Below are 72,089 nucleotides of genomic sequence, written 5' to 3' on the forward strand. Positions count from 1 at the left end.
ATAGCATACTTGAATGAATTTTAATGGCTTACAGATTCAGACGAGGAGGACCAATTACATAATTCTGGACACCATAATATTAAGAAGCCATTAGGTAAGCTGCATTCGTTATATGTATATTTTATTGATATGCTACAATTAATATTAGTACGTCAATTTTGTACTTTAATGACTTATAATAGACACTGGCTTTATTGGTAAATGTTATAATAGAAGTAATCTACTAATCTACTAATCTATCTATACCAGAAAATTTTTACAATGTTGATAGTTTAAGAGATTATTATACTATAACATATACAGAAGTAAGACAGAAGTTGCATATCAAGTATCAAATAGTATGCATTATTTAAAAGGCTTATTTTTTTCATACATATATCAGAAATTTATTATTATTAAGAATATATTATTAAAAAGAATATATATTGTTTAGAAAAAATATTGAATATAATATTTTTTACGTATTATTTAAAATTAAAAAAAATATAATTAAAACTTCACGATGTAAAATGTACGTAACGTCTCCCTAAATTTATTATACAATTTTTCATATTAATTTTATCTATTTTACTTCAAGAATATTATCTTTATTTAATTTTAATACTTGAGACAAGTTACCATTTTAAGGCAGTAAATAACAAACGTAGAATGGAAAATAAAAAATTTATTTCATTTTTTAATAGTCAATAAATAATTACAACTGTGCTTTAAATTTTAAATCGATCCACACAAAGATTTCTAATAATTATCATTGCATCAATATGTTTAAAAAATATAAATGAAAATTTTTTTCAACCATCAGATAAAGTAAATTATCGTAATAAAAATTGTTTTTTAATTTAATTTTTTAAAAAACAGCCATAGATAGATTGAAATGTTTATAAGTTTCAGTATAATTAAAAGTTTTTCTTTAAAAAACAAAAAAAAATACATAATTTATTATACTGGAATACAGGAAATATGCATTATATAAGTAGTTTCTATTCGTTAATCCTTTACTTTATAAAAAAAAAATCAGTCGTAAAATTCTATCCACTGAAACTTTTGTTCAAAATAACTATTTTTTTTGGTTTATTTATTGAGAAGTTACTGGTTTTGTTGAACTTTTAATATGTTAATTTTCTTATTTCATTAATTTTCATTTGCTATGATTTTTTATATCGTATTTTGTATATTTTCAAAGTCAGATAAATTTTCTTGTGAGGAAATATAGGAATGAATATATATTGAGATGAATATAAATTGAATTGAAATATGAATTGAAAATGAAATATAGGAATGATAGAAAAATATAGGAAATGAGGAAGAAAATATATCATTACTGCTGTGTAAGCTTTTTATAATACAAAAATTTACATAGAGTATATTTAATTTGATTTTCTGTAGTTATCCAACGAAAAGGGGAAATTTTAATTTATTTATTTCTATTTTTGTTACTATTCCTAGGACAATTTATTATAGAATAAATTAATCAAGAAACTTTTTAAGCTTATTAAAATGTTAGCTTTCTATGTATATTTAAATCTAATTGATTTATTTATTTATTTCTATTTTTGTTACTATTCCTAGGTCAATTTATTATAGAATAAATTATTCAAGAAACTTTTTAAGCTTATTAAAATGTTAGCTTTCTATGTATATTTAAATTAATTGAGGCATTAAAGTCTACATGCCATAAATATTGATATCAATATTATTTATAAATACAATAAAATAACAAAAATTATAAAATCGTCTTGATTTGTCATTGCTTTATAAATTGATTGTTCTGATTTTTAATTGTTTATACTATTTTCTATTATAAGATTATGTTATTAAGTACATAAACAGTAAACCGACCATTTCAATGTTTTCTTATGCAGATTTGTAAGATTCATAAGTACATAAGCCGCAATCATATTAATTGTTGGTAATTCTTGGTATCGGTATAATTAATTATATTCCTCTCAATCGATAATATGATTTTAATATTTCAATTTACTTAGATCCGCAAATACCATTTTCGAAATACGCAATTTTCTTATATCCTACAATTTTTTAAATTAGAATGCTTTCCATAAGTTATATAAAGTCATTAAATTAATTTTAAACTATATTATAATATGATTATTACTTATAGTTTTTACATTTGTGATTGATATGTGATTAATGTGTATTTATAAATTTAACTGTATATAATTAAATTTTTGTACTGAATTTTTCTACATTTTGAAACATCTAACAAGTTTACCTAGAAATACGAACAAAATTATTGTTTGTGTATAGAGTATAATTAACTATTTAAAAAATATGACATATAAACTAGAATTTATAAGCATTGTTTATGTTTAAATAAATTTATCCTTCCAATGTGCTATCTAGCGTGCATTTATATTTTAACATGTAACATATAGATTTGATATTTACTTGTAATAATTGTGTTTTCAGGAATGACTCGTTCTAAAAAATCACGATACATGTAATCAAATTTAACAGCATTTATTATCAAATCAAATATTAAAAACAATAAAAAAAATTAAATACAAATATGTATACTTTATCATTAATATCGACATATGTCAAAATGATAATAATAAATAATTTTAAATGTAATATCAACATTTTTAAATATCGTTTTGCGTAAATAATGGCTAATGTGTTTATTCATAGATTTCGAAATCGTTGAAGATGATGAAAGTACTAACGATACTAGCAATTGGCGAGAGGAATTACAACGCCGCTATCAAGAAGAAAATAATTTCTTATCTGAGTTACGCGCTCGTAATAATACAGTTACCATTCAGTCACATAGTCATCAACAAACTCAACATCATAATCAACTTACAAGCAAAATACAATATTCTAATCAGAATCCAAACCAAAATCAGCATCAAGTTCAACATCAAAATCATAATACAAATAATTATAATCAAAATAATCAAGAAGAACAGGATCATTATCAACAGCATCAGAATGAGTACGAAGAGGCAGAAGATGAAAAACGCAATGAAAATGAAATTGAATGGTCTGAAGCTGTCAAACGCTGGATTAATCGATAAATTAGATATTGTATCCATTATGTATATATATATATGTATATAATGGAAGTAATGTATTTACGTAGTTTTCTTGATATTACTTTTATACTCATATTTCCAGAAAATATGCGTATACAAAATCGATGAAATCATAAATTTAGGAACTAAATTTACTGAAAACGAATTGAAATCGTAATCTTTAAAATGTTTTTTTATTTAAATTTTTAACAATTAATAATAAAGAATTTTTTAATTTTAAAATGTTCTTTGTGCTGTTAAAAATGTATCTATGAATAATTATATTTAAATGATGTATATCAACCTGTTTGCTAAACTTTAATTGATGAATACTATAATAAAAATATGTTTTTATTGGCCACGAAATATATATGTATTTTAGTATGTTATTGAAGTAATTTCATAAACTGAATTAAAACTTAATCATAGTTTTTAAATAAATTAAATTTGTTAATTGTTTTTTTTAAGTTCATATTTTAAAATTGTTAATGTTGGTTAAATTCTACATAAAATACGTGTTTTAAAATTATGTATAGAAGAATATTTATGACATAAACTTTCTACACAAAATATGTTTTTCAAACACATTAAAATTTACATTTTAAATTAAATATTGGATTAATAAAATAATTTTAATTAATACATATATTTATTTTTATTATTTTATATCTCCAATTATTAAAAAAATTGCTAGATATTTAATATTTATGAAACAATGTAATCAAAAGAGATTAATTATTCTTAATAAGGTTTTAATTAATTCGTTTTCAGTATATACATTTGTAACACAATGTCTGTATTTTTAAAAACTATATAAATAAATGTTAACATATTCTAAAAAATTAGAAAAGTCATATTAAAAAATTAAGAAGTTTTGTTCTTAAAATTTTAATTACATTCAATATAACATAAAATGCACTATGAATTGAAGCTTACACAGTATATTAATTTAAATTAAAATTTTTCCAAATACAAATAAAATAAAGTTATAAAAATACACTTTTTATATACTTCATCTGTCATTGAAAGTACTGATGAATATTCTTATTTGAATAAGTTTGTAAAAACAAAAAAATTCAAATTATACAATATTAAATATAATATTAAATAAAGTTCAAACGATATATAGATTTTTAATCGTTTAATATGTTATGGAATTTTATTTAATTATTATAAAAATATTGTTTTTATTATCTACAAATTTCATATAATTTCATTACTTATAAATTCAATGATGAAGCTTTAAGTATAATCATATGCAAATACATTAAATATAATAAAAATAAATGTCATTTTATTATATTATAAATGGTTATAAATTCCTTTGCAGAATTTCTATAAAAAAAAGTTGCTTTCAAATCGGTGAATTCATTGTCAAAAAAATTTTTTGAAGAGAAACTACAAGAAAAAATTAGTATAAGAGATTTTAGATACAATCCTTGCAGTATCTTTAGAGTGAGTGCAAACAATTATAGCTACAACAATGACATTATCAAATAATAATGTTTAAGAAAAAACAATTCCCATATTTTCAAACAAATTGTTCTATTACAGAATTATTAAAAATATTTATTTTATAAAAATTTAATATTAAAACATTTAATATTCAAGTATAATAATTAATTATAACTGACTTATTTTATTAAAATCAATGAGATTGCATTTTACACTTTTTTGAAATTTATATAATTATTAATTTGCATTGATCTTAATTATAAAAATTTTAAACATGTAATTATATATTTTATGAAATTCTATCTTTCTAATTTAATTTAATAAATAAGTGTCAAAATGAATATAATATATTAAATATGTAATAGTATTCATCAAATTTTCAAAAATTCATCAGAACAACATTTTATTCTTAGTTTTATTGGTTTCATTCATTTAAAATCAAAATGTAATATCTTCAAAAAAATTTTCTCATCTCGTAATACATCAGAATTTTTTACCTTTTTACAAAATGAAATAATACTATTCATAAAAACAAAAAAATAGTGCATTTTCTAACCTCAATTTTTAATTACAAATTTTATTAAAAATTCTTAAATTACCGTTATAAATGTAAAATAATACCAGTCTTCCATTTAAATAAAAACGAACAGAAAATTATGAAGTTTATATAATTTGTAAAATAATTGCTGAAATCATTATTTAATTTTTACAAACATGTGAAAGTTTGAATATTTTTATCGCTTCGAAAATAAAATTATTTAAGTTATAGGTTTTATAAAATATTTTACCAATTTATCTTACATGAAAATTCATAAATTATATAAAAGATCATTTTATATAAACAATGAAGATTCAAACTTTAACATTAAATAAATTGCTATTATTAAAAAAATTTGATATAAATGACCTATTAACATAATAATACAGCATAAAGAAAATGATTAAATTATTAAGAAAAATATTATATTACCGTTTATTTTAATTATTGTATCATTAATTATATATTTAAATTCAAACATAAAATTATTTAAAATAGAAAAATTCTTGAAATATTTTATATTTTAAATCTGTAATTATTACAAATTTATGTCAATTTCGGATATCAAATAATAAATTATAAACAATTATTTTACATTTTTTACTTTATACATAGTAATAATTATTTTGTATTAAAAAATTATGTAAAAATGAATAAATTCAGTTAATAAATTATAAATAACAGTAATAAAAATGAACCTTTTGTCGAACCTTAGCCAAAACAATTATTTGTAATAAAATTTTATTTTAATATTGAATCATTTATATTCATTATTAAAAATTAATTTATTCAACGAAAACTTTGATTAAAAGTTATACTTTTACAATTATTCATCATATTTCTAATATTTTTATTACTATGATTATATAATTTTAAAATATGATTAATGAATATTTTCCTTTTTAATAGTAATCGTAAAAAGTTTTTTTAATTAAAAAGTGTTTTATGAGAGCGATGAAGTTAAATGAGAAGATATTAATGTCCTTAAAAGATTTTCACAATATATCTTTATTTTGAATTTATTTTCAAGTCTATAAATGAGTTTGGCTATAGACTTTTTAACTCGTGATCTTTTTTTTTTAATCTTCCATGGAAATTGTTTTTAAATTACTATGAATTTATTGATCGTTGAATGCACTGTCCTATTGCATAAATAAGATAAAAAAAAATAAAGATATGTTTTATTTATATTTAAAGTGATCTGAATCAATCAAACTTATATTGAAGTCGAGGATATTCCGATAATTTTATAAAGAGTATGTGTGCTGCGTCAATTATAAGGATTAATCATCAAATTAAATTTTTTTATTTATAATAAAATAATATTGGCTTAAAATAATTTATAATTTACTTGATTTAACTACACTAATTTACTATAAAATAAAAATGTTGCATTTTTTTGTTATATAAGATGACATTTTTTTTCGATAAATTTTGGTAACATAATTATTCAGATACATCGTACTTTAATAACAAATTTTAATATTAAATATTTTAATATTATAATTTATATTGAATAACAAATATCGGTATTGTCGGTAAATAATTATCGGTTATTCTTCATGAACTAAATCATATATGAATATGTTTTCAATTAAATTCTTTTAATATTTATTACATAATATAAAGATTGCTGGCTAGCAGATATTATATGAAGATCTGCTAATATCTTTCTTGATTTTTTCATTTTTAATTTGAAAAATTAATTATTAAGAACATTAAGCAACCAAATAATTCTTACTTAGTTAGTCTCTGCAGTAGAAAATAAAAAGCTTATATCCAGATATTTATATTAGTATTAAGGATTCTTCTAATTATCTAAACTAGATATAAAAACATTTGAACCTCTTATGCTCATATATAGTAATTAATAATTACTTATTAAAGTTTTGTAAGAAAACTCAATGTACTGTTCATATAATATAGAATAAAATTGTTTATTGAAATTGAAGAAAAATACGAAATTAGGAAAATAATACGTCTTATTATTAGATACTACATTTATGTTTATTGTGACTATGTATACATGTGAAAAAAACATGCATTACGTTACAAGAAGTTGAAAAAATTATATTATAATATTAGAGGCAAAATATGATTAGTAGTAAAACTTTTTGGAGTGTACACATTGAATAAAACAAATAAAACAATATATTATTTTTCATTTATCTTAATTTTTTTATGGACATTTTAGATCAGCTTTATTTTGGATTATTTTAGATGAGAAGAGACTAAACTATTATGTACATCTTATTACTATACTTCTTATTAATTATTAACTTTATAGTTGTATAGTAGATATGGAAAAAGATATAACTTCAAAGTTTTCATTTTATTCCAAAATATTGAGATAAATTATGAAAAATTAGGTGTCAAAACTGAAAAGAAAAGTGTTTCTCTATTACAGTTATATAGAATATATGAAATATATTTTTATTTTCATTATTTACATTTGTTTAATTTCTCTCCTTTCGTTTAATTTATGTTTGATTACACTAGCGTTACACTGACCTTGTGTTATATACAATAGAGAAGAATTATTACTATATTATAGGACATTTGGATATAACGATTATGGAATATTTAAGTGCAATGTAAAATAGAAAAAAAGATGAATTTTGTTGTTTGAATGTGTAAACAGTTTGAATCGATAAAAAAATCAATGGTTGTGGAATTCATAACGTCCATACTCGCTTTTTTAGATATACGAAAACTTGCTTTAAATGCTTATACAATAGCCTTTTATACAATATATGAAGCTTATATTCGAAGTTTCCTCTCTAATTTTAATACCATTTATTTATCGTAATAGCGTTTGTTTATTATTCATATAATCCATCTACCAAGTCATTTTATTTTAATACGAAATAACTATTTACATGAAAATACTATCATTAGCACTATTTAAAATTGGGTACACTTTTGCTATTTTCGTAAATACATCTTATCATCTGAGCCAATAAACTCGGTTCACAATTTTGTATGCACCATAACACACTATTCTGTAGTAGCTTGCATTCATTTGCGTAAAAAAATATCCACAGTCCGTGGAAACATTTTCAATGTAAACATAGTAATTTTTTAACACAAAAAAATTTATAATGTCAAAGATTGCATCACGATTAAAACTTTCCAAAAAAATAACACCTTTATTTAAATCATCAACGTTTAAAATCCTCTGCAAGTCCACCTTTAGGTCCATTCCTTGGACAGGTTAGAATGAACATTTAATACTTACTTAAAAACAAGCTATTCATTTAATTAAATTGATATATACATATAAAAGATGTTTAAAAAATGTATAGTTAATATATTAAGAAGGTAAATATTAAATATGAATAAAATTGAAATAATTTTGTATGAAATTAAACTTTACAGAGAAATATAAATATACATAATTTTGTAAAAGAATTTAATCTTAAAACAGCAGATATAAAAGAAGGAATTCCTATGACATGCAAAATAAAAGTAAATTCAGATGGAACTTATAACTTAGATATAAATAATCCTTCATCTATATATTATTTAAAACAAGCATCTGGTTTAGAAAGAGGTAAAATGATTGGTAAGTAATAAGATAAAAAAAAATGTTTAGACTTAACTGTATATCAATAAATATTTAATTGTTATAACAAATCAATTACATTTTTGTTACTATATCACAGAATATGTTTTGAATGAAATCATCAACATTTTATTTTGGAATTAAAATTTTAATTACTTAGATAATTTTAGCGAATAGCAGAAATATTTATAATAATAAAAAATATTTTTTCAATAAATATTTTAAATATTTCAAATCAATTATTACATAAATAGTTTGGTATTTTAAAAATTAAAAAATATTTGAAAGTTATTGAATAAAATAAGTCAATATTGATTAGAGTATAACAATAGTAATAAATAATTTATTTAATAATTGTTTAAATCCCTTGTATAAAATTGTATAAATTTTAATTCTATTTCTTACTTTATAAGAAAATTAAGATTTGCAAAGATTTAATTTATATTTTTCTTTACTATTTGTCCAGTAATTTATATATTATATTTTATAATAAAATTTAGTTTATATTTGAATAATTATTGGTTCCATTTTCAAAAAGATTTAGAAATTTTCTTTATTAATATTTCTTTAATGTTTTTTTAATAAAAGTATTTTCAAATTGATCTATTATTTTTTTGAATTTTATTATATATTTAAATTATTTTATTTAGGAGAAAAAGTTGTTGGTAAAATAACACTAAAACATTTATATGAAATAGCAAAAATTAAAGCTGAAGATCACGCTCTGGCATTAATGAGCTTGCAACAAATTACTCAAATGTTAGTTGGCACTGCAAGAACTGCAGGAATTGAAATAGTAAAGGAATTAGAATATGACGAATACAGCAAATTTTTAGAAAAAAGAAATGCATATGTTGAAAGTAGAATTTTGCGTATGAATGAGAAGAAAGAAGAAAAATTACTTCGAACTACCAAAACAAAAAAGTAGTAGTATTCTTTTAAGTTCTTGAATGTATATAAATATATGTATAATGCCACAATATAGTTTTTTGTTTTATATATATTTTATGAAATTTTAATTATTATTATTAGTTACCAAAATTAAACAACAAATTAAAATAAAACGAAAACCAGTTGAGTTTAACTTATCCAATTTATTTTATTGACAACAAGAATAGGTATGTATATGTTAAGTTTAAAATGTACTGTGTGTTATATTCTAAACTTGTTAATTTTTTTATTTTATTCAATCTATTATATTTCAAAGATTTAAAATACTATATAATTCTTAATATTTATATTTTGTATTAAGATTTACCATTGCGTAATAAAAATTAATTTATTTATTCTACTTGTGATTTGTAAATATTTAAACACTTTCATTTACAGATCAGGTTAATTTTTTGCTAATTCCAAGTGGTTAATAACATCCTATCTTTTGATGCACTCTGCTATAATATAATTTAATAATTTTATCCATCATAATGTTTAAATCTAATGAACTTCTATTTTCCAATTATATTATATATATTACAGAAAATTTTGTAAAAATAAAATTCATATAAAATATAATTCTATCAAGTTTTATAATATAAGCAAACAAGTTTTATATTTTAAATATTTTATACTATCACACATCACATATATTATAGTACAATTCTTGAGCAAATTTTTAATTTTTATCATTTGATTAATTAAATTGAAAATTGAGTTGAAAATGAAATAATATTAAAATTTTTCTATGATTATTGACAAATCAGCATGACTTTCTATTCAAATTATAAACCATTAAATTCATATTTATCATCCAAAAATAATAAAAATGTTGAAATTTGTTGAAAATATAGTAAGCATTTAAAATTTCATAGATATCACAATTAATTGATAATAATAATTAATTTTTCAATTAGTGATTCACGTGCTAAGAATACAGAAATTTGGAATTTTTTTCACGTAAAGAAGCTAGATGCATTATTCTAAATTATTATATTGTATGGCATTGATCGCTTATGTTATTATTTTCTATTTTTATTACTTTACTTTGGAAATTTAATATATGATCGTTATTATATATATAATATAAATATATTATAACTACACATTTAAGCTTGAAATTATTGGCGCTATATAAGGTCAACATTTTATTTTGGCTTTATAAATTATACAGTCGTTATATATCGATTAATAGCAATAGAATATTAATAAGGGTACAAAAGAGAAAAAAAGAAAGAATAAGAATAATTTTATATTATATTTAAACGCAAAGAGCTGAAATAAAAACAAGAAAATTGTGAAATGAAGGTTTTATTGACTAAGTTTAGTCTAAAATATGCATGAGTTGAATAATTTCTGTTATTATTGAATATTTTTTATTGCTTTGAACTTGGTTGATAATTATTAAAATGATTAATTAAACAGTTAAATTAGTAAATTTAAAAATATACAGTTAACAATAAATGTAGTTATAGAGAAAATATAAATAGGGATAATTTTCACATATTTTCTTTCTTTTTTTCCTCATTTCAACTTTCCTACGAACATTTACAATCTATACTGAGAATAAAAAAATGTACACTGTATACATAATAAAGATGTAGTTGTTTTTATTGTTGTAATCAATTATGATAAACTTAGTAGAAAATTACTCTTCAAAGACCCAATGATCATACATATATCTAAGTTTTAAAAAGAATAGGTTAAGACTTTTAAAATGTAAAAAATTTTTTGTCATAACGGGTTCTTTTCTTTCATTATTAGTAATTTAAAAGAAATTTTGAAATAATTTATTTACTTTTTATAGTATTAATGTAGACTATCATTTATATTATTTTTCATTGTTTTCATAATTATATAATTAATGTAAAATTGAACTTTTATATAATTTTTTAATTTTAAATACCACTATATAAAAATACATTAAATTCAAAACATTGTCGTAATTTATATTATTAATTATTAAAATATTTTTCTTAATAAGCTTTAAACAATGAAATATGCGTTTTTAAAATATAGATATAAATTTGTTTCTATAGAATGTTTCAAATTATATCAATTGATTTTTGGAGATTACGCAAAATAAGAAAAAATATGAGAAATTGTTTGGCAGTTTCGTGTACATTTCTTGTAAAAGAAAACAAATTCTCAAGCCTTTACGTATAATCGTAAAACTATTATTTTATAGCTTTTTCTCAGAAAATTTCATTTATAGCTATTTCAGTATGCATACTTACGCACAATGAACTTTGCAATAAACTTGTGATCTCTTGTAAATAGCGAATTTCTCAGAAAATAGTAGGTTATTTGTGGTTATATACATAATTTTTATTTAGAATTTAAGAAAATAATAAAATTAATGATATTTATATCAGCATGATATTAATAGTTTTCATAAATTCTGTATACTAATATAGGAATAAATTTATTATAATATTTAATTAAATATAAAATGTACATTTTTATTTAAAAAATTGTTTATTTGTTTAAATAAAAATTTGTATATACATCCGTGTGCATTTCAATACTGATTCACGGTAAAAATTATATAATATAAATTTTTATAAATTGAAACATATATTTTCAATATATAATAAATTTTATGTTAATTACTTTAACATCAATTAATTATTAACTAATAACTGTTGTATGTTGCTGATTGTTAGTGGATTATTTTCATATTTAAAATACTAATTGCAAAATTAACTCAGAGAATCAAAAGGATAGTTCTCTAGGAGAGTTAAGGTGATATCGAGTTTAATAGAACATAAATTTCTGCAACTAATAGTCTCCTTATTGGTTGAAATAAATATTTAATATCAATTAAATAGATTTCATGAAAATTTGTATGAATATCCATTCCGATATACACGCAGTCTAGTGATTTCCCAACTTACATAAAACGTTTTTTATTTGATTTATTCAATTAGATATTAAAAATTTAAGGAAATAATTCTGGATTTTTCCGGTCTCTATTAGCAAGCTATTTTTATTTAACTAATAATGTCTAAAATACTCGATAAATAAATTAAGGTTTGCGAAATTTATCATATTAGTATTCTATAAAAATACATACAATTTGAGTGAAATAGTGCAATTTTTTCTAAAAATAAGACCAGTAATTATTAAATTGTATAAGCTAGTCAGCGCATATTTTTTGTATTCAATCAAAATTATTAATTAAAAATGGAATATATTTTTTATTAATAAACAGTGTACTTACAAAAGATAATAAATTTAGTATTTGCGCATGCGTAATATATTAACACGAACATCTTTTTACATTTATATTAAATTTTTATTACTATATAACAATTTTTTAATATGCGAAAATAATTAAATAACATTTTATTTCACAAGATATTTGTCCAGAATTTACATTGTAATACTTTGAAGAAAATTACTCTCAAATTATATAATGAATATTCAATAAAAAAAAAAAATATATAAAATTCGAAATTTTTTAAGCTACATTAAGTATAAACTCCTTAAATATGCAATTTATTTATTTAAAATATTTTCGAACGATTATTACCTTGGTCAAAAGTGATACACAACCTATTAATCAGATTCCATACATGTATTTATTCGGTATTTATTATCAAGCATTAATAAATAAAAAAGTATAATGTTAGAAAGCTTGTTGATTGACAATATTAAAATCAGGCGAATAGATTAATTTATATTAACAATAGATAAGTTACTAAAACAAAAATAACCTGTTTTAATTTTATATATATTACTTTCATATTAACTTTAATTAACAAAAAAAAATTAATATATCCTTGAACGATTTATAAATGTTTTAAAATTACAAGCTATTCTTTTCGTAATTTTAATATAATCGAAGTACATAAAAATATTTTATAATAAACAATTCAAGTGCAAAAATTGTATTCGAAAACTACATGTAACAAATTATATGTTCAACAAGTTTGAAATGCTATTGTCAAGTGATTATTTAAAATCCAATTTATCAATTACATCACTAATTTCCTATATTAAAAAATAAGGAACAAATCAAAATTTATATATACTTATTGTTCAAGTTTTAACTATAATTATTCAATTTTTTTACTTTATTTTTAAAAAATAACAAAAATAAAATATTTGAAATTCATTTCTAAACAGTAATATAATAAAGCTTATATACAATATTTTTATATATTTATTACTTTCTAGTTTTCAATTTCTAGTAATAATAAAAAATATATTAATTTCCATATTATATTTGTTTCAAATCTATAATTAAAACTGGGAATTTAAAAAAAAAATCAGTGTATTACTTACCACGTATTCACTTTCAATATTTCATTTTTTTCCTTCAAATAAATCTAAAAAATAAAAACACTAAATTTTTTTAATTGTATGCCATTATAAAAATATTTAATAGAAATTATTTACTACCTTTTTTTTTACTATATTTGATATATTTATCGTTTTAAATTTAATTTATTTTAACTTTTCTAATTTTAATTAGTATTTTTTAACTTAAAATAATTATAACCAAAAATTATAAATTTTTTAAATCAATAAAATTATTTCATATAACATATAAAATGTGTTTTCACAAAATCTATATTTTTTATAAAATACTAGTTCTTAACAAAAACATGTATGCTTTTTAAGCACAACATTAATTATATTAAGTACAATTTTAAAAATATTTCTTTTGTTGAGATTAAATTATTTAGTAAAATAAAATTTCTATTTTTTCAAATTATTATATAAAATATACTAACTTAAACACTGTATTTTGCAGATTGAATTATACATTTTTATTATGTAACTATTATTTCAATATTTGCAAATATTTTTCAATTTCAATCTTTAACACTAATAATTTGGTTATTTAAAACTTATTTCTATTTCTGCAATCTAATATATAGAAAATATGTTCCATTTAAATGATATACAATTTCAATATATAAAACATTTATTATTAATATTATTGTTAATATTATTTATTTATAGCCAAGATAACATTTTATATAAATATTATATTAAAATTTTACTTATTCAAAATCTCAATGAATATTCAATATTATTCATTCAATTTTAATTTCCCACAATTTAAAAGTTTAATGAGTTATTTTTTCTCTATTGAATTTTCAAATATAAAATATAAAATAAGGTAATCTTTTGAATATTATACTTACTCTTGTAATAAACCATACTTTGGAGTATTATATTTTATAACTAAAAAATATTGACTGTTCAATATTTTATCCTTGATTGAATATCTGTACATTTAAAATTTTTATTGATCTTTCTATATAAATTCTTACCTGATATTTATTCTTGAATTTTAAAAACTGTTTTCGATAACTGTGAGATAATGTTATTTTAAATAATTATCACATTCTTATTAATAAATATAAATAAGTATATAAATTAACTGTATTATATTAATTTGTTAAAACTCGATTGTCAGTCCTCTCTTAATACTTAATATATTAAATAAAATATAGATTCTGATTAATTTAATAATTGTTCCTGCTTGTACAATTATTATAAACATTTAATTTTTAATAAATTTATTACATGTGCATATACTTGCTTACCTCACCCCCCTTAATACTTTAGACATGATTAGTTAACACCTTGTTGTTTAAATGACGATACTTTATATGACAAAAATGTTTGGTTGTCCTTATTACAATCTGTGAAAGCAGCAATATTTGGGTCAAATGAGGGAAAGAATATATTAATTAGTTACCACAATGAAAACATTACTAATTTAAATTATTTTTATATATTTTTCTATAAAATAAATCATAAATTTTAGTCACAAATTTAATCATAAATTTTAAAATTTAGAAAACAAGCACAAACTTTGAAACTCAATTGTAAAAATAATTATTTGTAATTATAGTAAAGAAAATGCAATTTATCCATAACATGCATTTAAAATATATTATGGAAATTTTTGCTAAAACAACTAAGTAAAACAATATATACATAAATATAAATCTATTTTAAAATATGTCTTATAATTTCATATTGCAATCATTTTAATTAAATCATCATAATTTTATTATGTTCCATATTTAAATCTTAAAGAATTTTTTATCTTTACTATTCATAGGTAAAATGTAAGTATATTCAAACTTTCTTAATATTATAATAATAAATTCTTTTGCAGTTATTTATTTGATATTAATTTCTGAGTAATTTTCTTGTTATAAAATCCTTAAGTATATTTTGTTTTATCTGTAATGATATAAAAATTTCACTTTTGATTGAAATCAATATTCAATTGCAACTCAACATTTTTATTAAAAATATAGATTTAAGTCAGCAAACAGAGTATATTATGAATCATATCAATTAAAATATCTTTAATCTATGTATTTTTCAATTGATAAGATATTTTTTTTATTTAATAATTAATAAGCTAACGAAAAGTTATCTGTCTTGATTGTAATGTAGATAAATTTATTCAAAATGTAAAAGCAATCTTAGACAAAATCAGATTCTATTTTCAAATATAAACTATTATATATGTTATTTTTACGAATGTTAATTTTCTAATTGTTACATACATACATACATACATACATACATATACATATATATATATATATATATATATATATATGAATTATTGAAATTAAATTTATAATTAAAAATAAACATTATTGTAATTCAAGTTAAAAAATGGTTTCAATTATATGACTCACTCTGATATTAGTCCAATAAATAAATAACTAAATCGTGCAACTTCTAAGATATTACTGTACTTTTACAAACATATTACTTATATTTTATTTATATTCTTGAAAATTGCTCTTGTACTTATTTCATTAGGTCAAATATGGATTATGCCCATATATAAGTAGATAATTTTTGCCCATATATAAACAGATAAACATATAAGTAGAGAATACTTAAAAATACAAAATCAAAATTGCAATATTATTTTAAGATCTTGTAAATTATACTTTTGATCTCAAATAAAAATCTATTTTTAATAACTTTAATTTGATGTAATTCACACTGCTTTTAGTGAAAATTTCTTTCATTTAGTAACGTAGTATGTGTTTTTAGTTTCACACAGATATATCCATAACTACAGTTTAAAAAGTATTCAAAAATATTGTAATATCTAATTTGAAATAAATTATTCAGTTATCATAATTAAATATTGATCCGTTGATTTATAAAGATATTTCCAAAAGGTCTTTGTATTGTATATCAGCTAACCTGAGAAAATAATGCAATTTTCAAGGAACTTAATTGATCAACCCGCTCACCCTTTTAATTGACTCCAACTTTTCCATTTTGAATTCATTTAATATCTTCTTATGGAATGATTTAGTGATTGGGCAATATATAAATGTGTAGAAGTAAAAACTTGGATATGAAATTATTGGATTTCTAGAAAAAAATCTTTCCTATTACTCCCAAAAACAAACATTCCGCTCACCAAAAATAACAAGTAATGCCAACCATGTTGTGAATATCCCAACTGCAATATTTTTTGATCTCTGGATTGAATGATTTCTAAGATGAATTCCATACTGAAAAGGAGTGATGAAATTAATAGATTAAGAATGAATATATTAACCTGGGAAATCAAAAGTTGTCTCCTTTTTAAAATACATTTATTTATTTTTAACAATTTTAATTTTCCTATTTTTTATATAAATATAATTTTAACAATTGTACAATTAAAATAGGTTACAAATTCTCTAATGTACATTATTTTAAACAACGAACTTTTTAATTTAATCTTATGTTATACAGGTATTAAAGTCCATTTGAAATAACATAATTATAAAAGTAATTACGTTTTTTTTTTTTTAAGTAAATAAGAAACTTTGACTTTGATACAATCTACAAACCACACTGATGACAGGCATAGAAACCTGCTAGCGTGATGTCATGGTTTCCGAGGCAGTCCCTCAAGATCACCAGAAACAGCTACACCCAACTTCTAGACCATTTCCATCTCAAACAGCAGGACTGTAAGTAAAAAATACCCAGATATACACCAAATGGTGACAATTTATTTCCCATGGTATTTGTACACCATGTTTCATCAATATCTATTTTAGATCAATCTTGTTGCAATGTTGAACCAATACAGATGTTGGATATGAATGTTCCTCTTCATCTTTATATCTCTTTTAATAAATTAAAAAACCGATTCATGGCGGTTTTTTAAATAATTGAATTGATCAAAGTAATCTGTGATATTAAAATTATTTTCCTTCATCGCTGAAAAGGGGCTTTTATTTCACTTAATTGTGACATGAATGAGTCAAGACTGCTTAATTCTGGACATAACTGACCTGCCCATGTGTTGTAATGCTCTTGAGTGTAAATTTGATCATAGCAATTTACTTTGTCTTCATCATCTTTATATATACCATCATATTTATTTTGTATACTTTCATCCAAGTTATTTTTCAAATCACTGTCTTTATATGTTCGGGTTTTATAGTTGCCATCTTTATAACCCATATCTTCTATTAATCGTTGTCTCATTTGTTGCCACCTCATGATTCTCGATAGCTGTTTATTGCGTAGTTCCTGTTCCGCTTTATATAAAACTGACGATAAAACGGCTTCAATTCTAAGGTTGCGTTTACGATTTTTACGGCACATTATTTTTTTCGAACGCACTCTACTAATCCAATTAGCTAACTGTTCGGTTTGACTCGGTTGATCTGCATCGAATTCTCGTGGCCTCACGGTAGCACCCATTTGTTCTTGACGCGATGACGACTAATAAAATTTTTCGTGTTACTACTACTATACCTTTCAACGTTTTTTTATGGTATAATAAATTTATGCCCAATACTCAAAATACAGCACAATATCAATTTTTTAATATGTAAAAATGTGATATTAATTTATTAATGAAAATATTGAACAATGTTCACGATTGTTTTTCTCTTCTTAATTATTAAAAAATAATCAAGAATAAATGCTAACCAACCTGATTTTGCTCATTTCTTCATATAAAATCCTTAAATTTACTGTAAACTTATATTGGTGTATTAACTAACGGAACTTTTACACCTATCCACTAATTTTATATTCTTCTACCATCGAGGATTGTGAAAGGACTGCCCACTCAAAAATACAGATGGACTATTTATAAATTTAGATAGCGTCGCTTTTAACTTTCTTGTGTAACTAAAAGAAATAGTTCGTATTAAAAATTCGTAATATTTAAACAATATTTTAAAAAATATAATAATAAAATTTTAAAATATGTGTTTTTTAAAATTAAAACTAAATATTTAATTTATATTTAAATGAATCAGTTGATAAAGTACGATATATTAAGAAACTTACCGCGTAGGAATGCGTTCTACGGCCCCCCCACTTTCAGGTTAATTATAATATTAAGGAGTGGAAAGAAATAACGTACGTTTGCCTATATGGCTATATCCGTGCACTGCCATTCCTTATTCTTAAATCAGCGTTTCAATTCTTAAATATTTAGTTAATATGAATTTATATTTTATGGAATAATTTAAAAAATTTTATATTTTCGTAATTATATTACAAAGGAGTTAAAATTCTTATAGATTTCTAAAAAACTATTAAAATTTTAATACATACTATTAGTAGTAGTTTTTTCCGTGTACATTATATATACACTGTATATAATGTAAATTGTATATATCTATATTTGTATTAATAAATAAATATTTTGATAATGTACGCCATTAATGTTTATTAATTTCGAAGAAGCAATTTACAACTTAAAAGATATTACAAATTAAAAGATAGATACTTTTAATAATTTTTATAATGTTTATTTTATTGTTTATTTTATTTTTATAATGTTTAAATTTATAGTTAATTAATTTTATAATTATAGAAATTTAATATTAAATTAATTTCATTTTACTTTGATTTTTTTCTGAATAGTATATATAAAATATCCAAATATTTTATAGTTATTACTACTTGGGAATTAAGTTTTTAAATTTAGTTTTGATTCATTATAGTTGTATTGTAACTTATTTCAAAATTTAAATTTCAAATTCTTTATTGATAATTTTATCTACTAAGTCATAAAGAGTAATTATTGTTTTTAAAGAATATTCTCCATTCTGTGATTGAAATAAAAGTTTTTATACTTCTTTCCAATCTAATGAAACAGTTAATATCGAACTTCAATAATAATAAAATTTTACTTATATAAAAAATTTTATAAAATATGAGGTAAACAATTTATTTCATGAACATAAAGTTAATACACATTAAAATTAATTCATAACACAATTTATAATAAACTTACAATTTTGTAATAAAAGAATTAATGTATTTATTATTTACATCTTAAATAGTTGCATCATTGCTAAGATATATCATTTAAATGAAAAATTCAATTTTCAAATGAATAAAAAAAATAGTCTATATAAAACTTTAAAAAATTATAATTAATGTGAAAACTCCATATAATAAAAGACATGGATAAGCTATCAAAAATCGTTGTTTATTATCACCAGACATAACACAAAATAGTCTAGATGACGATAGAGTAGCCCATGCAACAACTATTACAGCTAGGATTAGACCATAGAATCCACGAAGACTTGTAAAAATACCTAAACCTGCTAATCCAACTACTGGAAGTATACAATAACCTAAAATAGATGCAACTGATGCCAAGGTAATATTTTCAGTGTTGCTCATTAGTGATTGCAAAATATACATTAATATACACGAAGTCACTGCTAATCCATACACATATCCAAAATGTGCTTTTGATCCAGCTAATAATAAAAATCCTGCTAATAATAAACAAAATCCTATAGGTCCAGCTAAATCAGTATCTTGTAAAAGATAATTTACATCATCTGCTTGTCCATCCCTGTGAAATGGATTCAGAACAGCTAATGTTTTTTGTACAATTCTATCTGGATTTATTCCAAGTTCTTCTAAAAGTGGTGGTTCATCTTCTTCATCTGTAAAAGTTGTTCCTACAATATGATATTTGATTTTATTACAATTAATAATATAAATAGTATTTCAAATTATTAATCCTGATTATAATTATTGGGTTTAAATAAATTACCAACATATCCAGTAGTTTGATTAGGATTCAAATATTCTTGATTTAAATACGTTCCATATTCACTTGATTGTTGATCATTATAAGTTGCAAAGTCAAATTGTTGGTTAGATTGATTAAAACTACTATTTTCAAAATTAAATTGATTTTGAATTGATGGAGTCCAATATTTATCTTTTTGAGAATAACCTGCCATATTAAAAAATAGTTTTGTCCACAAAGCACTAAAGTTAATAATAAAATAATTTTTTTATTTAAGATCTGAACTCTAATTATGAGAGAACTCAAAACAAATTATATGTGGTAAAATCATATATTAGTAGCACTTGTAATAATTTCAAATAGTGACAGATAATTTTATATAAGCTATATGTAAAATTCAAATCTAATCGATATCTTTTTCCTAGTCATAATGTGCGTGATTAATAACGATATGCACTCTTACTTTTTTCATTGCATCTTTGGGTAAACTAATATTTTTCATCATATTCACTGTGCTTAAAAATTTTCATATCAGCTAATATTAAGTAAAAAGATAAATTTATTTTTAACCATATCTTTTCTTATTTTAATCTGTTTAAAATTATCAAAATTTTATAATTTCTAAAAAATATAACAATATCCTTTATATCGTTTATATTTTATTTTTTGAAAATATCATTGTGTTTTAATAAATTATTTTTAAATTATTTATTTAATTTATTTTTAATTATTTATAATAAAGCTTTTTATTTGTGTTATGCTCGAATAAACTCAAATAAAAATTTTTAGAAAAACAAATTAGGGTCAGTGAAGTAATTACCTACTTAAAACATGCGTAATTGTGCTTGAAGCTTATTGGCTTTCAATGACAGCTGAATATGAAATATTAACAATGCATTTAAATAATGATACATTTAAAGAATATAGAAATACAAATTATTTCCGTAAATAAAATTTGCTCTTATGTTTGTTATATCTAATCAAATAAAAAAGATTGATTAAATTTTTAATACTAAAATAAAAAATGTCAAATATGCGAAGAAATTAATTTAAAATTTTGTATTCGATTACAAAACTTACAACATTAAGTAAATAAATCTATGCTAATTATCATACTTACCAAAAGTTTTCAAATTTTTTCTTAAAATAATATCGAATTTTTTAATTTTAACTGCAAAGACTACCTATTTAGATTGTCTACATCAATCTAATCATAAGCAGTAGTTATTGACAATTATCAATATTCTATTTAATGAAAATTGTAATGTTTTAAATAGAACAATAATGTACTTACGTTTCAAAACAATAAAAGATTAGGTAGAAAGCACAATACTTTCTACATCTTTTATTGAAAATTTGGAATGCTCATGTTTTTAATAATAAAATATAAGAAGGATTGCAGAAGAGGAACAAACAACTTGTATAATAGAAAGAGCGGCGACTCATTAAGCGACAAATTACCAATTTATTAAATATTAATATGTGCTACTTTTTTTGTGTTCTCTATTTATGTTGATCCGTTACGAGTATTTTCTGTATATTTCATGAACAATCTGGTGTACACTGAAATTTTATCTAATAAGATTAATTGCAACAACGTAATTCAGTAAAGTATACTTTGGAATTTATTATCTATTTTTTGCGTCAATTAACTACAGAACGTCGAAACTCGTAGAAAATTTGATGATAAAATAAGTTTTCCATATCATCGTTAATTGATAGTAGTGCAATTGAAACTATATTGAATTATAATTGAAACGATAAGCTATTATCGCGTTATTGTTTACATCACTCTTTTCATTTTTATAACGTGAACTGTCTGGCAGATGTCTGCTTGTAAAATTGGTATTCTTATTTTCAGCGATACTAATAAATTTATTTGAACATTGCATAAATTCTTAGATTTCTAAATCAGGTATTGATACTTTAAATGCAGTTTTTGTTTTACTAATTCTCTGTTTGAACTTAATTTTTTTTTTCCTATGAAGATTTGACTGCTACAATAAAATAATTACATTTGAAAGGGAAGAAGACGTTTAATAGATGGTATATGAATTTTCATTATCTTGTCAACTATTTATGCAAATAATTTCAGTTTTATGATGCTGATACGTGGACATTTCAAATATTAACCATGTATATCCTTGATATTATTACTTGAAAGATTAGCCGTGTTATGTGTTGTAAATATGGCTTTTGAGAGATTCGTTAGAAATGACGATAGCATTACAATGCAAATCAATCAGTGCAGGCATTTATAATACAAGTAATGGAATAAATTTGAAACTATATATTTGACTATTATATTCCAAATAACATACATATTTTCAATTTAAATATCTTGGTAAACTATTTAAATATATTAGTAGAAAATATCTAGTTTATAAAGGTATTAAAACGGTACAAAAATTAAAAACTATTAAAAGAAATTAACAAAAAATATTACAAATATTTTAAAAAACATAACAAACGTTAAAAAAAATATTAGAAATAATTTGTATTAAAAATAGCTTAAAATTATAATTAATAATTTCAATTTTCATTCTATATTATTTCTTTAATGCAAGAAACGTAATTATTTGAATATTCTTTAGAAGAAAGAAACATATTTATTTAACATAGTAAATATAAAATTGAAAAACTGATAATGATTATATAAGCCAATAGATAATATTTCTAAATGTTTTTAATATCTTAACGTTATATTTAGAATTTATTAAATGATATAATTTGTATATATTTATCGATATGATAATATATATTTTAATGAAAAATCTGAGTACACCAAATTGGAATCATATAAATATTACGGGAGTAAGGGCATTTATATACTGCCTGAGTTTTTTTTTATTTTTGAAGCATGAGTAGCAATCCGTTTCTTTCATATATCTGTCCGTACCTTCCGTTCCAAGTAACATTTTAACATACCACTCACGGTATTTGACGTTTGTAAAACACGTGTCCTAGTATTGTAATTAAAATTATTTACTTTAACTTTTTAAATACAAGTGTGTCGCATATTAGTGTATATTATGAAAAAATTAATATAAGATTATTATATTATATTAGTTGCAATAATAAATTTTTTTTATATAAATATAACTTAGTCTCAATATATGCTGAAGCTTATCATTTTTATATTCACAAGTATTAATCAATTATATTTTTAAAAATAAATATTTTGAAATTTTATTCGTATTTATAATTACGAATATCAACAACATTATTTTCTTATTCTTCAGATAACAAATTCTAGTTCAGCTATAAGTAAGATAAACTTAAATGTATAAGCATGAACCATCAGATTTTCTCGCGAATCGTAGAATATGATGATTAACGATTTTGAAATGATTTATTGTAGTTGTATCACTAAATAAGGCAAACGTATTATTTTTCATCATATTACTTAAGACCAGTCTTGTCATTCAATCGTTATGTTCTATTTTTCTTTCTATTTACTTACATCGCTCTTTCATTTTTTCACCTCTTCTATTAATCTTTTTATTTTTTCGCTATTTGTATCCTTTTTTAGTTATTCTAATTTACATTATTAAGAAGTTAATTCCTATTTGACACTGCAGTACTTAAAGATTAATCAACAAACAAATATATTTAATCAAAATTGATATCATTAATCCATTACGATATTACAATATAAATTATTATATTTATAACTTATTATGTATATGTTCGTCGATAAACTTCATTAAACATTTTGACACGAGTTAAGTTTTTGTTCTTTAAAATACTTAATAGTTTATTTAATGTAAAATTTTAAAGAAAAAATAAAAAGTTCCCTTATATATTTGTACATATTAACTAAAAATAAGTTAGAAATCTTGTTGTTTAAAGAATTTAAATAAAAAATGTAAATTAATAAGAATTCAAATTTTACAACAATATTGAATTAATTTATTAAAAATATTTTCAGTGTATATTAAGTTAAATAAAATAAATAAGTTATTAACTAAATACAGAAAATTAAAAAAATATATATTTAAATATACTATAAAAAATAATTATTAATAAATATTAAGAAACGACACTATACATTTACGAATTATTTTACATTTAATTAAATTTAACACGAATCGGTAAAATTACGTACACGTATTGTATGAGAAATGGTTTTGTCTACGTTACATATGTAGCTCAACAGTTAAATAGTTTAAGGTTGCATTGTTTGTTATCACGAGCAACGTCATGAGGATTTATATTGTCATCATTAGTTTTGGTATAACAATATATTGTCATCATTGGTTTTGGTATAGCGAAAGAATTTATACAAAGTAAAGAATATTATATAGGAGTACCAGTTTAAATTAATATTACAGATAAAAACCAAGATCGTGAAGAAACATTTCACATACAAATGATGAAAATTCCTTTTTTTTTCATTAACTCCATTTTTAATTTTCTTCCGTTATTCTTGCTGTATTTTTTTTCGATTGTATAATTTGATAAACTACTGTATCAAAATCCTGTAATAATATTAATTTAATCTGGAACCATACATTTCTACATACATGAAGGATTTTTGCTATCAATCTTTTCAATTTAATTAGTTTTACTGTCATTGCAATCAATATTTTAAACGTATTTTGTATTCCTCTATATAAAATCAATGAAAGTCTGGTGCGATATTTGTATTTTTTAAAATAATTGTATAATTACGGAGTAATATAAACATATATGTAAATCAACATTTAGTATATTAATTTAGAAGATTCTTAAATTCATTATATATTACTATGCTTTTTTTTAATTTATTGTTTTTAAAGATAATTGAAAATATATTAAACTTTTGACATTTAATAAATTAGAATGATATAATATAATTTTGTAATATGAATTATTTTAATTTTAGATATTACTAGCTTCAAATACAATGTATGAAACAAATATGGGCATTTATATAACACTTAAAAAATAACTTATAATAAAAATTTTTACAAAATATATGAGATAATATTTAGAAATGAAAAATATACAGATAATGAGATAAATTTTTATATTTCACTTTTAAAAATATAAATATAAATACTTAATTTCTATTAATATTTATTTAAATACTATATAAAACATTATATACAAATCGAACACATTGTAATTCATAAGATTAGAGTAATATCTCATATGCATTTTATATTTTGTGTATATTATAAGATGAATTTTTTTTGTATTACATTTTAGCTATGTTCCCAATAATAAAGTTAGTAAAAGTTTCATTTAAAATTAATTTTTCTTACCATTTATTTTATTATCTAATATTATGTACCTGTTATCTTTTTTTTATATAAATCTTAATATTCTTTTAACAGTGTCAGACAAATTAACCACTTAACAAAAGGGAATTTAAAAATATATGAAAATTTCTGCCATTTAAATTAATTCTAGATTCTTCATAATAAAATATCCTCAATTTTAATATCGGATGAATAATGTTTATATAATGATTCACAAATATTTGAATATATTGATCATGTGAGTCATAATTTAAAAAATTTATTGTTGAATGTAACATATTTCAAATATTTAGTCATATAAATAGATATATAAATTATATAAGTTATTAGAAAATATTGGCAATTAAATTTCAATTAAAATTTATTAATATATCAAAAATTATCAAAAATTTCTCAAAGCATAATGTGTAAAGTATATATAATTGATATACATAAATATTATTTCATTCTTCAAAATATTTTATAACTACAAAAATATATATTTATTAAAATTAGCACAATCAAAACGAACTTTAAAACTAAACGATCAATTTAAAATAAATCTGTTACGTTTAATATCATACTTTTTATAGATTTAAAACATTTATCAAGTAATATTTGCATAAAAATATATTAACATAATATTAATTTTTCATACAACTCTAAAATATAATTTAAACAAAAATGTACATATATGTATATATATATATTTTATTTAAAACATAAATAAAATATGATTGCATGAGTTATTTCAAATATTTACATTTTCAAATTTTTTTATACAATATCCAAAATATAAAATAGATTTTATTAATATTATATTAATAGAAATATCGTAAATTAAATAACCATTTATACTTCATTTAAACTTAAAAAAAATCCACAAGAAAAAAAATATACCTATTGAAAAAAAAAATAAATATACTATATAATAGTTCTGACTTCCTTTAGCCATCCTGAGCACTCTTGTAACTGATCGAGAAAGAGATCCACTTGTTCTTTCAAAATCATCATCCTAGAAAATAAATAATATATAAAACTATCGATAGATTGTAAATTTTTTTTAAATATATAATTTGAAACAAAAAACAAAAAAAGAACAAAGAAAGAACAAAAATTATTAATGTATAGATATGGCTTTAAAATAGATTATTTTAATATACAGAAAAGTACCTAGTCCAAAATAAAATTTACTTTGACACATATTTATATGTTTATATGAATATTTATATAACTATATACTTGATATAAAACATGACATTTAGTGTACACAAAAGTGAATCAGAACTTATATTAATTTGTTTGTAATTTAAATTAAATTTCTAAGTTTAGATAAATATTAACCATGTCACGTAGCATTTTATCTTGATATTTAACCTCTGTACCAATATCAATGGACAATGATTTTAGTGCATGTATCTTGTCTTTTAATTCATCGGTCATACGGTCATTTTCTTCTTCTAATGAATTAGATGATGTACTAGGCAGTGGTTCGTAGCCATAACCTTTTAAAAAACCATATATTAAATAAAATATCCATTACAAATTTTATGCATAATATTACTTGAATGAGCTCGTCTCATGTTAAAATGTTTGGACTCCACGGTGATAATTAATTTTAAGTAATATTATTAAATAATTCGATAAACAAAATATTGTTATCACAAACGAAGTAACTACTATATCCAAACTACATTGCAATCACTGAAAAAAGTGCACCTTCTAAAAGCATGCGCAATAGAAGTTTAAGCAATTTACTTTTTTTTAGCTTAATTTTAATATCATATTCATCAAGGTGTTCCCACAAGATTAATAATAATGGTACAATTGATTAAAGAAACATTAAATTTTTTGTTTCAATATTTACAAAAAAATTCTAAGAATTTTTTTTTAGTTGAATGTAAAACAAATAATAAATATTACAGTTTTCAGTTTTAAATGAATTTTGCTTATAAAAAAAATGTATTAATATAAAATATCTAAAATTTATTTATGAATATACTCACGCATAGAATAAAAAACAATAAGTAATATTATCTTATATAAATTATATACTGAATATACAGCAGAGAAATGCACTAAAGTTTAAAAGCTGGATTTTAAAATGTTATTTCATTTTAAGCTGATTTGGACTATTTGAATGTTTCTTTAACAAATTCCATTTATTTCTCATTTTTACTATTTATTCTATCAGTTGATTGAAAAATTATAGAATGTTGTATTATTTAAAATTTTTCCTTATAATTATATATAATTATTATTATAACATTTATAAAATAGGCGGGTGATTATATTAATATTTTTTTTTATGATTGAATTGATTTTAACAATGATATTCTATATAATGATATAGAAAGTATAAATAAAACAAAGTTTTTGATATCAACTTTTTTCAAAATCAAAAAGTTTCGATTTAGATTCTATTTTTTCTGTTAAATATATTGAATATGGAAACAATGTTTTCTTGACTTTTTTAGATTATAAAAGAATAATGGATATTACTATTTTATGATATCTTTAAATTACATAGCAATTACATATTTTGATTTCAGTTTAAATTTAAATATTTATTTTTTTTGTATGCTAATTATATAATACGTAAATTATACGTAGATTGCATATAACTTTATTCATGACTTATATATATTTAAATATAATAAATTCTAAATACTCAACAGATTTGTTAACTTTAATTATTTAAAAGCTGCTAACGGAAGTTAACAGCTAAATTAATACTATATTGCTTTATATTATTTAAATTTAAAATTATAAATACATTCTAAGAATATAAAATGTGAGATAAATGTAACCATCGAGAGTCAACGAATATTAAAAATAAAATTAATAAACAATATATTGACTCACTCATATTATTATAAATATTTTACGTTTAAAATACATTGTATTTTTTTAAGAAAATAAGAAATATTAATCTGATATTACGATTTTGTATTAGCAAAATATTGATACCTAACAAATTGTTATTATATTTTTTGTTTTTGAATTATATACATTGTACTATTCAATTATCAATAATAATTCATTTTATTCTTTAAAAATGTAATAGTAATTTAAATTTAAATTTACAAAATATCCTTTAATATTCTGATGAATTGCTTAAGGTTTATATAAGAAAATGTAACAGTGAATATAGTGATATAAAGTTTGTGTATAATTAACAAACTTCTCGGATCATATGGTGCTAATGAACGTATGACATATTAGCATCATCAGAAAATCAAATATTATTGAACTTGATAAAACTGCATTATTTTTATATTATTAATTACATTTTTTATAATAGTTTTTAAAAATATTAAACTGAATTTACTTCATTATATTTATGGGATATATAAATGTGTTAAATACGCAATTAGGACATAAATGTTTTAAAATAAGAATAAGATATTTTCTACATGAAAAAATCGCATGTATTTTGAAGTATAAAGAAACTAGTAATATCTTGTTTAAATTGTGAAGAATTTTCAGTTCTTTTAATATTTTACAATTTTCCCATCATATCAAATTTATGTTTGAACACGATAAGTATAAAACTAAGGAAATTGGCTTTACAAATTTTACCCTTCATTTATTCGTTTAATGTCTGAAACACTTATCTAATTTATTTCTCAAAAATAAATTTCATATTAAAGAAAGTTTTTATAGAATATAAAGAAATCTCATATAAAACAAGACACAAAACAATTTATTTACTTTTAATTTAAAATTTCTTTTTAATTAGTAAAAAAATTTTTTTATAAAAACCAAAATAATACAATATATTTATTTATTTAAAAAATATTCATGTAATAAATTTGATTGAAAATAATATACAAAATTTGAAAATTTATTAATGTTTTTATTTAATCATGACTTACAACATTTTAAAAATAATTAATAAAATACTAAAATAACAAAAATAAGATTTTTATGGTTAATTAATTAAATAACAAATCAATACAAATATATTATTATAAATACAAATAAATATTTGAAGTATTTTTTTACAAAAATATGATTGTTATATTTGGAACTTTTTGTGATACAATATTTTAGGGGATAATTTTATATTATTTATATTAAATGTTTACAAGTCTATTATTTACAAATTCATATAGCTTTTAAAAATAGTTGTTACTATGAGTTTGTATTATTTTCAATGTATGTAATTTACAATATTTATCAAATTAATACTAATTTAAATAAACATCATATACATATCTATACATATCAATATACATATCTAAACTTTTATATTAAAGTTTGCCATGCCTAGATATGTATAATATAAAACAATTTTAAAAAGTGACCATTGTTCTTGTAAAAATATGAACCACATTGACCATCTTGATGTACAATTTTTTAGTTTTTCTCCATAAACAGATTTCACACAACATTTTGACATCTCTAAAAAAGCAGACATTTGAGTATGTGTATTTAAATTGTACTCGATACTACGAATTAAATCATTTGTTTTCAAAACTAATAACATATTTCTATTAACTTTCTCTAATACTTCGGTAATTTTTGGTAACAAATCTGGTATTTCTTTCTGGAAAAGATCTTTTTCATCAGAACTATATCTTATTTTTTGTACACCATTTATAATTGTATCCCATGTCCTACCAGAAACCATACAGGCTAATAATCCATACATGTCATTTACACCTAAATTTGCAGAATGCTTTTGCATAGCAACTTTATCACTATTTAAAATAGCAAGCCATAATTTAGAATATTCCCATCGGAACTTATCCGATAGTTCAGCATATAATCCATGATCTAAAAGTACAATTTCAGGTTTATTATTATTTTTTCTTATCATAATATTCCCTGGATGTGGATCTGAATGAACAAATCCAGTAATAAATATCATATGACTGTATAAGGAACCCAATTTATTACTAATTTCATAAGGATTTATTTTGTTATCTTGATAATATTTAATATCATTAACTTGTCCACCATCAATAAATTCCATTGTCAAAACTCGATTTGATGAAACATCCCAATAAATTTTTGGTATGTGTAGCCAACTATAATTACTAAATAACATTTTAACTTTTTCTGCATTTTTGCCTTCCAAATTGAAATCAAGTTCTCTAGGGATATTTTTTTTTGTTTCATCTACTAACCAATCAAATTTAAAGTCTGGAAAAATCCAAGAAGTAATTTTGACTAAAACTGACATAGTTTTTATATCAACATAAGAATTTGTTTTAACAGTTCGATGTTGAACTTTTACTGCTACTGGATGACCATTTTTTAAAACAGCTTTATGTACCTGTGCTAAACTAGCCGTACCAAGGGGTTCTTTCTCTATGGATTCAAATATTTCATATGGATTTTTCTTGAAATCTTCCTGTAACACTGTTAGAACATCTTTAAATGATGATTTCGGTGCAGAATTATGTAAAATTTTCATGGTTTTAACATACTCTTCTGGTAAAAGGTAATCTAAAGCTCCGATATGCTGTCCAACTTTTATATAAACTCCTTTATTATCACAACAAAGTTTCAATAACTGTTTTGCTCCAAATGCATGTGCTTCAGATTTTCTAAGTTGATATTCCTTACATTTTTTATCTAAATTACTATTATACAATGATTTTTTATAATGACTTCCTATTACATAAACAGTAACTGCTGCACGGCATAGACGTACAATTCCAATTGCACTAAAATCATACTCATTTGCTCTTAATGATGCCAATGTTCCGAATCCTACTGTAGCAGCAGAAACTAATTGAACAGTTTTTTTTGATATGTACATATTCCACTAATTCTGAAACAAAACACTTGGCAATAAACATAAAAAAGTATATTTCGTATGCATTCTTAAAATTTGTATTATTTTTTTTATATATAAATATTTTATTATGTACCTGAATTTGTTATTTAATAATTATATTATCAACTTTTATATATTACAAAAAAATTTAATAAAATTTTTATATTACTTTTTACCAAATCATACATTATTTAAAAGAGTTAAAATGAAATAATTTGAATAGGACTGTCATACTATTTGTAATATTATTGAATAACTGTAGGTTATGATTAGGCTCACATTCTTTCGTTCTTATTCATCATTTATATCCGTTTACTCTCTCCTAATGGGATAGATGACATTTAAAGTAATGGCAATTTCTCTTTTCGACTACTTAATGAACTTTCGATTTTCCTCATTAAAATTTTTAATAAATATTTTTATAAGGTAAATATTTTTGTAGGTAGCTTATAAAAATTCTATATTTTTAAGCGCGCAGTTTTAAATATTACTTATGATATAAAAATTATTAAATAAAGAAAGCAGGTCGCTTAAAATGAAATAAGGTTAAATTCTAATCGCTTTAATTACTATAAAAATACTATTTAAAATAATCTGATGTATTTTTTTTTTCATTTTATTATTATTCTAATTATAATAATGTGAAGTAAAAAAATCATGTAATTTAATTATATCATTTTATATTAATTCCAAATTAATTCAAAGTTTCCTAAATTATGTTTTTAAATTCTGGAAGTAATTTGTTGTTAATTTTCAAGAGATATGTCAATTTCTTTCTTTTAAATTTAAAGAGATATATGAAATAAGTAATTTCTTTTTTAATAACTATTAATATTAATAATATTGAAAATAAACGATTAAAAAAATAATATAAACCAATGATTTTAAGACAATGATAAGAATTTAATAAATAATTTTAAGAATAATCTTTAATATTCTCAACTCTACTCTTTCGCTTTGTAACATAACTTCGATTATTTTATACAATAAATTATAAAAGTTTAAATTATCAATTTAAATTAAAAATCAACCATTTATATGCTGAATTATTTTAGAAATAATTGTATTTGTTGAATAATTCCTTACTATTGAATAAAATGTGAAAATATTACTCTTAAGTATGTTAAATCTTAAGACTGTTTTCATTATTGTACTAAATTCATAACTGTTCATTAGCATAAAATACATATTTTATATATTCTTATATATAAAATATCTTATATCTTATATATAAAGCATTTTATATATTTTTCTCTAGCTTCCTTTCTATCACTTGTTCTCTATCTATATTTCTTGATCTGTCCCTCTACTTATTGTAGGCATATGAATTATTTTTCAAATAATTTCTCTAATATAATAGATCGATTAAATATAAAAAAAAATTTAGTGTAACAATACAATCATGTTCAATAGTTAGGCACACTTATATGGCCTTTAAAAGTAAAAGAAAAATATTCATAAAATCAGAGAAAATATTTCAAATTAAATTTATCTATGATCATTTATCTATGATTAAAAATAATAATTTTGTATTGAATTAAAATTATGAAATTTTTAGTATATGATGTAATTGAAATGTGTATAAAAATTATTTAATTATTTTGAAGAGAGAACAATAAGTATTGGTTATTAAATAAAACGTTAACAATAATTGTATCTTTAAATAAAAATTTTTCTACATATTCTTATATTTTTCAAAATATAAGGATTCATTAAACCATTTCATAATTTATTTTGATAGATATATCTATCCATGTGTAATAGTAATTTCAGCAAATGCAATTACATATTAGGGTGAAGTTTACAGTTTTCTAAATTTATAAATGCATTATAAATAAACTCAGAATATTAAAACTCCTTAATTAAAATACTTAATATTAAAATACCTAATATTTCCAGTTCAATTATTAAGTTCTATATCGATCATAAATTATATTGAATAAATTAATAAAAATCCATATTATAGTAGTCTTAGCATGCTAGATAAAATATTATATACTCAAATACATTTAATACATTACAATAAATACATTTAGATTACACAGTCAAAAAATTTATAGTGTGTAAATTATTATATGAATTTAAGATAAGATAAACAAAATGTATTTAATGTAATTTAATTTAATTTAAATAATATAACAAAATGTAATAAAATGTTAAGTGTGTAATAAATTTTCCTGGCTTGATAGTGAAAGTGAATTGTAAAAGTAACATGGTAGATATAAATAAATTTAGTTAAACATTCAAATATATATATTTGCACTTGTTTCTTTAAATATATATATATACATAAATAAGTTTACATGCATTAGATAATATTATGTAGGATTTAATAATGTATTTTTTACAAATGTATAATTTATAAAATTGAAATTTGATATTTGATATTAATTGCTCTTATACAAATACATTAAATAATTTTTTGATTTTACATACATGAATTCTTATGTTGCATTTATATAAATTTTTATTAATCCAAAAAACATGTAAGAATTATATTCCATGCGAATATAACAGCAAAATACTCAATATTATTGAAAATGTTTTTTTTCCAATATAAATTCATCTCAATTTTGCATCTATAGTTTATATTTACATTATGAGAAATCTAAATTTTTACAAAACCAATAAAATATTTGTATTTAATAATTTCTATAGCATCGGTTTCATATTTTATATAAAAAAATAATGATTAATGATCAACTAATATGATTTGAATTATTACCAATTTATTTCATTTTAAATATTTTCGATGTATAGCCAGAAACTTAATTGAGAAGAGGATCAATACTTCATAATTTTTAATAGATACATGAATTTTATCATTGCTAAACATTATTGGATATGATTTAATAAATAATTGAAAACTTAAATATCTTTCATTATTTTTCAAATATATAGAAAATAATATTTTATATTTCATTGATAAAATATATCTATTATATCATACAATATCCTATATTTGAACTATTTTGAAATTTAATGTTTTATGATGACAGTATTATTTTTTATCTTAGTTTTGAGTTTTTATTTGATGATTACTTCTTTCATTTCCGACACAATAAATTTCTTTAATGAAAAAATTTTATTTTACTTACACATTCAACTTTAAAACGTAATTATATACCATTTAAATAGAGATGCCTATTGTTTATTCTGCTAATAAAAATCCTTGCTTATAGTTCTCTATTTAAATGAAATTCAATTTATTGCCCTCATTTATTGTAACTTTAGATAATAATGTGTACTTATGTATGAAGTGGCTTACTTAAGTAATAGTTTCCATACTTTAACCTTTTAACTTCCATCGTACAACCCTTCCTTTAATAATTAGATGCATTTTCACTATTTTCTACATAAAAAAATCATTAAAAAAAAACTCTAGTATAAGATATGAATATAGTGTCTCTCTTTTTCTGGATTGTAGATGGCGTATAATGTTTGAAGTAGAGATATTTTGTTTAGCTTATTTAAAGTCCGAATCTAATATTTTCGATTTGTGATTTCTATTTATATTATTTTAATAAAAATATATAATGTAGTAATAAAAAATTATTAATTGTCCATGCTCTTATACCTTTCACTTTTTAAATCCGTTTTCAACTTTCAATTCTTATATTATAATTTTTATTACGTAATCCACAAATTCAAGTATTATGTTAACATTATATTATCCTTCTTTACTTCTATAATCTTTTTATTTATCAATGATAGGCTAAACTTATTATCCCTAGGATAGTGAAATGTATTAAATAAATAAATTTATTCTTTTATAATTTGATATGTAGCAACGTCACTGATTAAATTAAAAAAAACTCAATATATAAGTTTATGGGTGTTACCAATCTAATTTTTGTATAATTCTAATGAAAAACATATTAATGTATTTGATAAAAATAAAAAACTGTTATCTACATATATATTTTATTATATTAATTATAGTTTTGCTAACTATGAGCAATATATAATATATTTTTATGGGTGGCAATTTATTTTGAATCCCTTTCAGTAATTAAAAGTGTATCAATATTTATGGATTGTTCTATTTGAACTTCAGTAAATGTTAATATTATATCTTACTTTAGCCAAACGTTGTGCCATAATAAGCTGAATCCAGATTATTAGCTGTAATACAATTATTGATAAAATTCTCAAATACATTAACTACAAAAATTATGTTAGTTTCCAAATATACATTAAAATTTATGAAAATTTTCTATGTAATATACCATATATTAGTAGTTTGCATATAATCATTACTAGATATATATATATATATATATATATATATATATATATATTATGACAATATATCATCTATAAGAAATAGATGAAAACATGAATATACTCTTGCAATTAATGATAATGTTAAGATTCTTCGTACATCTCCAATTGTTTAAGATAATATTAATTTCTTATATATTATCGGAAGAAAATTTTTTTTAATAAATGATACACTCATTAAAATTCTTTTCTCTTACGAGTTATTTTGTATAATTTAAGTAATTCTAAATAATTCTTGATAATTTATGTGTACTTTTCATGTTTAGCGATCGATATGCAATTGTTATAAGATGAATTGTCTTTTGTCGCGTAAGATGTTATATTATTAATTAGTAATTAATTTTAGGTCATTCTAATAGTTTTCTGGTTATTAAAAACAGTATATTTTTGTTATATGCAGGCTATATTTAAATCGATGCTTTTACAATTTTTACAAAATAATATAAATATAATTTTATAATAGTTTTTTCAGAAATGTAAACAAAGCAAATGTTTTTATTTTATTGTTTTTCATTTTCTGATATTTTTTATTTTTCTTTCTTTTTATTTTCTAGAGAACTATAAGTCTGTTGTTAATTATTATAACTGCATTTTAATTTGTTAAATGATCATATTTTAAATTATTTCAATTGAAATTTATGTTCATACTTTTTTTAATAATACATGTAGTTTACGATATGTATTCTAGTTTACTTATAAACTATTTTATTTATAGATTTGTTAGAAATTTGATTAATTTTTAAATAAGTTTTTGTACTTTGACTCAATATTACAGATATTAAATTTGAAATTTTACAAATTATGTAGTTAACAATTTCTATAATTTTTATTATTATTAAGTATTGTTTTAATTAAATGTGAATGAAGTGATAATAAAATGTATTACTTTTTATAAATAAGTAAAAGTTTTGAATTAATTAAGCCTTATGTAGTAAAAAGTTTTTCGGTTATATTTACGTTTGTGTAGCAACTTTAATTTTTCAGGTTATAATCATGTAGTTTATTGTAAAATGAAATTATTATAAATATTTTCTGATGGTATCAATTAATGTTAATATGGAAAATTTTTTATATTATCAAAATAATTAAATAAATTTATCCAAATAATTGGTTTAATTTTAAATTTGTATTAAAAAGATTTGTTTTGTTTGATAATTGTAGTAAAATATTTCTATTTTTAAGATTTTTCATTTGATTCCAATAGGTTCATATATTTTAGTTTTCGAGAAACTTTATTGTACTAATTATTATTACAATTTTTTAACTTGTTTCTTCATTTTATTATTTGTTTATTGTAATCCCAATTATATTATATTATTGAGAAAAACTTTATATAAAAATATTTTTTTTCACAAACCTTTGAAATTTCAGGATCTACATTCTTTTAAAATTCGTAAACGTAGGGTTTTTTCTATGCTTCAATTACACATAAAGTTGTATATTTATAAAATATTTTTTTTATTGTATAAATAAATATACTTATGAATATATTAGGAAATATTTATAAATACTATTTTATTAATTTTTTATAAATTATTTTTTTACAGTTTGTTTTACATGTATACATCACACATTTATTTTAGATTCATGTAATATTTTTAAATTATAATGATTGATTTAATATATGGTCATTGGTTTCCTTTGGCGTCTCAAGGCAATATTTATTCATTAGCTACTTTGAAATCATCAAAAGGATGTGGAAAAATATTAGTTGCATCATTAAAGCGTAAAATTTATTCATTTGAATATCAACAATCAAAATGGATATTAAAACCACTCGTTAAAGAGCTTGTTTTTACATATATTCCAAGTAAATTATTATCTTATAAGTAATTTTGGAAATTAAATGAAATTCATTCAAATTATTTTAGATGGTGCTGAAATTATTGCTATAGATGCCTACAATAAGTCAAATATTGGAGATGAATTTGTTATAGGTATTACTATAATGAAATCAAGTGGAGAAACTAATATTGAACGCTATTTAAATATATATACTGAAGGATTAAGTGACGGAGAAGACAGTAATTCCTTAGAAGTTATTGCTCAGAATTGTTTAATGATTGAATTATCATATACTCCTTATCTATTATATCATACAGTAATTCCACAATCATCTGGTAGCGAGGTTAATAAAATATATCCTTATAATTTAAAATTTAAGAATGTTATAGAAATACGATATAATTTTCATCCAGTTTGTTTGGCTTATATCTGGAAATGACAATAAAATACACATGATAAAAGAAGATAAAACTAATCATAGTTACACAGAGTCACAATTAGAAAAATATTTCCCAGAATTAGATGCATTAGAAGCAATTGCATTATGGATTGATATTTATTATTATAAAGATTTTAAGAGGTAAATAAAATTAATTTGTCATTTTAAGAAAACTTATTGAAACATTTTTTTAGGAGAATAACAGCAGTTTCTTGTGAATGTGGATTATTCAAATTGGCTAAAGTAAATGTTGAAATTTTAAAAATAATTCAAATTTGGGTTTTAAGATATGATAATCCTGTATGTAATGTAAGAATATTTCCTCATCAATATGAAATAAAAAAACCAGCTTTTATCGAAGTTGAATATGGTACTATTCATATTCATATGCACTATTTAATTAAATTTTTTATTGTATTGTATTCGTAACTTATTTTTTAGATGAAAAGAAGGAATTTAAATTAAATGTTCTTTTAATTACTGGCAATGTAACAATTATATTTCAGTAAGTATATATAATTAAATAATAATAAATTATTTACAAATCTAATGTTTTTATTTTAGAGATATTTTAAATCAACAGATGCATTCTGATATAATGTTAAGTGGAAATGAATTAACATCTGATTGCATTTTGTGTTCTTGTATAGCAGATATAAATTTAGATGGTAAAAACGAAATTTTGTTAGGAACATATAAACAAGAAGTTTTAATATTTGCTTTTCTAAAAGATACTTGGAAAATAATTGACAAAAAACATTTTGATGCACCAGTTCATTCAATAAATTACATAGACTTGGCTGGTGATGGAGTAAAAGTTCTAGTAATTCTTACTCAACGTAGCGTTCATATTATGCAGGTAAAATTTATTCACCTTTAAATTTTTCGTATAAACAAATATAACTTAATATATAAAGAATACCAATTTTCAGCATAATCCTAAAGAAACGATGATCAAATGGCAAGATAAATTTGATAAATTAGCATTGTTAATGAATCTAAATAAATAAAATGTGTACAATAAAAATAAATTTTATTATATATATTTAAAAATAATATCTTCATTCATCGCTGACTGTAACTCAAGTTTAACAGGACAGTGCAAATAATAACTAAGAAGTTCTTCTGTATAACCAATTAAGAAATAATATTTAATTGGATCATATGATTTTTTGACAATACCAGCTATTCTGATCATATTATGATTACGCTTAATAATAATCTCACTAAGAAACAAAGTGCACCATGTCCCTGTTAAAAATTTTCTGATAAATAAATCTTCTACTGCGCATTCCATTGGTCTATTACCATTAATTATATTAGCTGTAAAGAAATTTATTACTTAACTCCTAACGAATTAATATATTAATATTATATTTTAAAATTGGAAGATATATTAATACATGTATTCCATGAATTCCAAGATTTTTTGTGAGCTATTTCATATGGTGGTTTAGCCATTTCGTATGTAAGTGGTCTACTTCTTTTATTAGTTATCTTATATCGTCCTGATTGACTTTTATTCATTGATAAACATGTTTGAAAAAATCTTTTTTTTGTAAATTTTGAAATAGTATACAATACCTAAAATTACAAAATATCATTTAGTATTTAATTTGTAAAATATTTAGAATAATAGTTTTATTCGAGTTTTCAAGGTTATGATAAAATATAATAAAATTACATTTGATATTTTGTTAAGATTATACATTGTTGTGAAAACAATCTAAATCATCTATTTACACAAACAAAATATATTATAACTTTGTATTTTCAGATATGAAGATGCAATTGAAAATGCGATAATTAAACCAGTAATATAAAATGTTTTTTGGTGTTTGTATAGGAGCAATTGCTTGTTTTACGCGCTCATTTCAAATTTTTGTTGAAAAAATGAGAAAAGGATTTAAAAAATTTATTCAAAATTCGAAAAATATATTCAACTGTTATATGGACAGAAATTATATATTTATAAATTAAATTTCCTGTTAATAAATGGATATAAGAATATTACAAATTATTGCCTTATTGTTTTTTCTAGTATTCGTATAACTAGTAAAATATTTTTTAATATTCATATTTTTAGTTATTATTATCAAATTTTTATACATTTAATATTTTTCAATATATTTTTTTTCGGTAATTACCTTATCGTCGGCCGTTTCTAATAATTAGTCCGTTACAATTACCGGTTCTACTTTATGTCACGGGTTTGGAACGAAATTCTGTTTATTATTTTTTGCTTCTCCTTAAAAGTGTGAACATGCCTGGAGAGATTTATAGTGTGAATGAGTTTAGAATTTTGATTAAGTAGGAAATAATCTTAAATATACTATTTAATAATTTTTATATTAAGTAGACGGATTTCAAATGATTAAAATAGTTAAAGAACTTGAATCAGATTTGGCTGGATAGACGTTATGAAAGAAACTGATACTTTAAAGAAAAATAAAGAATACCCATTTCCTTTAACCGTTTTAAAAGTACCTTATATCAACAGGCAATAGAAATAAACTATCGCCTTCAACGGTGTTCAACCTTTTTATTACTACTGGTCTTTTCATTTTTATAAGATGTTAAATTTATAAGCTCAGATAAGGAAAAAAACATCGGTGATTTGCTGTAGCATGTTATGATGGTCAACATTATATTAAAAATAATAATTGAATTTTACATAATTAAATATTTTATTTACAATTCATATAATTATATGTTAATAAATGAATATCTCAGCACTTATTATATTTCACATGTGTATATAAACACACATTTAAGTGTTTGTATTTAATTATAATTAATAAATTACATAACTAAACATTTGTATAAAAGTTTATAGAGTTATAAGTGAACAGATTATCCATGAATTTTGCAGAAAAATTATCTGCATAATATGAAATTAGTTTCTGGATATCTCCTTTTTTAAATCGTTCGATGTCTAGAAATGGCTCAATATTCTCATTCATAACAGCATTAGCTACAAAATGGATGTGACATTAAAAAATTTTATACTATCTAAAATAATAATTATAAAATTATAATAACATTTCATTATTATAATTAAGTAAAATCATAATTATAACAATAATAATTATAATTATGATGAACAATGACAATTTAATAAAATCAATAAAACATGGCTATTTGTAGTTCTGATATAAAATCTGTAAATTTTTTTTCTGCTTTTTAATTCATATATAGAATTCATATAAAATAAACAATTCTTTAAAATATTGTTAAAAATATTTTAATTTTTATAAATATCTTTGGTGACAGAATTTCCAACTGGGCATACCTAGATAGAAAAAGAATATACTGAAATCTATACAAATCTATTTATAGTTAATTTGTTTTTATTTAACAATATTTCATTTTTAAATTAAATTATAAATAATATGATTTATAGTATTTATTGTTTCAATTATAAGAAAATATATTATTTTGCATATATTTAAATTGAAAAATTGACAGTTTATAATCTAAAATAGATTTCTACATTAATATAAAAATTACCTATTAAAGTTGATATATATTACAATAATTTGCAGAAATTAATATTAAAACTTAATCCATTTATAATTTTTAAATTTATTATTACTGAAAAATTGTATAATGTACAAATTCTTTAGTAATTTTGCAAATAATTCATCGATTGTATTTCATATTATTTTTTAAATATAAAAATAAAACTGTATTAACCAGTGGAAATGGAAAAGTCATTAGTGATGTATTTCTTATGTTTTATTATACGTTTTTATTATATTTAGCATCTCTTTGAAAGCATATATACAAAAACCTTTTTGTTTTTAGATTTTTTAGAAATATCACTTTTCAGAAAGCTGTCATTTAATCATAAATATTTAATAGATGCTAAATAAATAGAAAGTCTTCGATGTATCTATTTAATTTAGGATGAATTAAATTAGGATATTTCCGGATTTGAATAGTAAATATATAAAAATTAATTTGTTATTAAAATTTAATTAATTAATACAAAACATTAGTATTTAAATTGTAATTTAATAAACAATATTATACAAATATGAAAATCGATTGTACATATTGATATTAATTACTGAAAACAGAATATAATTTAAATTTAAGGAAACTAAATTTACAATTATATACAACTATTTCAAAACTTCATAAATAGTTAATTTCTATTTTATAATTTTGGTTAAAATTCCATGCTATATACAAATGTTTGCAGCATATTATTTAAAATACATTTTCTTCACTTTTAAATATTTTCTGTACCTGCTGCATGTTTTATTAAGAAATTCTGAAAAAAATAATTTAAATTAACTGACTTTAATATAACAAAATTGAAATTAATACATTTTAAAAGATAATTTTATAAATCTAAATATAAACATTTTTGTTTTAACTTAGAAATCACTAAATAAATCAACCGTTGTCATGTTTACAATTGCCAGGTTATTTATTGACAGGGCAAATTCATTAGATATACGATAATATACATACACACGTATATATATATATATCTCAAATTTTTTTGCCCAAATAGAAAAATAAGCTTTCTTTTTAAAATGAAAAATATTTTTAATATAGGAGGTCATTTAAAATTTTTAATTTTATTTATTCTTTATTTATACTTATATTCAATAATATTAAGAATTTGTTGTTTTCAATGGCCGATAAAATTTAACTCTTAAATTTTTATAAACTTACTTTCAAAGGTTTCACAATATTTGTCAACTGTAAACCTAAGCTTCTTGCAAGAATAATAGGACTAGCAGTTGTTTTATATAATCTGTGTAGGGCATCAATAGTTAACATTGTTGGAATATTATACTTTAGTCTTATACTTTCATAATTATGCAAATAAGTAGTATCTCCTATTAATGCTCCATTATTAACAGCCTTTGCAAGAACTTCAACTAAAACTGTAACATCTCCAAATCCCAAATTAACTCCTTGACCAGCTAAAGGATTAACTCTGTGAGCTGCATCCCTGAAATATAATAGTAATTATAGTTTCAAGTATGATATAAATTAACGAAATATATTCATCAGGGATGAAGAAACTATTCAAATTTTTGTAGTAATTTAAACAGAATTATAAAATAATTACAATTAAAGAATAATTAATAATGACATAAAACTATATTATGAAAATCTATGAAAAATATAAAAAGAATTTTTATCTAAATTTTAATGAAAATAAAGTTATTTGTGTAGTATTAGAAAACTTATCAATAATAAATATATTAAATATGTTGATTAATTTAATATAAAAATTTAAAAATAATAAATACAATATTTTTATGAAGTCATACAATTTATATTTTTGAAATGAAATACATGTATAAATTAATATAGATTTTTAATTAAGGTAAATTTGAAATTATAAGATTTTAACATTTTTATTGTTTAATAGAAACAGTATTTAAGCTAAATACCACAACAAATTATTTAAATTTAGAAACTGTAATTGTTTGAATATACATAATTAAAAATTTTGTTAAACATATTACATATTATATTTTATTCATAATACAAATCTATTAATATTTAAAGATTAAAAAGTTTATATTAATTTAATATGATAAATCTTATACAATAAGAATAATAATACTATTTTGTTATATCTATGTAATTATTTATACTAACCCTACTAAAGCAACACCGGGTTGTACGTAATGCAAAGCATGTCCAAAACCTAATGGAAATGCAGCTCGCGATCCGTCAACAATACCAGCAATTGAAGGTTGTAATTGTCTTGAAACTGCAGATGGTAATTGAAAATTCTCAAACAATTTTTTAAAAGCTTGCATTCCACATTTAACTAACTCATCTTTTGGATATACTTTCAAAAAAGCATCATTAAGATTATCAATAAATTCTTCTTCGGAAATTTGCAATAATCTTTTAGCCTCTTCTGTAGTAATGCACCATACTAGGGAGCATAATGAATTGGTCAACTGCAAAATAGGTTTAGTTTTAATAAAATTTATATTTATCAAATTATTCAACACATTTGCTTTTTTGAAATTACCTTTAAATTGAATGCTTTAAAATTATTAAACCATATAACTTTACATAAATTATTTGAAAAACATTGTATAACTTAGAATACAGTTGTTTGATATTATATCATTATCAATCATTTTTAATATAAGTTTTAAAATTTATTTGAATTATATTAAAATGTAAATATTAATAATTAAAATATTTTCGTAATAAATTGTAAATGTAATGAGTATTAAATATTAATACTTTATTTAAAAATATTGAATCATTTGAGAAATTAATGTAAAATGAGAGAATATTATACAATTTATCATAATATAATTACTCTTACCGGTAACAACGCGATAGTACCATTCGGTAGAAATCTTTGCCATGCTACATTTTCAATCGTCTAAAACAAAAAAAAAAACTTTATAAAATATAAAAATTTGAAAAATATAATGATATAAAGAAAAAGTAATCAGTGTTAAAAATAATCAAATTATTTTATTACAATAATTACTTTATTAACATTTCGACAAGTTCTAATAGAAATAGTATTACAATAATTTTTTTAATTTAAAATATTAAAATATGATTATTAAAATATTAAAAATGTTATTTAATAGCATATAATAAAATCTAGCATGTAATACAATTAATTGTATTTATTAGAAATTCCTTAAATTAATTTTTATAATTTTACAAAGAAAAATTAAAAGCCATTATATTTGGATTTATGTTACTAAAGGATTTTATACGGTATTTTTAATTTTATAGCTTAACAATAACAACCTATACCATTTTCGATTCGTTTAAAAATTAAGTAAATATAATATGAATTATATAAAGAAAATTATATATAGAAATATATGGTTATTTTATTACCTTTTTTTCATTCATAATAGTATTTGTACTCTTAAAAATAACATTTTTATTAAATATTTTAAATTACTTGAACAAATTATTATTATCGAAAAAATAATAAATTGTGTTATTTTTAATACAGACGAGAATAATAATTATTACAATAGATAGTATCCAAATATAAATTATTGCATTTTTATGTTTATTTTGTATTTACGCAATATACAATTAACTCTGAAAAGAAACTTCCTTTATTCTTATTTTGTTATTTTATATTATTTCATCATTTCTTCAATATTTTATTTTGAGAAGTATACGTATATTTTAGTTTAGATAAATATGACGTATGTCATCAATACGTACTTCGCATAATTTGACAGTAGCAACGATACCCATTTGATCGTAATCCCAATCAACATATTTCACACCCATTGCATCTCGAACCTTTGACATTTGTCCATCTGCACCAATCTGAATTCATCAATTATAAACTTTTAGTAAAATAATTATAATAATTATAATACGAAAATATTAGATTATATATATAAATATTTCTAATCTGAATATATTAATAATTAGTAATTAATTATTAATATTAATAATTCCGAGATTTTATAAAGTAATGAAACAAAAGCAAATATGGAAAATAGTATATAAGAAAAAATTCCAATATTGTTCAGAAATAACTATAATTTGTTTTCATTGTTTAATGCCTATATTTTGAGTGCAATATTATTTTTTGGCCATACATTTTATAAGAAATATGCATCTTGCCTTGATATTAACGATAATAAACATCATATTTTTAAGATAATATTTTATCCAACAGAATTGTCTAATTCTTTAAAATTAAATAAACATTATTTGAAAATCTATATTAATAATAATAATAATCCATGTCTTGCCATTAATGATTTTATTAGCTAGCTTATTATATTCAATTAAATTATTATTAATTTATCTTCTTGATCCTTATGTTCTTTCAAATGAACTGAAAAAATTCATTAATCTTTTGTGACTTCGTAACAATATTATAATATGCTGAAAATCCAAAAATATACCATATATTTTACATTTAAAACATAAGAATTTTTAATTGTACCATTTTAAAAAAGTAATTAAAAAGAAATTGAATTAAATTTATTATTACACTTAATGCACAATTAGATAAATTTTTATGCTATATTTCGTTAATTCAACATAATAAGAATTTAAAATATATTAATTCTCAATTAATAAGAAATAGTCATTTTTATTGAAAAGTATAAATTTAGCTATTAAAAATATTTTACGTATTTATTATTTAAAACACAATATATTATGTTATAGGCTTTTAAAACTAATATAATTGGTAAAATAATAAAAAGATTTTCTCAAAAAGAATTCAATATACGATACGTATTGAACAACAATGAAACAAAAAGCATATTATTTTATCATACAAAATATATCAGATGTATTATCATAGATTTGTGGGTTAGAACAAATCATTAATAATGGTTATAAATTAAATCATGAAATGATAGACTTAATACATTCTGAAATAATTCATACAACTAAAAAATGTAATAAATTTTTTTTTTATTATAATTATTTAAATGATCTATATTTAAGCATTTAAGAAAATTATTTTATTTAGAATTTCTTATTTTTATATAACTAACTTTAAAACGTTTCTACTTTATCTATTCTTTTTGATTTTAGTTTAATTTGTAAACTTTAATGCAAATATTTTATATTTAATGCAAATATCGTATATGATTAAACAAAATTATTGTAAACAAAATTATGGTAAGAATATTTAATTATTTCATAATTTATATTCTGAAAAATTCAATATTATAATTTTTATATTTATTTTTCTATAAATAAATAACTTACTATTAAAAATATATTCAAATTTAACGTAATATCGATAATTTCTATCTATTTTTTACATTTATTGTGTTACATAAAGTATAATTAGGTATATTGTAAATTAAAATAATTAATATTTTTATTTTAATATTTTGAGTTGTGTAGTTTAAGTTCGGAGAAAAAGCTTGTTTCATTACATTGTTTAAACTAATAATGTAATGAATATATTAAAATAAATATGTTAAAACTTTTTAAATATGAAAGTTTATATAAATAAGTCCCAGATTTAGACAAATTCGTGTAATTTATTATATAAAGTAATAAAAATGTTTTATTATAAAAAAAAATTCTTTCCTTTAAAATATTTTTGAATATTCTTCTAATATTTGCTTAAAAATATTTTTTTCTATTTGTGTTAAATCTAAGAAAAATGTTTTTGCATAGTGTTATAATAGTATCTAGTCTGGTTTTCTTTAAACCAGTTCTAATTGGTAGCATCATATTGTTGATATTGAAGTTTTTATTGTCCAAATTGAAATAATAGTAGCTATTGAAAGATTTTTAATATTTGAAATTTACATTGACTACACAAATACATCTTACAATCAACTTTTTAAAGTTGTTATTATTTTAGAATTTGGGTGTGAATTCAATGTTTTACATAATAACTATAAATATTATATCAAGTGATTTTCAATTATCGTTGAATTAGAATTTAAATGAATTCAATTGAATTTGTATTTAAACATAATTTTTTATGACAAAACATAATATGCTAAAATTCTATATATGTTAAAAATTTTTGTTGACATTATGTGTTGTTCTTTTATTAAATCTAATATAAAGTAGTCAGTGTACTAAAACTTTATTAGTATTTGATCTTGACAAATTAGTAAGAACAGAATTGGGTGTATTTTGAAAATTAATGATTCCACATTAGATGCACTATCATTAAAAGTGTTAATTATTATCAACCAATAGACTCTACTTCAATATAAACAAATTTAGCAATTATTATAATGATTTAATTAAAGCATCATCATCAGTACAGCATAAACGTTTACTATATTAATAACTTAAATATACTAAGTTAATAAAAAATTTTTTAAGTATAACTTTAAAGAAAATACATAAATACTAACCAATAATTTAGCTTTAAAATTCTCCCCACTTTTTAGAAGAATATTTGAGTCAATTCCAATGTTATTTGATAAATTAATATGCTCAACTTTTGCATTATTAATTATTGTTACTGACTTTTTTTTTGATAACTGAGTATGAACTGCATGCAATAGTAAATCATTTTCAACAATATACGCCAACGCTTGTGATAAGTAATCATCATTAAATGTTAACATTGCATCTGAATAAGCATCCCATATCTATAAAATATATTTATTATGAATAATATATATTTATATTAAATTATAAATATTAAATAGATGAAAGATCATTTGATTAAAAATAAACAAAACTTTTGAAAAATACTTCCCTGTTTAATAACTGTCAATAACTTATTTTTAACTGTGTATGCTTAACATAAATAACGGTTAATTATAATTATCTCAAAAATAATTATTTAGATGCCTTGAAACACATCACCCGAGAAACATTCTAAATATAATTTAAAATAATCGAAACTTTCTTTAGAAATTGAAAGTGCGATTTTTCTTTATGAAATTTTAATTATTTTAATATAGATGCATTTTTTTTAGTAATTTTTATTTAAAAAATATTCAAATTGTAAATTACTTTTAAACTCGAGTTTAAATAACCAACTATCATACTTTTGATATATATATATTTCTCTTATTAAACAGGAATAAATGACAGATATGGTAAAATTTTTATTCAGTTATAACAGCAAATACCTATTATGTTTAATAATTAATAAATTAAAAACCTCATGTTTTCAATTTCTTGTGCTTAAAATGCTTAAATGTATAATTAATTTAAAAATTTGCTTTTGAAATTATATTTTACAAACAGAAATATTAAATTATTATTAATAATTGTCTACAATAAATATGTTCAGAAGAAATATATTTAATTGACATTTAATTATACAATTATATTATATTCTTGACTTCATCTTAATAAAAACCTATAAAACAATCTTTTTAATTTTTACCAATAACAAAAATCACTTAATTTGTAATATATATTTCCAATAATTTATTTATATATTGCAAAATATAATATTCATTTCAATAAAAATGTTATAGTTATTATGATATACTGTTAAAAGATATGTCATAATAAAATGTGAAAATAATTATGATAAAATATTAAGTTATTTTTTTTAATTTTATAATAGAAAAATCTTACCAATATTACCAATATTAAACAAATTTGATTGTATATATTTGATTGTATTGTATATGCACATATAATAAATATAAATGTATACACTGAATATTACCTGCATTTTAACAATTGGAGTGAACCTATGAGATTGTATATGTTTCCATGCCCCAATATTTGATAATAGTAACTTTGAATATTTATTTAAAGCAACTACTCTATTTGAATACTGATCATTTGAAACATATTTTTGCTTATTACCAGCTTCGAGTAAAAGAATCTTTTTTGACTGTAAACATTTATTATTTGCTAGAAACATAAACTATATTAATATTTTACTATTACATTTGACACAATCATATTTATGAAATCAAAATAAATTTTTTTATAATACTAACCTAAAGCACATGCTAATGTTGTTCCAACCATACCACCTCCAACAACAATAATATCAAAGGCCTCATTATTTGTCTTTTGATTGAAAATATTTCTTACTATATGGTTAGGTCCAAAAAAAATAGTATTTTTGTATGCTTTTGTTATAAACGATAAAGTATTGTTAGGTAATGAATACTTCGTATAAATAGCAGCCATTACTTTCATTTTATTTCATCAAATGATTAAAAAAATTATTCAAAGAATGGGTGAATAATATTAAAAAATTAAGAAATAGTTTCATACCAATAACATTTATAGAGATGTGTAAATAGTTCATAAATAAACAAATATTATTATCAGGTAAATCAATGTTATTTTTTAACTAAATGAAATTGTTAAAAATTTTATATATTGTTTTTTCAAAATGCTATATATTGCATAAATCACAATATAATTAAGCATTATTTACAAAATATTTATAATACATTTATTTTCTTAATTTATAATATTTTTTAAATACAACTAAAGGTTGATAAATCTACTTGAATAAAAAATTATACTTTCGTAAATTACAGCTCGGTAATTTACGATATGTTTTACCACATATTTTAGATGAAAGAGTTTAGGTTTGGAGTTCATACTTGCTATACGCGTGCGCAAGATTTTAATACATTTTATGTTTATAATTTAGAAAGCATCGGACGTTAATTATGCTTGGATGAGTAAGAAATATGAAGTTTGATTTTGATTTCGCGCCTGGGTGTTCATATTTGTAGATGGTTAAAAAAAGTTATTAGATTAATTGCTGTTTATATTAGCGCCGCTGCTAACATTTGTATGAAGGTATAAAATTCTGCAACGGATAGCTGTATCGCTGTAATAATTCTTCTGCTCTTTAACACGCCTTACATTCAGTACCCACCTCTGAGTTGGTATCTTTGTTGAAATTCGGTCAGATGAATTTTTGTTTAGTTGCTTTATTATTGATTTAGAACGTGTATTATTATGTATGCGCGAATACATGACTTTCTATTATTTAAAGAAACAACACACGTGATACTATTACACTCAATCAGTTGTTTTATATTCAGCATCGATTTAACTTTATAATTTAAAACTTCTATATTTCATAATATACTTCTTGAATCGTTGAATGTTAATCACGATAGGCATATTTACTTTACACGTTTGATTCCAATACATGACAAATCGGTGGTGTGAGTATAGCAAATATATGAATAGGCTTCAAACTGATGGATTGGCTTTGCTGCCTTTTCGTTTATCTTACACTAATTTGATAAATAATCTCTGGTACTAAAAAGAATATAGTGCTTATAAAACTTAATTATGTTTTTAAGCCATTTATGTCTATAGGTCTGATAAAAACGATAATGATTGTGACCTTCGTGGAAAGTATGCCGTTGAGACATACAAAATAAGTAAGTTATTTATATTTTCTGCGGCCACCTATTTTAGTTGCTTCTGTAATGTTTTTTAAGAGTAGAAGCAAATGTTAAATATATTATGTATTACTGAGGATGATCGTTAGTAAATAATTAAATGAAATAATAAAAATCTAGAAAAAATCAATACGAACATTTATATAAAATTTATATAAAATTATCATTATAAAATTTCATTACTTTCTTGATTTAAAATACTATTCTTAGCGAGTCAAACAAAGTTTTGCTTTGCAACAGAAGAAGAAAGGTAAATTTAATAAGTAATTTACATTCGACTAAGCCGATGGAAATAAACAAATTAGTTTTATTTCGCAAAGTAAAAAAAAAATTAAAAGTTGCAATATTACACTGTGTAGAAACTTTAGAGTACATTGAACCTGAAGTACAAATTAAGTAGAAAACTTGCCCGAAGCAACTTTAAAATACTAGATTATTGATAATTAATTTTTAGTTTGTAACTATAATTTTATAAGTTCTTTGTTGTTACAAATATAAATGTTATATTACAACTAAAGAATAATTAAAGACGTTCAATGTTGCAACTCTTAATTTTGAATCCTTTAAAATTTTGTTGTTTAAATATTAATAAAATTAAGCAAATTATGGTTAAGAATAAGTAATTGTATTTAAACACACTGAGTTAAAAATAATAATTATAAGAGTATCAAATAAAACTGAATTGATGTGATACAGTTAAAATAGTTAACAATATTTACATTAATTTACACTAAAAAATATTCTAGGAATTCAGTATCTTACTATTATGATTCACTAACGTTCGTTAGAAATCAAAATCTCTAAGGATATTTTGCAAATATAATTTTTCACGTAAGATGTTTTCTTCTTTGTTCTATTTAAATATTCTTTTATTAAAATTTAAATAACTTTAGGCAAAATTAATTCAATCATAATTTTTAAATTTACATCGTGGAAAATATTTTATGGCATAAAATTTTTTTTTAATAATTTTAAAATGTATGTAAATACTAGAATAATTTTGTTTGATGTAACATATTTTTATTTATTTTATATTTATGGCATTTCTAAAGTTGAAAATTTTAGTTGATAATATATAAAAACTATACTTTTAATTGGTTTCGATATTAAGTCAAACATAAATATTATATATTGTATTTTAATTGGTTTTATAAGCTTCACTATTGGAACTTAGAATGACATTTTTATAAATGGAAAAAATATTATCTTTCTCTCACTCTCTCTCACCCACCTCTTATTCGCCCTCCTCTTTTTCACAATGTACATATGAATGTGCTGCGAATGAATATATTTAAACGAACGTGTTACGTGTTTTATTTTTTTTACTTTATTAATAATAATGAATTAATGAACTATACAAATCTCAGAAATAATAAACATTAAATAAAATTTGTATATCAGTAATTCTAAACTTGTTTTTAAGTTGAAGATACCTTTTTTCATTTTTCATGAAAACATGTATGATTAATGACTGTACATATTTTAAATTTTAATTCTTTGATTGTACTTATAATTAATAATATATAATAATGAGTTTACAATGCATAAATGTTTACAGCGACGTAATAAATTTATTATATATGTTAGCTGCTGTTAATTGGTAAGTCTTTATTAATTAATATAAAATTATTCTTATTATTATATATATATATATATATATATATATATAGAATATATATAGAAATATATACAGAAATATATATAGAAAAATTGAAAAACTTGTCTGTACCCGTATAAAATAATGAAATATTAATTTTTTTTGTAGTCTATATTCTTAAATATTATTATTCAATTTTTCATCGTTTATGTATAATAATAAATGCCTATAAATTGTTTAATACTTGACTAAATTGAATTTAAGAATTTGAAATTTATATAGATACTTGCATTTTTTTTTACATTTTTTATGATAATTTCATGTTACATATATAATCCAATTTGAGGTAAAGATATACTATTACTTTAAAAAGTTGTTAGTTTTATTGTAAACTGAAGTTTACGCAATACAACCAGACACTATACGACAGTAGTAATCTATACTTTAAATTTGTTTATTGTTTAAATTATATAAATTATGAATTATTAAATTTATCGATTGAATTTTAAAATATATCTTTATCGTAACAAAGTTGAAAAAATGCTGCCACTAAATAGACTGCAAATAGATATTTCTTATATATTTATAGTTCAATTGATAGTTTGGATGTCATTTAACATAAAGTGAAATACTAGGTAATATGAAATTTTTAGTAGAAGCCTAATTATTTTCATACTCGTACTAATACCTTAGTAATAATCTATCATCATAATTACACTAAAAGCAAACATGAAAATGAGGTTTTTATACAAATTATCTCTAGAAACATTAAAAATTATTATATATTTTTTATTTTCTTATTTATTTAGCATCTAGTTTTGATGAATGACTTTGTATTAATATTGATTTAGTAATTTTACCTAATGATTAAAATATACGCGCGCGCGCGCGTGCGTGTACATATAAATGTTACAAATAACCAATTTTCAAGTAATAAAAATAGTTATCAATTCAATTGCTTTATAATTTAAAAATGGATTTATTTTTGTACTTTTAGAATTACCTTTAATATACCTCCGCTTTAATTTCCATTCTGATTTTTTAAGTGTATTAATTACTGTTAAAAATACGTTTAACAATACGTACGTTTATCAAAGTAAAATTATAACTAAATAATTATTACTAATAATATCGTGATTATAAATATAAAAGTAAAATTAAACATTAAGATTGAAAATATATATGAGTAAACACGTGCTTACTTATATAAATTTCTGGACTACACAGAAAAATCGTTTAATCACCGGATTCATTCTTATCTCATATTGAAGAATCAATACGTTTAACGTAAAACTATTTATTTTCAAGCAATATTATTCATATTGAAAAAAAAATATATTAAATTATGTGAACTATATATTATAAACTAAGTTAGATTGTAATTAAATACAAATATTAATTTCTATAATATTTTAAGGCTAATAGGGTTTTCAAAATAACATACTTAGATAAGTATATTATACAGAATGAGTGGATAAGGTATCCATTAATATAATGAGCAAGATTCAAAATTCTTGGTCAATTTGATATGTTCTAGTATGATTCGGAGTTTCTATAATTTAATTATTAACTATTGTATACTTTAATTTTTAATATACAAAGTTCAAAAGTTCAAGGATTAAAACTTTGAACGGAATTAGAATTAGTTAAAAGCATTGTAAATCTTATAGTTTACGTGTTTATTACATTTTACGAGAAAATATGTATAATTTTATAGTTCTTTGTGAGTAATTCATAGTTGAAATCACAAGTTAATCTCATTTTCATAACATTAAATGTATATTAATTCGCAACAAATCTTTAATCTTTCATCTCTCTCTCTCTCTCACGCTTTATCTCTTTCATTCTCAGTTTCTTACTCTCATTATTTAATATTCAAAATAATCACTGATCAAAATGTTTATTTAATAGTATTTTCTTTATATATCTTTAATATTTATTATATAATTCTTAAATTAATTTCTAAATTACAATATGACCTTGCGCAATGTAGGTGATCCGTTGTTATATCATTTCACAGTACACTATTAACACGTTGATACAATTACACATTTTATTTATTTACATTCATTTATTCATAACTCCACCTTATCTTATCTTTTATTATTTATTTACATACTCACATACTTGCATATACATATGCATAAATTATTATTATTCTTTTTGATCAATTTTATTTTATCCAACATATTTCTATTATTTCATTGGTATTTGGATAACATGTTTGTTTACATATCTACAAAATATGCAAATATAATAAATAAAAAAGATTAAATACCAGTATTGTTTAACATGAATACATTCATTCAGAAATAATCTTAATTATTTTCAAACTTGCAGTTTTTATTCTATTTATCATACTTATATGTATTTCTGCTTTCATTAAATTAATATTATAAAATTTTAAATAATTTATTATATTGTTTTCACAACAATTTATATTCGTTATTTATTTTTGAAATATAAAATTTAAATAATAGTTTTTATTATAATTAACGTTTAGTAATTATTTTACATTGAAATAAAAATTGACTATAATTTACTTATACATTTTCCAAAATATTTTAATGATTATTGCAACCTCAATTAATTATAAAATTTTGAGCAAAATTATAAATATAAAGACTTAAAAATTAAATTGTTACTAACAAATAACATACAAGTTAAAAGTTTTTTTATTTTATAAAAATGTTAGAAAACACATTTCTCATAAAAAATTATTCTAAAATTATCTCATTAATATTCAAATAATAAATTTTTCTTCACACATAAAGAAAAGTTATTTCTACTATTATTAAAGAATAATATTCTACTATTTAGAAAGAATGTTTTAATTATTGTGTTTAACTTGTTGGCTATTTGAATTTTTTATTTTTGTCTCATAAAATACAACCATACACTTACAATTAAAAATTATTTATATATGAATTTATACATGGTTTTATATTTAATCATAATGACATAATTAATTACAAGAAACTTCTACACAAATTTCACAAATTTTGATTTTAGTATTTAGCTATTTTGTATTTTTGTATCTTTTTTTTCGTTCTGGATAGATTTTTAAAAATCAAATGCATTCACGGTATGGTAATATACTGATTTTACATATTATTTATTAAAATTATTTTTTATTTTAAAATATGAAAATACAGTGAATGTATTTACAAGAAATTTTCCAATATTTTTGTTTATACTGATGAAATAGTTTGAAAGCTTATGTAAAAATTTTGAGACAGAAAATAAAGCATTTATAGTACTATTAAAATATCAAATTTTTATGTACCTGAAAAACCATCTCATATTAATAATATGTATGTTTGCAATAGCATTATATCACTGAATAATATGAATTTTTTCTGATACCAATAATTATTTTTGTTTGTATAATATTTGTAATTCTATCGTACATTTAAAAAATATTAAAGTATTATAAAATATTCAAGTTTTAATGTGACTAATAGGGAACTAGATTTTATTCTTGAAAGGATATGATGAGAGTGTAATCTTAACGTGGAATTAAAATTCAGGGACAAATCTATATATATTTAAGATTTTTTACTTTGATAATGTAAAAATGAATATATACAGATATTCAACTGATGTACATGTATTGCACAGTATTAAGTTATCTTGCAACTTCATTTTCATATTCATGCATTATTTAAATTTTGACGTTTGTCCTCTTAACCACGTATAAAATATTTATGAAAATAATTATTATATTATAATTTTACCTCATTATAACAATAATATTAACATTATGACTACCGACATAGTACTTTTAAGAATATTTGCATATACAGTGAATATATTTATATAGTTGACTTGCCATTGTTTGTGGAATAATATAAATTTTCTAATTTTACATTTATAAACGTATATTTTACATATAACTTATATATTCATTATAAAAAATATAATAATAACACACTGAATAAATCATTATTAAAAATTGTGAATTATTATTTTGAAAATTTATATATACGCATTCATAATGCATAACTTTAGTTTACCTGTATATAAAAATACTTACAGTCTATTTATTACTTCTTCGCCATTTATTACATTTTTATTATCATTAATTTGAAAGTTTATTTTATAAATAATAATATTTATAAAACATATTTAAATAATACTTATTAAATATCAATGTTTAAAATAATAATAATTCAAACAAATTAAATTTTGCAATTTATTATTTTGCTACTTCTGATTGTCCACTGAATATTTGAAGTTTCATTCATTATAAAATATAAAGGTAATTAAAAATTATAAATTTTAATAATTATACAAATTCTAGATTATTTATAATTTAATTATATATTATATAATAAAAACATGAAAAGGTTATTTATTTTGTAATGATTTAGATCGAATTTAACGAAAAGTAGTAAAACTTAAAAAATAATAACCATTTCTAAATAAATAAAAAATGTTCTCAAGTGAATTTTTATTTAATAGCAATGTAATTCTTACAGATTGATATTAAACAAATTTGAAATATAAGATTTATAAGACAATATTAAAAAGTTAGAAGGACGTTAACAAACAAGAATTAAAAATATTATCTTATGAAAAATAAAAAACTATAATTAAATTTGTACAACAGTACTTGATTTTAGAATATATAATGTTATTATATACTATAATTCTTTTCATAATAAATAATTTCCATGTTCGAGCAAAATATAATAAAAAAGATTTATTAAAATATAACGATATTGTTTAACAAGCAGTAAAATTTTTTTATTTATATTTATAATACATTGTTATTTATGTAGATGCTCATTCTGTATTTTAAAAAAATCTATTTAGTATTAATTCTATTAAATTGAAACTTATTTACTTTCCTTACAATATAGGCATTCAATGTATGCTCGAATTAAAAAAAAAATTGATTCTTAAAGAGCATTACAATCACAAAAATACTTGATTTGTTTATTTTATCAATCTTTTTAATGTTAATATAATATAAAGTTTGTTATTCTAATATAAAATTTATATAATAAAATATTATTATAATATAAAGTTCGTGTAACATTATTAATGTAAAATTATCTTTTCATTAGTAGTAGTCTTCTCAATGTTTCAGTAGCAAATTATTTATTTTGTAATAGTACGAATAATCGGTTAAAACTAGTTATTCGATGTTCATAGGATAATTTTTCGAAATGGTATATATATATATATATATATATATATATATATGCTGTGTAAATATTCAAGAATTATTTCCGCTTATTGTATCTATTGTATGAAAATAATATATTTTTATATAATATAAAATTAATGAGTGTTGAAATCTAAATTATTAAAAATTTTTTTCTATTAGTAGTTCCTTGTATTTCTTAACAAGTATTAATGGTGTAAAATAAAATTTATTATTTTAACATAATATTTATTTTTTATTTATTAATTTATTTAAGGCCTTTTTATAAGTTTATTAAAATATATTAAAAAATAGTACTATTAAAATAGTTGCATGTTAACTTAAAATAAATTAGAATTGCGTATCATATGCGTATCTTTAATTTTTTCTAAAAATACTACAATTAATATTGATTAAATGCATAATTTAATTTTTTAATTATATTATTTTATTTAGAATGTATTACATATCTATACTTCAAATATAAATAAGAGAATATTAATATTTTATAAAATCAAAATATCAGTAAAATAATTTTTTATAGTTTATAAAAAAATATTTTGATAAAATAAATTAATGTGTACATGAAAAATTGAAAAAATATATTTTTAATTACATTTATATCATTACATACATATTTCTAAATTATTTATCTCACGTTTAGCATGAATTAAACTTATTTAAATATAAATATATAATATTCTAGACATTTTATTTACTAGTAATATTTTTAATATTTGCTGAGTTATATATGTTTTTAAATGAAAGTTTGTAAAAAATTTTTTTAATTTTTTTTTAAAAAGTTATTTTTCATGCGTTAATTAAAATATTGGACCATAGTTAATTTTTAAAAGAAGTTTTTATCTTTGAAAATTTTTTTATGAATTTAAGACAATTAAGTTTTATTTTAATTGGCTTTATATATTTAATTTTTCATATAAGAGTAAATATAATCTTTTCTAATTTCAATATTTTTTAACCACTCATCATTTAAATTCTTTTAATCAAACATTATTTTTACTATGTTATGATAAAACAATTTACGTTCTTGAAAAATAATTCATTTTTTTATTCAAAGGGAAATGTATAAGATAAATAATTTACAATAGACATTCTAAGTGTCTATGTATTGTCTTGCAATCTATAGCTATTTACACTATAATTTGTAATTGTTTACACTAAATTGATTTGTAAATTTACTTTTGATGCTACGTAATTGAAAATATAAAAATTATTTGTTATTTATTTTTCTGCTATATAAATATATTATTAATAAGAAAGGTAAATCAATTATTTTTATTATGAATAAAAGATGAATTTGACGTAATAACAATAATTATCAACTAATTCATTCAGAAACTAATTGTATACATTATATTATATATTTATATAAATAATGATTTTTGCCTTAGATTTTTATTTATTTTAATTACAGTAGATTATTTTAATTAAATCAAAAAAAATTGAATGTTATAATTTATTATTATAATTATTGCAATTGAAATATGTGTACATGAAATATGTATTTTATTATCCATTATTAATATAAGAATCTGAATACTTAAAACTTAAAATAAAAAAATTAACTGTTAAAATAACTACTGACATATATTTCCATGAAATTATGTTATCATTGTGTTAATTTAATTTTCATTGTATTAAGAATAATTATATTATCATCAAGCTGATCTTATATTTTTCAAGCAGTGTTCGAAGGGTACTGAAATTTTAATTATTTATTTATTAGTAATTAAATTTAAAACAATTTATACGTACTAATTGAATCGTAAAAATTATTTATAATATATTTATAATTTATATCTATTATTCATTACAAAAATTTTTATAAATTAAGAATTAAAAATACATTGTGCTTATTAAGTTATATGTTTGAGTAATTTCAAATTTTTGTACAATTACTTTATTCCTATATTTTAAATGTTTCAATTTTTTAAAAATATATATTTTTAGACAGAATTACTTTATGTATCAATTTATTTTTAGAATGATAAAGTTATATATGCATATATATATTTAAAAGCAAAGCTTTTACGAAAATGCTGTAAAACTGGATAGTAGGACGTTATTGAAAAAATATAGGTTGGATATGAATATGTTCAGTATGAAATGTGAAATTTAGATACTGAAGATATAAAAATTTTTTTTAATGAAATATACGAAATAAGTAAATATTATACTAAACATAAATTTAATTTGAAATAATTTTCTATGATTTCTTTATTATAATACTTTTATTGTACACAAAGTATTTATTATTTATTTATATTTATATCTATATATATATATATATGCGATAGGTTAAAATAATATATCGTTTTAGTTCTATCATTTAAATTGATATTTTCTTCTTTAACAATAATATTCTTTAATATTTAATAATAATTCAATAGTAATGTTTCCATAATATTTAAATTTATTGTAAAAATTAACATTATAAAATTAATTTTAGGTAATAAAATTAAAAATAAGCAAAAGCTTTTGTAATTTTAAAAATAGCACTTTTTGTTCTATTATTTAATTAATATATTAAACTGTTTTAAATATTAACTATTAAATTTATATAATAATACCATATACAAATAAATTGTAAATAATATTCATTTTCATTTATTTTTATATCAGTTTGAATGAAATCGTATTAGTATTCAGGTGCATTTTATAATTCAATATAAGCTGATTATATATGATCATTTTAATTACATTTTAATTTTAATGTTTCATTAATTAAACTAATATAAATTTACCATTTCAAGTATATAAAATATTTTTGTAATTTCATAAGTAATTAAAGCGTTTAAAAATTTAAGAGTCATCTAATTATATTTATAAATAATAAGAAAGACTAAAGTATTACTAATTGAAGAAATTTTTGATAATGTTGATTTGATTTTTCAATAAAATGTGTCATAAATTAATATAAATTATATTTTAATAAGCAAAAAATGTTGATATTTAGCAAAATTCTCTAGCCATAGTTTATGACAAAAATTTATGAACCTATAAATTTATAATTATTACTTGAATTTTTTTACGATAATTCACAAGAAACGTTTTAATTATCATTGTCTGTTTCGTAATAAAAAATATATATTTAAATGTTTAAAATAAATCATGCCCTAGTTTTAATTTAGATTTAAATTTATTTTACATTTACAATAATGAAAGAAAGTAAAAAATTTAAAAATTAATTTATAAGAAGGTGTTGATTACAATAGATAACATATTTAAAAAATATCTAAATACCCTACTATTAAGACGATAAATTTAATAGAATAATAAATTATTAATATTTTTAATAATTGTAAAATGAATCAAGCTTTAATTGTTATAATTAAATTAAAGGCATAGATGGTATAAAAGCTTAATAATAAATATTATCTGTACCGTACAGGTACCTTATTTTCAGATTTTGTTTGTATATGTGTATCATAAAATATTTAAAAATTCATAGAAAAGTTAAAAAACTTCCTTGAGATTTGTCTTTTTATTAATTTTGTATTCTTCATACATTTATTGTAATATTTTTAAATATAATCTGTTGCAGATGTATTTATATATTCAATAATTATTATTAATGATCATTAACATAATCTTTTATTTATGTTCATTTTAAACATTTTATTTCATAGAAATATTTGTATCATGAATTATGATACATTATAAGTGAACATATCGAATATTTTAAATATATATTATTTATTTTTCATAATATTGCGCACAAGAATATATTTTTATATAAAAATTTGCAAATATTTTAATCTATATAAAATAAAAAAGTATATATTTAGGTGTTTTTTATTTAAATAATAGAAAAATAATTTGTGGTTATAGAATTAGAGAATGAGTAAAGATTATAATTTTATTCAAGTTCTGTTGTATTTATTTTTTAATTTTACACAACGTTATCTACACTATGTTATGTCTCTCTAATTTATTATTGACTAGTTCAATAAGAATCCATAATAAATTATAAAAGAGTTTGAAAGAATAAAAACAAATAGATATTTTAATAATTTTAGTTTAATATAATTACTTCAAAAACTATATATTTTTAAAATAATATTATGTTGTTTGAAATTCTTAAGAGGTTTATCTAAATCAAATAAAGATCTAAACTTAAATCTATTTTACATTTAAGGTAACAATCAATAGTTACCTATTCAAATGTTATAAGTACAATTCTTTTATTATTTAATTGAAAAAATATCAAAAACTTTAATTTATAATTAAATGTTTATTATACTGTTAAAATTAAATTATGTCAATTTTATTTAATATTTGGTACTACTATATTATTGATAATAAGAAAATTACATTTTTTAAATTAGTAAGCTGATTTTGATAATATAAGAGGTAATATTAATAAAAGTTTTTATATAATTTTCAATTTGATAACCAATTAATATGAAAAATAACATCATTGTCGTAATTACTCTGCATTGAATGCGCCCGTTAAAAAATTAGCAGTAAATATATTATTTTAATATTTTATATATAATTTTTAATATAAAATAGTTAATCATAGTTAGTATAATTAATTTAAAATTGGAGTTTGGTAATAAAATCCACAATATTATCAATATGATTTTACTTATATCTAGCATTATAATAGTGATAAGTTTGTAAGTAAATGGTGATTGTGCGAGGGTTTTACGTTCATCCGATTGGCTATATAAATATTCATAAATTTTATAACGAATGAAATGATATGATTCATTATAAAGATATTTAAAAATAAAATATTGTACATAATACAATTAAGTTATAGTTATTCTATAATATTAAATTTAAGACTTAATAAAATTGTTATGTTGAATAATATTTTTAATAAGAAAACTTTTGATATGATTGCATTTTACGATTATCTTCTCGTTTAATTGTGTTATTAAAGTAATACTTAAAAACTTTATGAAAAAAAGAAAGCAAATATTTTTATAAATATATGCGTTTTGAAAAAATATAGTATTGGTTTAGCATCAAGCTATTAATAAAGCTATTAAAAAACTAAGCTATTAAAAAAATATATAAAAAAAAATTTTAATTTTCAATTTTTGACAAAAAAGCATTCGACTTACAAAGTTATAAATATTAGTATGTATTAAGTTGCTTCTAACTTAGTAATTTATTTTGCTACCAATGAATTCTTTTTTCATAACCTACGTAATAATAACAATACTGTAACAATATTGTAAAGATTTAATAATAAATCTTTAAGTGACAACTATTTAAGCTGAAGCAAAGGTTTCCTATGTAACCTTTTTTCTTATTATCATTCATTAATGCGCGATTACTATTGTGTTAAATATTAATTTCTGCACATACTTTTACGTTTCGTGAATCAATACTAAAATATCTCAACTTTTCATCATGAGAATTTTAATATTTATTTTTATCTACTCTTTAAATGTTGTTCGTTCATATTTAAATAATAGAATAATATAATCTGTATCAATATTACATCATAAGTAACTTATAAAGCTGTATTAGAAAGATTTTCCGTTAAGCCTAAATATTATAAAATAATAAATTAAAATTGAATACATTAATTACTTATTTTTATAATAAAATTAGAATATGATCAAACTACAAATTTTTTACTTTAAAAATAAAGATATTGAATATTTATATTTAATTATACAAATCCACTTTAAATTCGCGCAACAAATATCTAATAAAATTTTAATATAATTCCTTATTCTTTATTGTATCTTGAAAACATGTTAGAACAATATAATACTTTAGAGTGAATCAGTAGAATTAATAATTAATGTATCATTATATTTTATCTGATCATACGTATATGTAATCTTTTATTCATATTAAATGTTAATCGCATGTTCAGTAAAAGATATAGAAATATTTTCTTTTTTGTGAGTTAGATTACCATAGGTATTCATTGTTTTAAAAGAAATTCATAAATAATTACATACAGAAAAAACTGTATTTTTGTTGGCCTATAGATTTATAACTATAATATGTCAATTAAATTTTATTCAATAATAAAAATATTATAACATCTACTGGCAGAATAGAAAAATCATTGTTAAATTATTTCCAGAATATAGCATATTTTCAAATATTAATCTTTTTGTCGAAAAAAATATTAAATGTTGAATAAGATATGCACTTGTCATTAAAATACGTATCTTGAAGCTTCTTAAACTATAATTTTCATTTGAGATATGGCAGTAATATATAATATAAATTTGATAATAAATGTATTGTAATATATGTTCCATAAAATGTCTTCACCACTTACATTTTTCGTCTGTTATATTGTAAATATATCAAATCTAATATACATGTTAATAATGGCATTAATAAATTAAATACATAAATACTTTAATATAGTAAAAAACAAACATGACATACGAAAGATTGATGATTATGTGTAAAATATTATTTAATAAATAATACTAGAGTAGATATATTTCACATTATTTCGAAGTTGCTGACCTATATCTACATATTTACATTTCTTTTAAAAAGGAATTAAAAATAATAGTTACATAACACAATAACAATCTTGTTATAAATTAATTGAAAAGTACGATCAACAATGATTCAAGCTTGAATCAATTAAATATCATTTTAATACAATATGAATATTAAAAAATAACGCCTGTATTTTTCTATTGGCATATTCTTTTCTTACGGTCTTTTCATTTTAATCTTCTATTCAAATTCTTAAGAACATACATATCATTATGTGAGCAAATATGCAACATTTTGCGAAGGTTCTTATAATCCTAAAATCTCTTTAAAATGTTTGTTGAAGATACTGACAATAATAGCTGCCTTATTTTCTGTCTCTCTCTCTCTCTCTCTCTCTCTCTCTCTCTCTCATACATAATTACACATCGTGTGCATTTATGTAAAATGCGCATCCACAAATATATACACTCACACATACAGAAAGCAAAGTGGATGCTATATTTCAATAATCTCCTACATCAAAAATATATTTTTGTCGTGTACATTAAAATATGATATTAATTTTTTAAACACCCGTGTGATTAAATATATACGAAACATTGCTGTCTTGATGAATTGGAGGCCCATGAAATGGTCGCCTTGTTGATGAATTATTATTGTTTACATAATATGACGATTTACGCATTGAAGTTGAAGACGACATCATCGCTACAGTTTCGTAGTACCGTAACTTGCCACAACATTGGCCTGACTTTAGTATAGCCATAAAGCCTCGGCGATATTTTTTATTAAAGAAGGCATAAAGAATAGGATTAATACAGGAATTACTTGAGCCTAGCCACTGAGCAATTGGTGTTGCGATTGGTAGTAATTCATCTTCCCATACAGCTATTTTTCCTATAATAAGCATATACTTATTTATAGATAAATTAAATAACAAAGATAAAAAAATTACAAAAATCATGAATATAACTTGACTTAATATTATAAAAATTTCAAAAGAATGAAATTTTAATTGTTTTTGATATTTGTTCGGTATTACCCAATATTTTCTTAGATTATTTGTTTTGGTTTGGCGAATGTTGGTTTTTTTATTTTTGCGAATTATTAATAATTTCTCTCTTAGTTTATTTTTATATTTTTATAAACATTATAAATTGAATATATTTTAACCTAATTAATTTTTTGTTGTTGTTAATCATAAGAGTTTCTTTATTTTAAAATCATGTAAAGCATGGTTTATATATGAAAATTTTGTTTACTGCTTAAGAGATAAAATTATTGATACATACAGTTTGATGAACAAATTTATTATTCATTATTCTCAAAATATAACATTTTTATTATTATAAAAAAATTAACTGAAAAGATGACAAACATTTGAAGATTATTGAAAATAATTTACACGAATTTATAAAATATTACAAGTGGCTAATAAAATTATTTATTTAAAAATTATTTTATTATGAAAGTTTTATAAATCAAGAATGTGTAATCAATATTATTTGAAATAAAGTTTCTATTCAACACCATTACCTGTTATATCTTCATTGTATAATAAATAGTATTATATCTTATTGAAATGATCACTTATCAAATAAATCTTTCACAATCTAATAAATCAATAAAATATCTACAACAGTTTAAACAGTATAATCTATTCAAGATACTACATCTATAGTTAAAAAAAACAATTATATGGAATATTTATTTTTAAAATTAATTAAAGGAATTTAATTCTGATTTAATTTAACATTATTTGAAATTATATAACTATCTTAATTAAAAAATTTACAATTCTTATAATTGTATCTTAATTCGTAATCAATATTTTATGTAAGAAACAAATATTTTTAAAAAGTATTTAATAAATTATTAAACTTACCACCTAGTTTAATACGAGCAAAAATGATGTAGAGTGGCAGCCAAGACAAAACAAAGAGAATAACAACAACAATAAGCATCTTTACGACTTTGACCTTGGATTTTTGTTGAAGTCGCTCCATTTGATCGTCTTTAGTGTCGCTCGGTATATGGCGCCGCCACACTTTAATCCATATGAGTATATAACAAAGAGATATGAGTATCATGGGAAGAACGTAGCAAAGCATGAGGTTGCCGATGAGGAAGAAAAGTGAACCATCTTGGGGACGTGGCCACATCTCTAAGCAAAGTTTCAAATCCGGTTCATCTTTATAGATGGAGACAAGGTCAAAAAACAGTAACCACGGAGACGTTGCTGTAAGGGCAATGAACCAGATGATAATAATCATCATACGCGCACGACGTTTTGTTATTTGGCATTTTAATGGCCACCAGATTGCTAAAAATCTGAAAATTTAATTACATAATTTGTTAATTAATCTTAAAATATTTTATAAAATAGCAGTTTATTCTTAAGATCGTGATGAATATTGTACACTCCTTTGCTTTGTACTACATATTGATTAAATTAGTTTTATGATTCTTTTTTTTTACATAAAGATATAAAATTATTTGAAATTACAAAATTAAAGAAATTGAACTATAGTTATAAATTAATTAAAAAATATTAATATCCAAATGAAATTATTATATTTTTAAATTAAATCAATTATAACAAAAATATAATGTGTCAGTAAAATTTTATAAAAATTAAACATTTTTCAATTTGTGAATTTTGTAATAATATATATATATATATATATATATATATATATATTATTGCAAATATATAATATATATATATATGTGTGTGCATATGTGCGTGCGTGCGCGCGCGCGTGCGTGTGTTACTAAGCTATAAAAGTACTTCACGTAAGTTTTATTCAGCGCTCATTAGTGCTGTAATATTAATTCGTGTCATATATACATTTTTTATGTTTATTACTTTGCCATTTTAATCTTTCTTTATCGTTCTCTAATAATGTTTATAATTAATGTTTGTAAAATTTATAAAGTCTATCGTATATTTATTTTTTAATGCAAGTTTCTAAATATTAAATCTTTATTATAAAGTATAATAATTGTTTTTAAATAAAAATATTTATGGTGCTATATGAAATGTGAAAATATATAATTTATAATTTTATCAAAAATTTTCATAATTAATATCGATATTTATTGAATTGAATTAATATTGATAGATGAAATAAAAAATTATATAATTTAAATTATATTTATATAATACATATTTATATAATTAATTATATATAAAGTATGTCTAATTAATATAGTTCTTAACTAAATATTAATAATAATATTGCATTTTAAATGTATCCTGGTGCACATATATATAAAAGTTGTAGATTATTAAGTATAATACTTTCACAAATAACACAGTTTCACTTCAATAAAATTGTATTGATGTATGATATACGTACCTGCAAAGATACATACATATGCATGTATACATATATAATTATACGCACATTTATTCTTTCTTATTAATTCTTTTATGATTATTGTATTATATTATCTTTAAAATATTGTGTGATTTTATAAGCACGAAGAAAATAATATTTTCTAATACTTCTCAAAATATCATGCATATATTTTTAACTGAAGAATATTAAAACTAATATCTGGATTTAAATATTTATAATTTATACATAAAACGGATAAATAACAGGTATTATTATATTTTATTATATTAATATTATTTTAGATCTAAATATTAAAAAATAATAACACTTTATATACAAAATGATGGATTATACAAAGATTCTGTATGAATGAAAATATTGTATATCAAATAGCATCAATGGTGTTGCTTTAGCATCATATATTTAATTAAATTACAAGAACTACATATTGTTGAATAGTAGAGATTTGTATTGTCATAAGTTGTGTTCCTCAATAAGATTGCAAAAAAAAAAAAAAAATTTATTACATCTAGATACTTACGTGAATCAACGAATATTATTTCAAGTATTTAAAGAAAATTATTGATTTTACTAACTATCGCTTATAATTTAAGTCTTTTTATATAATGAAACAAAAGAATTTATGTTACTTTTCTTCATTTTTTACTTAAAAATTCTAAATTAATATTATAAATTATTCTTCAAATGAAAGTTATTATTAAATTCAATTATTATAAAGTGAAATCATTGATTCTATTAAAATAAGTTATTTTCTATTAAAATTTAATTAAAAGACATATTTTTCTAGAGTACAAGGATTCAAATGAAAGTAACAGAAAATTGCCAAAAATTGACACGATAACAGATTATTTTATACATTACTACATTACAATAGAATAATATTAAGATAACAATGATAAAAAATTGAAAATAATGAATATAGTCAATTATATATAGAAAAATAAATAAATATTCTTAAATATATGTGAAAGATAGAACTGTATATAATAATAACTTATATATAATAAGCAGAGAATTCAAATTATATAAATATAACAGCATTACAGTTATATATAATTTCAAAAAGGTTTTATAACTAATAAAATAACAAATTCAATTAAATACTGGAAATAATAAATGTATTTATTTAGAAAACTTATAATTAAAATAATTTAAAAGAATTACTTCTAATTTAAAATAAACTTATATAATATTGAATTAAATAATTTAATAGACTTACTTATAACATTAAAGTAAAAAAAAAGCGTGTAGTTAATTTGATACATTTCAATCCTAAGCACCTAATAATTGATATTTAACTTAGAAAATTAATCCAGACATGTATTTATAAATAAAGGATTGAAAGTTAGTAAATTATTTTCTGATTATATTCAGCTTAAAAATACATTAGGAAATAGTGTCAGTTGTTGGAACTGCGTTTTTTACTATGTTATTTAAGGAATAATAAATAGCAAGGTGTGATTATGAAACCTAACAAAATTTTTAATGTCTCATAGTAAAAAAAATCACTTCTTAAAGAATTTAAGAAAATTAACTCAAAATCTAGAATACTTAATTAAGATTTTTTAAAGAATTAATCGATGAGAAGTTTCAAATTAACTAAAATCTCAATATAAAATAGAAAATAGTAGAATACTACAATTGCAGCTGGATATTTTTAGAAAATATGTCAAATAAAAAAAGCAATGAGGAATATGCATTATGCATATTGCAAATGAATTTTGAAAAGAGAAAATGCAAACTCAGAAATAATAATAAAGTAATTAGAAAGGAAGGGCACGTATACAGCGTAAATTTTCGTTGGTGTATAGTAATAGGAAATCCTGAATCTTTAATAAATTCTTATTAAAAAAGATTGTATATTAATAAATTTGTAGAATCTACTTTCAAACAATTGTCATAAATTTAATAGCCAATTTTTATAATCATATATAATATACAGTAGAAATATATTTAAAAATATTTCTGATGCAATACACTTAATAAAAATTATATTGTAATTTATTAATAATCGAATATTTATAATTAATACAATAATCTTTGTTTAAATTACATATTAATGTATTAAATTTAATATATATATAATTATATATAATTAATTAATTATATATAATTATATATATAAATATAATATACATAGCTTCACTAAATGTTCCGAATAAATTCAATTAAATTACAATGTAATAATAACACAACAGTGCAGGTATAAGATATTTATTAGATTGATTTATTAGCATATATAGTATATAATTTATTCGAATTTATTTGAAATAATGCTATTTAAATTTTTTATAAAAAAGCATTAATAATTTTAGTCGTATAGTCTATGTTGTTTATCATATAAAATTATTACTATACTGTATGCATATAGTTTGATTTAATCATAATTTTACTTCATCATAATTCTCATTATAAACTATTTCATGTGAAACTATTAATGATTTATAAGTTATATTAAAAATTATTTTAAATATACCAAATTTAATAATAGATCATTTTCATTACTTATTGAAATATATACATAAATAATATTTATTTTAAATTTGAAATAATTAGAATGAAATTACGATACTATATAAATTACTTGAATTTTATCCTTTTACTATATAGATAAACCGTATGCATAAAAAAACAAACATAGTTAATTTTTAAATTAAGATTTTAGAAAAGCGATTTAATACATTATTTTTAATAAATATCAATTAAATACTATATTACACAAATAAATAAATATTTTTAAATATGATGATTATGAGCATAATCAATTTTTTTTTAATATTTTCAATTATTTATAATTAAGTGATTTTATACCTTAATACGAATATTTCGTTTTTTTAACGATGAATCAATATAAATGATCGATATTAAAGGAGTAGTATAAAAAGTAATTCTATATTCATGTTGCAATTTTCGAGTATGAGTATTTATTTAACTAAAAAATATGAATTTATTAATTATGTAGATATTTCGTGTTAAAATACAAATAATAATTTATAATATTACAAATTAATCATTATTCTCATTTTGTATTTAGTTTATTAGCTATTTTTATAATTAATTCGTAATTGGAAGAAAATATGTTAATGAAATATTTATTAATTTAATTATTTCTTATAAATTTCTTTAAATAAATTACATAAACAAATTTTTAAATAATGAAGTAACTACATTTAATCCTGTTCATTATGTAGATAAATATATCCTTAAATATCTCATATGAAAGAACACGGCAAAGGAGTGAATATTTATCTTCGTTTATCGATTCTTCGAATTTTTATCATTATATTAGCAAAAATACTTCTATTTTAATAAAAAGTGTTTACTCTTACATATACCAGTATTAAAAATTGAAAATGAACTCAGTCGATGTCTATGTAAAAATATTTTGTGTCGATATACAATAGTGAGTTAGGTACATTAAAAATACAAATAACTTACTTGAAAAGAAAACTAATAATATTTTTTATACGTAGTTTTAAAAATTATATAATTACTAAAAAAATAAAGTAATACTATATTAAATAATGTTTAATTATGTCAAGTCTTGAATACTTAGAACCTCATAAAAACAGTTATTCGTAAAAAGAAATTGAATAAATTTGAAGCAAAAGAAATTTAACAGCATATAATGTACTGTAAATATTAATAAATTAATATTTTTGATAAGGTTACAAAATGCGAAACCATGCTATGTATGAAAAATAAAAATCTATAATTTACAAAATAAATTTTTTTATTTACGAAAGTTGTTTTGATTAATAAGGAATTTGAATAATAATTGTTCTAAAGAAGTATTTGAGCTTATAATTTTAATAATAAAACACTATGAAGTAAAAATCCTATAAACCATATATACAAAGATCATTTATGAAATCCCATGAAAATATTTATACTGATTCATGAAATTTCTTTTATTAAATAGTAACTGTATTAAACAATATTGAACTGATAATTTTTATTGATAAATTTTTTTCTAATATAGTACTGTAATAACTGTAATAACTGAATTTATATATCTAAATTTCAAATAGGCTTTGCAATATTGCAGTACCATTGATTTAATTTTAAATACAAAGTTTTTCATTTAATAATAGCGAACTTCTATTTAAATTAATACAAAAGATGCAAAGATAATAACAGAGTCCTTACAGATTAGATAGCATCAGGTCGACAATATGTAAAAATCTAGCTGCTAGGGAAATATTAAAGTAAACATTCATTCATTTAACAAAATGAGGAAGATAAATTTGCTTTTTGAAAATTTGAGATAGAACAAAAAATAATCAGTTTTATAATTAAAGAAAAAAGTTTACATACTATGTATACAAATACAATTTTAGTAATGAGTGCAAACATAATTTTTTTACCTTTTGATTTATATACTGTATAGAATTAAATACCGATGATTTTTAAAAATATTCTAATAACACAGTCAGATGAATACTGAACAATTTAAATTAATAAATGACGATTTCGACTGCTGACTTGAATTTTCACGAGTTACTGTAAATCGTACAGATGAATTTGTACGTATCATTCATTCGTTCATCTTAGAATCGACTTGGTCGATAGACTAATCAGTCAATTAAAAAAGTTCAAAAAAATTTATT

The 72,089-nt window shown here is 20.3% G+C and overlaps 10 protein-coding genes across 12 annotated transcripts in view; 3 read left to right on the forward strand and 7 right to left on the reverse strand.

Moving 5' to 3' along the window:
• LOC105368101 (dystrobrevin beta) overlaps positions 1-3,045 on the forward strand; it is a 33,158-nt gene extending 30,113 nt beyond the window's left edge. Inside the window, exons 16-17 of the mRNA XM_011507013.1 lie at positions 35-94; positions 2,650-3,045. Coding sequence (XP_011505315.1) covers positions 35-94; positions 2,650-3,038 — 449 coding nt within the window. The 3' untranslated portion in view covers positions 3,039-3,045. The remainder of the gene's footprint in view (positions 1-34; positions 95-2,649) is intronic.
• A 5,160-nt stretch (positions 3,046-8,205) lies between these two features.
• Positions 8,206-9,522, forward strand: mRpL11 (mitochondrial ribosomal protein L11; the record flags this gene model as incomplete). The annotated part of the gene is made up of 3 exons (XM_011507454.1): positions 8,206-8,241; positions 8,407-8,593; positions 9,244-9,522. Coding segments are annotated over 3 exons (501 nt in total), but the record flags the coding sequence as incomplete, so codon positions are not given.
• Positions 9,523-17,429: 7,907 nt separating this feature from the next.
• Positions 17,430-18,646, reverse strand: LOC105368102 (uncharacterized). Its single transcript, XM_011507014.1, has 2 exons — positions 18,474-18,646; positions 17,430-18,259 (listed from the first exon to the last, which is right to left on the reverse strand). The coding sequence occupies exon 2, from the start codon at positions 18,236-18,238 to the stop codon at positions 17,744-17,746; it is 495 nt and encodes a 164-aa protein (XP_011505316.1). The 5' UTR covers positions 18,239-18,259; positions 18,474-18,646; the 3' UTR covers positions 17,430-17,743.
• A 1,253-nt stretch (positions 18,647-19,899) lies between these two features.
• Positions 19,900-20,763, reverse strand: Yip1d1 (Yip1 domain-containing 1). Of its 3 annotated transcripts, none has more exons than XM_011507018.1 (2): positions 20,571-20,763; positions 19,900-20,475 (listed from the first exon to the last, which is right to left on the reverse strand). In XM_011507018.1, exons 1-2 carry the CDS (start codon positions 20,761-20,763, stop codon positions 19,919-19,921), a joined length of 750 nt encoding a protein of 249 aa, XP_011505320.1. In that variant the 3' UTR covers positions 19,900-19,918. The 3 variants fall into 3 exon arrangements, with proteins under 3 accessions (XP_011505320.1, XP_011505319.1, XP_011505318.1); XM_011507017.1 differs by having other exon boundaries at positions 19,900-20,462; positions 20,540-20,763; XM_011507016.1 differs by having other exon boundaries at positions 19,900-20,477; positions 20,540-20,763.
• A 5,870-nt stretch (positions 20,764-26,633) lies between these two features.
• On the reverse strand, positions 26,634-27,499 carry Bet1 (blocked early in transport 1). Its single transcript, XM_011507019.1, has 3 exons — positions 27,339-27,499; positions 27,119-27,279; positions 26,634-26,789 (listed from the first exon to the last, which is right to left on the reverse strand). The coding sequence occupies exons 1-3, from the start codon at positions 27,355-27,357 to the stop codon at positions 26,634-26,636; spliced, it is 336 nt and encodes a 111-aa protein (XP_011505321.1). The 5' UTR covers positions 27,358-27,499.
• Positions 27,500-30,017: 2,518 nt separating this feature from the next.
• Positions 30,018-34,736, reverse strand: Adck1 (aarF domain containing kinase 1). Its single transcript, XM_011507455.1, has 2 exons — positions 34,664-34,736; positions 30,018-31,572 (listed from the first exon to the last, which is right to left on the reverse strand). The coding sequence occupies exon 2, from the start codon at positions 31,545-31,547 to the stop codon at positions 30,018-30,020; it is 1,530 nt and encodes a 509-aa protein (XP_011505757.1). The 5' UTR covers positions 31,548-31,572; positions 34,664-34,736.
• Positions 34,737-37,439: 2,703 nt separating this feature from the next.
• LOC105368105 (kaptin) lies at positions 37,440-39,087 on the forward strand. The gene is made up of 7 exons (XM_011507020.1): positions 37,440-37,659; positions 37,721-37,977; positions 38,048-38,214; positions 38,268-38,443; positions 38,515-38,578; positions 38,638-38,932; positions 39,006-39,087. Exons 1-7 carry the CDS (start codon positions 37,458-37,460, stop codon positions 39,081-39,083), a joined length of 1,239 nt encoding a protein of 412 aa, XP_011505322.1. The 5' UTR covers positions 37,440-37,457; the 3' UTR covers positions 39,084-39,087.
• A 2-nt stretch (positions 39,088-39,089) lies between these two features.
• mRpS24 (mitochondrial ribosomal protein S24) lies at positions 39,090-39,651 on the reverse strand. The gene is made up of 2 exons (XM_011507021.1): positions 39,477-39,651; positions 39,090-39,396 (listed from the first exon to the last, which is right to left on the reverse strand). The coding sequence occupies exons 1-2, from the start codon at positions 39,598-39,600 to the stop codon at positions 39,110-39,112; spliced, it is 411 nt and encodes a 136-aa protein (XP_011505323.1). The 5' UTR covers positions 39,601-39,651; the 3' UTR covers positions 39,090-39,109.
• A 2,595-nt stretch (positions 39,652-42,246) lies between these two features.
• Coq6 (ubiquinone biosynthesis protein COQ6, mitochondrial) lies at positions 42,247-49,820 on the reverse strand. Its single transcript, XM_011507022.1, has 9 exons — positions 49,753-49,820; positions 49,470-49,667; positions 49,190-49,380; positions 47,910-48,149; positions 45,274-45,381; positions 44,396-44,455; positions 43,705-44,015; positions 42,763-43,045; positions 42,247-42,352 (listed from the first exon to the last, which is right to left on the reverse strand). Exons 1-9 carry the CDS (start codon positions 49,784-49,786, stop codon positions 42,311-42,313), a joined length of 1,467 nt encoding a protein of 488 aa, XP_011505324.1. The 5' UTR covers positions 49,787-49,820; the 3' UTR covers positions 42,247-42,310.
• Positions 49,821-65,471: 15,651 nt separating this feature from the next.
• Positions 65,472-66,452, reverse strand: LOC105368446 (neuromedin-K receptor-like). Its single transcript, XM_011507457.1, has 2 exons — positions 65,996-66,452; positions 65,472-65,475 (listed from the first exon to the last, which is right to left on the reverse strand). Exons 1-2 carry the CDS (start codon positions 66,388-66,390, stop codon positions 65,472-65,474), a joined length of 399 nt encoding a protein of 132 aa, XP_011505759.1. The 5' UTR covers positions 66,391-66,452.
• Between the last annotated feature and the right edge of the window lie 5,637 nt (positions 66,453-72,089).

Source organism: Ceratosolen solmsi, unplaced genomic scaffold (genome assembly GCF_000503995.2).
Source record: "Ceratosolen solmsi marchali unplaced genomic scaffold, CerSol_1.0 scaffold6, whole genome shotgun sequence".
NCBI lineage: Eukaryota > Metazoa > Arthropoda > Insecta > Hymenoptera > Agaonidae > Ceratosolen > Ceratosolen solmsi.

Excerpts from the sequence above, each read along its gene's own strand:
- LOC105368102 (XM_011507014.1), bottom strand. The coding sequence starts at position 18,238 with ATGGGTGCTACCGTGAGGCCACGAGAATTCGATGCAGATCAACCGAGT.
- Yip1d1 (XM_011507016.1), bottom strand. The coding sequence starts at position 20,763 with ATGGCAGGTTATTCTCAAAAAGATAAATATTGGACTCCATCAATTCAA. Across the intron at positions 20,478-20,539 it reads AAACCCAATAATTATAATCA|AGGAACAACTTTTACAGATG; the intron begins GGATTAATAATT and ends ATATCATATTGT.
- Bet1 (XM_011507019.1), bottom strand. Across the intron at positions 26,790-27,118 it reads ATAAAATGCTACGTGACATG|GATGATGATTTTGAAAGAAC; the intron begins GTTAATATTTAT and ends TTTATTTTCTAG.
- Adck1 (XM_011507455.1), bottom strand. The coding sequence starts at position 31,547 with ATGTACATATCAAAAAAAACTGTTCAATTAGTTTCTGCTGCTACAGTA.
- LOC105368105 (XM_011507020.1), top strand. The coding sequence starts at position 37,458 with ATGATTGATTTAATATATGGTCATTGGTTTCCTTTGGCGTCTCAAGGC. Across the intron at positions 38,444-38,514 it reads TTTTATCGAAGTTGAATATG|ATGAAAAGAAGGAATTTAAA; the intron begins GTACTATTCATA and ends CTTATTTTTTAG. Across the intron at positions 38,933-39,005 it reads GTAGCGTTCATATTATGCAG|CATAATCCTAAAGAAACGAT; the intron begins GTAAAATTTATT and ends ACCAATTTTCAG.
- mRpS24 (XM_011507021.1), bottom strand. The coding sequence starts at position 39,600 with ATGAATAAAAGTCAATCAGGACGATATAAGATAACTAATAAAAGAAGT. Across the intron at positions 39,397-39,476 it reads TTGGAATTCATGGAATACAT|CTAATATAATTAATGGTAAT; the intron begins GTATTAATATAT and ends ATTTCTTTACAG.
- Coq6 (XM_011507022.1), bottom strand. The coding sequence starts at position 49,786 with ATGAACTATTTACACATCTCTATAAATGTTATTG. Across the intron at positions 44,016-44,395 it reads GTACTATCGCGTTGTTACCG|TTGACCAATTCATTATGCTC; the intron begins GTAAGAGTAATT and ends CCTATTTTGCAG. Across the intron at positions 42,353-42,762 it reads ATATTGTGAAACCTTTGAAA|AATTTCTTAATAAAACATGC; the intron begins GTAAGTTTATAA and ends TATTTTTTTCAG.
- LOC105368446 (XM_011507457.1), bottom strand. The coding sequence starts at position 66,390 with ATGATGATTATTATCATCTGGTTCATTGCCCTTACAGCAACGTCTCCG.